The 53,921-nt window shown below is 39.5% G+C and overlaps 1 protein-coding gene across 2 annotated transcripts; it reads left to right on the top strand.

The window, feature by feature from the left end:
• The first annotated feature begins 291 nt into the window (after positions 1 to 291).
• On the top strand, positions 292 to 48,793 carry ATP2A2 (ATPase sarcoplasmic/endoplasmic reticulum Ca2+ transporting 2). 2 transcript variants are annotated; one of them, XM_050907005.1, is made up of 21 exons: positions 292 to 445; positions 1,530 to 1,547; positions 1,641 to 1,723; positions 8,635 to 8,739; positions 11,762 to 11,900; positions 24,581 to 24,661; positions 26,479 to 26,564; positions 27,513 to 27,977; positions 30,712 to 30,800; positions 34,134 to 34,236; positions 34,775 to 34,906; positions 35,016 to 35,138; positions 35,334 to 35,552; positions 36,823 to 37,158; positions 37,412 to 37,632; positions 38,686 to 38,888; positions 40,170 to 40,255; positions 40,660 to 40,793; positions 41,861 to 41,978; positions 42,096 to 42,216; positions 47,676 to 48,793. In XM_050907005.1, exons 1-21 carry the CDS (start codon positions 328 to 330, stop codon positions 47,687 to 47,689), a joined length of 2,994 nt encoding a protein of 997 aa, XP_050762962.1. In that variant the 5' UTR covers positions 292 to 327; the 3' UTR covers positions 47,690 to 48,793. The 2 variants fall into 2 exon arrangements, with proteins under 2 accessions (XP_050762962.1, XP_050762960.1); XM_050907003.1 differs by lacking the exon at positions 47,676 to 48,793 and having other exon boundaries at positions 42,096 to 43,735.
• Positions 48,794 to 53,921: the final 5,128 nt, after the last annotated feature.

Below are 53,921 nucleotides of genomic sequence, written 5' to 3'. Positions count from 1 at the left end.
CGGCTTGGCTCCCTCTGAGGGCGTGTGGGGTGGGAGGGGGGCGGGGGCTTTTTTTCCGGCGGCTTTCCCTTCTTTTTTTCTTTTTTCTAATTTTTTTTTTAATTTTTAATTTTTTTTTTTTTCTCCCCCTCCCGCCTCCTTCGAGAAGAGTGAGGCGCTGAGGTGGGCTCGGGGGCTCCTCTCTGTTGCGGGAGGGGGTCTATGGTGATAGCACGGGGGCGGTGGGGGAGAGAGCGAGGGGGTGAGGAGGGGGCTCGCCGCCGCGCCCGCCGCCGCTGAGGAGGAGAGGAAGAGGCGAGGCACCATTTGCTGCTCCCTGCCCCAGCCATGGAGAACGCGCACACAAAGACTGTGGAGGAAGTTTTGGCTTATTTCGGCGTCAACGAAAGCACCGGGCTCAGCCTTGAGCAAGTCAAGAAGCTGAAGGAGAAATGGGGCTCCAACGGTAGGTGAACCGGCCCCACGCCGCCCGCCTCCCTCCGCCGCGGGGATGCTGTCGCTGGCACTCGTCGTCTCCCCCCCCGCTCCCTTTTCCACCCCTTTCTCTTTTTCGCTCATCCTTCTCGGGGCCCTGTTTCAAGGCCTAACGTGTGTGTATTTGCAAAGCCGGCATCTCTTACAGGACCCGGAATAGGAGCGAGGGAGAGAAGATGGCTGACTTGAACTCCACCTCGTGGGTTTCTTTCATACCCCAAGCTCACAGGGCTGCTTTGGGAAGGAGGATGTCACCTCCGTTTCCTTTCACCTTAACGGTGGGAAATCTTCTTCCATTCTGAAATGAAGCGCTGTGGGTTGTTTTTTTTTTTTTTGTCCGTCTTGACCTTCATTTTTCCCTGCTTTTCAGTGCCTTTCTGTCCCTTATTTTACATTCTTCCCTCGAGTCGAGGCACAGAATTCAGCCGATAAGGTGTTTCTTTTTTTTTAATCCTTATTGCTTGGCCTTCCTAGTCCCTTTTGAACTCCCATGCCGTTGTGTAGAAATGAAAAGCTATGAGAAGATTATACGGTGGGCTTTTTTTCAGCTTTAACACTGCTTTTGTGCCTCTTGAATTACTAAATCTAGCTGTGGGGAAATAAAAGGGAGAGCAGAAATAAGAAAATATCCTTAAAATGGAGGAAAGAATTTGAAATATTTTGAACCAAGTTTGGTGGTTGGTTTTTTCCTAGTGAATGTGGAGGAAAACCTTTGTCAGAAAGCGTTTGAAAAGCATTTTGAGCCTTTGACCCTTTGTGTGCAGCAACAGCAGAAGTCCCACAGCTGGCTGGAGTGATGACTTGGCTGAATGATAACCCTTAGCACATTCCGGCTAACCTGTATGTGTCTTAAAATGCAAAACTATCGGGCCTATTCAGATGCTCTAATGAAAAGAGCCACCTTAATGGGGCTTTCAGTATGTCTGTCAAATCCAACCCAGTTGAGTGTGCAATTCAGGAACAGTGTGGTGGATGCCTTATGATGCTCTAATGTGTTTCTTCAATGATTTCTTTTCTTTGATATGCTTCTGGGAAAAATCTTCTGACACTGACAGAGTTACCAGCTGAGGAAGGTAAGCATGTTCATGAAATCTTCTGCTAATTCTTGTTGATAATTCATCATTTTTTTAATATGCATAACTAAATGGCTTTGTTACGTATTGCAGGAAAAACCTTATTTGAGCTTGTGGTTGAACAATTTGAAGACTTACTAGTTAGAATTTTGTTGCTGGCAGCTTGCATATCTTTTGTAAGTATGGATTTTTTTTTTTATTTCATAGGCTTCTATATCGCAGAATGACAGATGTTTGCAGTGTATAGGAACTGTACGTACTGAAGTTACTCTTTCTCAAAAGGTAGAAGAATAAGATGCAAAGTAAATTGCTATCTCTCAAATTAGTTGCCTTGTGAAGAGGTTTCCGTATGTTAGAAAACAAAATCTCAGGGAATCTTTCATTGCATGAGTCATAAGTACATGACTACACTAGACGGATACTTTAAAAAGTGCTTCTCATTCAACCCAATTTGCTTATTTGAGGTGGGATTTCCCAATGCTTTTGTTGGCTTTGAAAACTAACCTTGAGTAAGTAAGTGTTTAACTGGACATTCTTCTTGCCTTTGAGTTAATCGTTATCAAGCTCAATGTATAATCATTGGAAGACATTTTTGGATGCAGTGCAGACTGTAAATAGAATTTACATGGCGACTATTCCAGTTGCCTTCCCTTCCTGATAATAGCAAGGTGACAGTTGTTGCTTTTGACAGTGACAAGAATGATGACGGCTGTGATGGCACCATTGTTGACCAAATTTGGTAACTGACCTTTGGATAGTCTCGTCATTAAATGGACATCTTGCTTTGCATACAGGATTAAAAGAAAAAGAACACTTTTAACTCAATTTTTTTTTTTAAAGCATGTTTAGGCAATCTTTTTACATAATGTGTAAAGGGTATGTGTTTGCTGGAAAACTGAGCAAAGGCTAAGTATAGAAGGAAGGCTGTTATGTCTTGGGGAGCTGGACAAGAAACAAAAGTGTGCAGAATATTAAATTGTTTAGGTAGGAGTAAAAGTTTCTAGTAGACTTTGCCCTGGAGTTGTAATTAACTATTTAAAAAAAATAAATGCTGCAGCTCTTGGGGGGAGTGGAAATTGTGGTGACCTTTAGCTAAGGGCAGGCTAATTAGGATGGGCAGAGGAGAGTGTACTCTGAAGCTGTTTTGTTTGATGGGGGAAGGATTGCCCTGTTGTGGCTGCTGCAGTGTATACGGTGTTGCTGATCCTCCACCAAGAGAGGCTTCAGCTGTCCCCACACTGACACCTTTCAAGGTGCTTTGGGTTTTGATATGCATATACCGTTACCAGCTGAGCAATGATTGGTGGCATTGATCTTGACCATGGAGACAAACGTGTGTTACTCTTCTGTTTCCTGGGGAGGAAATCAGGGTGGCTATAGAAAATTGAATAAACAGGTCATTCAAAGCTTTTTTTTTTTTTTTTTCCTCCTTCTTTCCCGTTTTCCCCTCGCAGAGGGTGAGAAGGGGATGCATTTTTGTTCCTGCAAAGTCAGGAGTGTTCCTCTCCTCTCATGAGATAAATGACAGTACAGAAGTTTGTTAGCCTTTCATGCCAAGGAATATTAGTTGTTTTTATTACAACCAAGTAAGTGAAAAATCAAATTCACCGAACTATAAGCTTTCATTGCTGAATCTGAGTAAGTGTGATACCAGACTGACAGAGGTTGTAGAACATACACTGCCAAGCCCTCTTTGAAAACTTGATCACTAACTGGATTCAGTTTCTTTTTTCAGTATGCTTAATTTTCCTATCTAATTAAGAGGAGGCTGTAGTCTGATGGCATGTGGGATAGATCTGGGTTCTCTGCTTGTGTGCAACTGGCATGGTATATGACCTTGGGCTGCTGCTCTGCCTTTTCTGTCTCCTATTTAAGAGTTACAGATACCCACTATAAATTGATGTTAGTAGCAAAGACTTTCTCTTTTTGATGAAATGTAAAAGAAGAAACTAGATATATTATAATTTTGGTACTTTAAAGGCAATTCCCCTTTGTGTTTGTTTCTGGCTTTTTCCTTGCTCAGAAGGTGATAATCTGTTGTCTGTTTTTTCTTAAGTTTTAACTCTTTTTCTTGATGAAAGCATATTAGAGACTTTTGTAGTAGCTATAAAGAACTACTGAGTATGATGACTGTATTGCTGCAAAAATTGGATGTAATTAATATCACCTAAATTCTGGTGTTCTTTACCAGCTGTACGTTGTCAATTTACAAAAAAAAAAAAGTTGAAGATTCAGGTATGAGAGAGGGGATCTCGAGGTATATAGATCATTGTTTTGTGTCCTGGAAGCTTTTCTGGTGATTGTGTTGTGATCATAAATCATATTAGATTCTTACTATTATGACTGACTGCACAGAAACAGCCATCTTTAACATTGAGATCTGTATTAGATTTTTGTGCAGAAACATCCCCTCTTACATACAATATAAAATTCTGTGTTCAAAGTGCCTTTTGTGTCCTCTACTCCCACACCCCCTGTCAGGTATGTGTCAGTAAAATAAATCAGACTAACAGCTGAATCTGTGTCACCCTAGCTGATTGTAGGGGTCATATGCTGCGTGTTTGTTGGCTGTAGATACTATGTCCTACATTCCAGGTCGGAACTGCTGTTACAGATGTGCCTAGTTAGTAAAAGCCTTAAGTATGGCTTTTGAAGAGAAAAAAATATAAATAATTTCTGATGTTGAGTAAATGAATCTACGTATAGGCTTGGACCTTGTCTCGGTGTTCTGTCGAATCTGTGAAGCCTATGCAGAAATAAACCTGTAGAGTGTATCTCAGCAGTTCAAGGGCCTTCATAGCCTGACTTTCTAGGTGCAAGTAAGAGGATGTTAAATTTTCCATGAACTATGGCTTTTAATTCTTGCTACTTGTGTAGCATGTACTCAGATCTACAGTATTTACTTAAAAGAATAGCTTGCTTTGCTGTATAAATGATGTTGACAAGTTGCAAGATCTTAACTGTGCATCTGGTGTAGAGTAATTCTTTGGTAAAGTGTATAGGCTTTAAACAGTGGTGTGTGCTTAACCCTGCAATCTTATCTTTGCATCACCTTTATAGTGAATTTTCTTCTACAAGATGCAGAATAGACTATAAACTCTACCAAAAACTTTAGTAATACAGCATCCTAAGAGCATTTCCCACCCCTACTCTCTAATTACTTCTTTGATTCCTAAGCTGACTTAGAAGTGAATGTTCTGGGAGTGTTTTCTAATAGTGGATATCCATGTTTAGATTAAAACAATATATTGTGATTTAGTCCAGACATGATTATAGCCTGTAAATTAGCATGAGTATAACCTAATCTGTGTAAAAAGGTGAGCAAAACTACTCTTGGAGGAAGTAAGATGTGCCAGTAAAAATGTTGCAAGCTTTGCCCTGAAATCACCCCAAAAGCTACCTGTTAAGGTCAGTAGCAGTGAGTATGTGGCACAAGATAAGGATTGCTGTAGAACATTACACTGACGTGCTTTTAGCTAAACTCATTACTCAGTAGCACCTGAGATACCAACTGATGGGTAGGGGTGATAAAACTGTGAGAAGTAATTGTGATTCCATTTTACTTTGTAGAAATTTAACTGTGGGTGCTGTGTATCTCCCCCCCCCCCCTTATTGCTACACTATACACAGGAATGTGTTTGTTTTCAGCAATATGGAGTAGCATATCTGATGGGTGCTTACAATCTGCTAAGCCAGTAAAATAGTTTGCATCTGCTTAATTTTAAGCTAATTTGTATTGAAAAAGAGAAATCACTAAAAGAGAGTTTTCTGAGCAGTAGTTAGTACTCTGTCCAAAATATACTAGGTCTTAATTCACAGTGTCCTGTGACAAGAAAGCTCTCTTAAAAGCAGTCCATAGTTTTACATGACCTGCTTTGAGTCCAGGGCTGCTTTTTGTTAGGATGAGCTCTTACTCTCCCAGCTTGCTTCTAAATTTCCATTGTCAAAATGAAAAACAAACAAAAAACCTTGTTAGGTTGCTGACAACAAACTGTTTGCTTTTCCTCTGTTAGCGGTAAGCGGGTATAGCCTGCTGGGCAACAGAATTCTATCTTGAAACTTCCATTCTTTAATTGTGTCTTTGTTACTTAATGATAAATAGTCATCTGAGACAACTTGCCTTCATAACTTATCTGACAATAGAGAGATATGTAACTTGTGGAAATGCAAAAAGCTGTAGGGACACTTCTGTTCCTGTAGCCATTTTCATCAGTTGCTGGCTGACTTCTGCATTGTACCTCTGCCCCCTTTTTACAAATAACCATGAAAACTAAGTGCTAGTTGCCTGTCATTGTGTATTTTTTGGCTTAGTGTCCTGCAGGTCCACCCCATTAGGCTTTGATTAAAATAGGCTTCTGCAAGCCATAGCTCTAGCAGCCCTAAAGCAAATATGCTGAATGAAAGCTGTCCTTTAAGCTGCTTACGTTGGCTGTTGATATGGGACTTTTATGTCTTGCTATGAATTTCCCTTATACTTTCAGACTTGCATTTCTCTTGAGTGATTATCTTTTTTTTTTTTTCCCCCCTACTTTTTAAGCTTCGTAAATACATGGTAACTTCACTTATTGTCCATACTGCCTGAACAGTACATTGGAGATCAATGACCTGGAAATTAAGCTGTTCTACATCTGAGTCTTAAAGTGATTAGGGCTGAAATATGGTGGGGCCCTTCTGAGTAGTAGTCACATAAAAGATCTCTCATTGTAAACCTCCCCAGGGTCTTAAAAGTGTGCTAGTGGAAACTTCTTGACAAAGACTCGATGCCTTGGACAAGAATTATCTAGTCTCTACCAGGCTTCAGCATATGATCTGTTGTTACTAAAAACGCCTAGTTAAATACTTGTATTCCTTGTTCTGCTTTCTCTTTGGTTTTTACTGTGTTTTTGTTTTTACTTCAGGCTATTATCAAATAATAAACCTGATCTGTTACAGCATATGTGTTGTGTATCACAAGTGTCCTAACTTGTCCTGACTGTTAATATAGCTGTAGTTTGCAATAACAAAACCAAGAACTCACAATGTATTCTGTTAGTTATATGTCTATATTTACTAAAATGTTCTAGAACTAGAGCTTAGATCGTTCCACTGTTAGTAATTGTGTGGAAACTTTTTGGGGGAGAAATGTGTGTTGCTGGCTTCCAGGATTAACTAGATACTTCATTTTAATCTGGTCACAGATGGATAATTTTGCCCAAAAAAACAACAGTAAAGATCTAAAACATCCGATCTGTACTGTCAGGATCTCTAATCTGACTTCATCTGCTTTTTTTGAAATAATGGCTTATTGAAAGAAGAGATCCCTTGAAAACTTTGGGTTCTCCTTGACATACTTGCATCTTGCTGTCCTTGTAGCTACTTTCCTTACCTCTTAAAGTTGCAGGCTTTCTCAATGCTATTTTACAACACACATGGTCTTCAATCTGAAAAGATTATGGTTTAGCATTGTGTAAAGCAAATGTTTTATTCCAGTTAACCTTGTAGGTGCCTGCTCTGTTAAGAACATCACAAAATGGTTGAATTTACTTGCTGCTTTGGAAGCAAAATGGGCTTTACAGAATTCCAATAAAGAAAGGGAGGGAAGAAACAGATACTAAGCAGCTTTCCTGATGGCAGCATGTCACCTTGTATATGCTAAGAAAACTGGAGATGTACCATTTGCCTCTTCTGTAGCTCCAGGGGAGGCAACAGTGCTGGTGCAGAGTAAAAGCTGTCCATGATATAAAGGGTAGTGCATGGAGTGAAGACTACAATGTAGACTGTATGATTGCTCTAGCAGGTCAAATGACGGAAGTTGTTACTGGGGATTGGAGATTAGTGGTGTGGGAGAAGGGAAGAAATACTGAGATGTTGAGAGCGTAAGAGATCCTAACTAAATCTCTTCTCCAGAGGGATTACACAGACCCTCAAAATGTTGTGTTGCCACTTGGGATGTTTCAGTCTTATTAATTGTAACCTGGATCTTATAAGTTTATCATTTTGTAATAAAAATTTGTTGTTGCATTGGATTTGCTTGATGGTCTGTTTTCTGCTTGAGGCTTTCATTCTGCTGCTCCTTCCTTTTAACATCCTGGAGTGTTGCACAATTGAGCAATAGGTCTGAGCAGCATGTTGGTGGAATTATGGTGCTTGCTTTAGTAACGGTTTGCTCGCTACAGTCTTCTAGTGATTCAGAGTGCTGTTGCCTGACTACCAGCCTAATTATCTCAACACGTTGTTCCTATTTACTGTCGCTTTCCAGGCTTCCTGTTGCTCAACATGCTGACGAAAAAGCTCTTCCTCTCTGGTCATGTTAGTTTGACTTTTCTTCAGTAACTACAGAACTCTGCAGAGGCCCTGACACATACCCATTCAAGTCAAGTGAATGGCAGAAGCCTAAAACTAGAGTGTAATTCTAAAGCAAATGAATTAAAATGAAATCTATGTGGAGCCTTTTATGCAAGTCCTCAAGCTGATTTATTTTTTAAAATCCAGTTTTGAGTTTTCAGCTACTCACTCAGAATTCAATTTCAGATGTAACTATGCAATTCACTTAGATGCTTCAGTAAGACACTACTTGTATTTAAATAAGTAGATGCTTGTTTTTCATATCTACTCACCAAAAACTTGTAAAGCTGTTTTCATTTGTGTGTCTAAGTTATTGGTAAAGACAATTAACTTGGTTAAAATTCAGATTCTGGCAAAGTTTTGGTGTTCTAAGTAGTCAAACTAATCTGTCTGCATCTTGTTTTATACAGTAATGATAAATTTTTTCTCAACTTTTCACTGCCGTAGCTGTTGTCACAACTTCTGCTTTCATTTGTGAAGCAAAAGTAGCAGTATGTTTCCCAAATAGATAGCTTGCTCCTTTAAAAGACCAGCCTTGGAAATGAACTTTGTACTACTTCAGTAAAGATTCTTTTTCTCCTTTTCCATTGCATATTGCCAACTCATTCACGAACTATGAAACTACACCTTGGAAGACTGAGGGGTTTCCAAAATTGCTCAACTCTAAGCAGTTGAACCTCAAGCTGAAACTTACTGGGTCTTAAGTTTGCAAGGTATCTGTGTAAATCAGTTAGTAATTTAAATCATTGTGTTTCTCTTACAGGTCCTGGCCTGGTTTGAAGAAGGTGAAGAAACAATCACAGCATTTGTAGAGCCTTTTGTAATCTTACTTATATTAGTAGCCAATGCAATTGTGGGAGTGTGGCAGGTACGCAGATATTTTTACAACATCAAATCACAGATGTTTTGGGGTGTTTTTTGTTTAAGAGGAAGGACCGTACAGTGTAGTGTCAGGTGCTTCATACAATGCAAGTAATATGTGATGTTAACTTTAGATTCCTGAGCGTCAACATACCATAAAACTTCTGGACAGAAAGTGTTGACTTAAAGGTAAAATGAAAGCTTCAGAAGTATTACCAAAAAGGCAAAGTGCCCATCAGTGTGTTTGGCCACACACTGGTGAACACATGAACTAGGTAGTCCAGAATGAAGGCCTGAATTCAGGAAACAAATCAAATCTTGCAAAGCTAAGAAACAATTGGATCAGCTTGCAAAAAAAGGGGTTTTGTCCCAACTAAGGAACAAAGGATGGAACACTTGTAATCTAGTTTGTCTGTTTCCTCTTGAGACAAATGTTATGTTTTAGTACATTTATTAATACATTTAATACAGTATTAATTCTTCCTATTCAATTACTATAGTACCTATAAGTGACAGACATGCAGTCTTTAGATATACAAAAGGCAGAAGTTTCTTCTGAAAACATCTACATACCATGAAATTTGTCCTACATTATCAGCTGTGAGATGAATTATATGGCTTTTTGTAAATCGTATCGGCAGTAATATCAGTAACATTTTCTAACACTTCTTGAGATGCCAAAACAAAATTGTTCCTATAACTCCAGTTTACTAATTTGATCGCTTCAGACAGGGCATGTTTTATTAGAAGTGTTTTTATGCAGATAAAAAGTATTCTAGGATTTTTAGGGTAATTTAAGTTCTTTGTAAGGTTGGTTTGGTGGTTTTTTTTTTTTTAAAGGGATGGTGTTAATGTGACACAACTACGTGTTATCTTAGCACATTAGGTTTCATGCTTTAAAAAAAAAAAGTAAACCTGTCCAAAATAACCAGAAAAATTAAGAGGAGAAGCCCTGTTAACAGGTTAAAACATGTTAGAGAGGAGCCTACACACTGGAAGCCACCAGAAGTGGCATTGAGTGGCATTGCTGCACATTCCTGTGCTCTGCTTTGTGCTAGCCCAAGTAAGCTGGCTTGAAGACTAGCCCTCAAAAAATTCAGTTTTTAGCAGTACCCAGCTTGCTGCACAACTGCTAGAGCTAGTATGGAGGGAAGAGGTAATGTTGATCAAGGGATGACAGCATTGCCCCCTTAAGTGTCATTTTCTATTCAAATCTTCATAAAGTAATTGTGCAGGAATTAATCTTTAACTTGAAACTTTGTGTTACAATTCTGCATGTAGTAATTTTAAGCATGAAGTGTAAGGTAAAGCTAGCTGTATAGTTTGGGGGTTTTCTTGTGTCGTTGTATACCCTGTTGTAGGAAATAACCAATTTTTTCAGACATGATTGTGTGCAAAGAATACCTATCTATATATTTCTACATGCAGTGAACTTAATTGTGAAACAGAATTGCTGTACAGATTAAATGACTCATTCCCTTGTTTTAATGGGCATGGAAAATAAGTCACAGTACATAGTCTCCACCCGTAAACGTATCTGTTTATACAGATACTAGATGTGAGCGACTGAGTCATTGCCTTAGCTCTGCCCTCCTCAACTTTTCCTCTGACATGCACTTTTCCCAAAGTGCCGTCTTCAGTGGTTGGCAAGATAGTCTAACTACCATAACTTCAAGCAAACTGGGAACAAAAGGATATAGTCTAACACACTGAGCTGGCTGTCCTAGCTGAATCATGTTTAATTCTTTTTATTTCTCCTTTTTGAAGGAAAAGTTCCATTTAACTAACCTTCCATTTGTGGGACTTTCTTTTGTACCTTTAAGGTTTTACCTAATGTTAACTCTTAGTTAATCCACAGAAAAGCAGTATCAGCATTATTGTGCTGAGGAGCAGAATTCGTTTACCTGGTGGAATATGAGGCTAGTATTAATTATAGCTTTATGGGTCTGCTGGTATCTCTGCACCGCCTGGCACTGAGCTGTGCCATGTAAATGTTAGTCCTTCAAGGTAGTTTTGGTAATGCTGGTTTTCAGCTGCATTGTTATGTGGAAGTACCTAGTACCTCAACCTTTGCATTTCTGAAGATGAGGTTTCTGCTTTGATACCTGCAGGAGGAAGTTTTTATTATCTGGAAAGGCTGGTATATATTTGAAGGGCAGACACTCTAAAAACAATATGCACCCTTACCATTATCTGTTATCGTGAGGACTATATGACGTTTGTACTTGTCAATAGGCTGGAAAATGGAAAATAAGTTCTCCAAGGGCTAGAGAAGGAGTACTGATAAGCTGTTGGTTTCTTATGTTGTCCTTTATCTAGGTGGCATCATGATGTTGATATCAATCTCTGGTAGTGCTTAGCTGAGAGAACAGCACTTGAGATAGGAAAGCTATTGTGCTAGTGTTAGTGGAAATAAAAAGGTGGTCATGTGTGGGGATTCATCTAAGTCTGTAAACTGTTAAGAGACTCTGGGGAAGTTTCTAGTCTGTATGCTTTAATTTCATGTTAGTGTGACTTGATTTGCTGAAACGAAGTTGATAATGTGCTGTTTGAGCTTTATCTTAACTTGACCCTTGACTTCTATCAGTAAGTGAAATTCAGTAGTGCTAGTCCACTCCAGTCTGAGTCTAAGCTGCTCCAGCTGGTAAGGTACAGCTGAGAAAAGACTATATCCATGAGTCCTAATTCTGCTTAGTGCATTTTTTGTGTTAAAAAGCATTCATATGTTACATAGAACTCCTTGTGTGGCCTTCCTGTAACAAGACACAGTGGATATTCTTGATGGGAAATGCTGCAGGGTTTGAATAAAGAACTTCTGGGTTCTAAATGCCCACTAATACCTGAATTATGTTGTAATGATTTCCAGTCAGCAACCTCATGAGGGGAGGAGTCACATAATTTTCTGTATTAATAAATGTAGCTGCGCTGAGTCAGTACTATTCCTATGATAATGCATTTGAAAAATCAGATCTGACATACGTATTTTTCCTTGAGGGCTTTTAAAATTACACAGTTTTCCTGTCTTTTAGGAAAGAAATGCTGAAAATGCTATTGAAGCTCTTAAAGAATATGAACCAGAAATGGGCAAAGTATATAGACAAGACCGAAAAAGTGTACAGAGGATTAAAGCAAGAGACATTGTCCCCGGTGATATTGTAGAAGTGGCAGGTAAGACTCAGTTATGTAGTACATACATGTATTAGCATATTATTGTAAAATTGTTGTGGGGGCCTTGTCTTAATGATTTGAGGCCTTGGGGGGAGTTTTCAGAGACACCTAAGTACATGCTTCACTTACGAACAATCTTGCTTCTGTTCATCTGTAATTACCTTAAATGTGCATTTGCACTGAGGGGATTGTTTTTCAAATTGCTGCTTAGTTTAATTGGTAGGTCTAAAAGCAAAGCATCTTAATTGGAGTACAGGTTTTAACACTTGTCACGACTCTAAAATTTTATTTTCTAAAGTCTGGTTTCAGAGTGTCTTAACGTGTCTGTTTTCTATCACAAAATACTCTTTTCCTTGCTTTTAAATGTGTTCAGTTTCCTTAGGTTCTGGAATGCAGAGATTTTTTATTTTTTTGTCATGAAGGAAAGATAATTTCATCTGAAGGTTTTTTCCAACTCTTAAACATGTAGCAGTGCCTTTCAGCTTCTCTTCACAAATGTCTTCCTCTGTTCTCTCAGCTAGTATGACTGGCATGTGACATCATTGTTTCTCATCTTTCATAATTCTTTATTGCTTCTTTTGCCTATTGCTGTATAGGAGACTGTGAATAGAGAGATAACTATACAAAGCAGAGCTTTGTATTTCTCCGATGTAAGCATTTGAAGTACCAGTCTTAAAAGATTGGACTTTTGTGTCAAGCTTTCTAGTAATTTATATTTGCCCTAAAAGGTGTATCTTTATTTGGAAGGAATGCAAAAATAGAAGTACCATATTCTTATAGCTAAAACTCCTTCATTTTGGTGATAATGCCATACCAATAACTTTTTCTCTAAATGGACTTGTCAGTGACTTCAATGTTTTCTATTCCTTCCCAGATAAAATTAGGTGGTTCTTGTTAAGTGTCAGGAGTGATTGCATGCTCATATTTTGTAGGTCATTATCAACTGTTAACTGAGTGATTGTTCCTTTGGGAACAACTTAGGGTGTACATCAAACTTTCTTTCCACTAGTGTCACTTTGCTTTTAGAGGTGGTAGCCGTCTCAAGAGGAGATAAATATATATACCCTTAAACTTGACTATCCTCCGATTTTAATTAGCAGGCAGAGAGAGTATACACTCAAAATGAAGTTGGTGTTGGCTATCTGCCCAGCTTTCATTCCTTGAGAAGCTTTAACATTCGCTGAGCCCTGTCTCAAGCCTCCGTTTTGTGCATAGGATGATTCAGCTACAGCAGCCCTGGCTAGGGTAATTCAGAGTGTGAATGAAGGCTGAAGCTAGTTTCCTCTTAGTGTCTGTTGGTGAAGAACAAGTACAAATGCAAAGTGCTGATAGCTGAAATAAGGGTGAATTATGATACCGTGTCACTTTGCTGTTTTGACTCACTATTACTGCACTGTACAATCAAATCAGTGAGTTCTGCAATGAGATTTTGTTTCAGCAGCTGACATTTTCTGCATCCTTTTGAGGCAAACAGGACTGTATAAATTACAGATTCTGCAGTAGATGTCCAGTCCAAATCTTTGTCCTGTTTTTAAATGTCAGCAATAGAATGGTAGTTTTGGAAGCAGTTTATATCATGGGAATACTTTGGGGTTGTGTTTTTTGGTACTTTAAAGCAATATTGGTAGAATTGCAAGTTGATGACTGTATTTTGTACTGGTTTGGGGTATCTCACTAAGGAAAAATGCTGGATTTTGCTGCTCTGCCAGGTGTCTAGAGCACAGAAAATTTTCTGCTTGATTCTTTGCTATTTTGGAAGAGGTAGAGATTGCATTTTCATCTTACAGAAAAAGACAAAGCTAAATTTGTATGTGAAACACCTGGGGGATGTGTGGGCTTTTACTTACCTTGCTGTATATTGTCAGTATCAATAAAATCAATTACTTGTGCCATCTCTTTAAAAGGCCTGTCTGAAGGAGAGAAATGAGTTGGAAATAAACCGCTGAGTAGCATACCTATAACACTGGGCTGTCTTTAACAAACCTAGTATCCTATTTTTCATAGGGTTACTATTGTGGTGTTTTAAAATCTGCTTGTAGAACAGTGTCTGGTAGTCCCACATGTGTAGAACTGATTTTTTTTTTTTTAAGAAGGACATACTCAAAAACTATTATGCTCATGTAGAGAAACAGAAATTACCTAACTTCTATGACTGTCCTTTAAGATGGGTGATGTATTTTGTTGACTGACTGCAGAAGCTCATGCTGGTTAAAATACTCACTTGAATTGGTGGGTCAAACAGTCCCAAGCTAGTCTTAAGCGCTCATCATATTTTTCTTATATTGGCAAATATAATCAACTGCAGCTTCAAATGAAGGTAACTAAGTGTAAGTCATGTGGCTGTTTAATACAGAAATAAGTGCTTCAGTGTAATACGAACTCTGATACTGAAACAATAAATTCTAACTTGTAGATAGACAATGATGAAATTTTAATTGTAATCAAACTCAGGAAAGCTACCGAGCAAGTAGAGAAGAGCAATACACTATGTACCAGCGTTAGTGTCAAGACCTGGAGGTGAGAGAGGCTGTGTGCATGCCTGTGCCTCAAGTGTAAGAGTACTGCGATGGCCTTTGACATGGTGTTTGCAAAAAGATGACCATGTAGGGAAGTGACAGAGCACTTCATACTAGGATACATATCTGGGTATGGAATTCTAGGCAAAGTGCCAATGACATTTGTGTGTCCAGGCAAATATCTTTCAACCAAGTGGCATAAATAACCAGGTGATAGGTTTCTCCCCTATGCTGATATCTTATTTTGAACAACTTTCTACAGGTCTTCCAATGCAAAATAGTTGTATTTAATGCTATAACAGCTTTGTTAATTTGAAGTAGCTATATGTGGGTCTGACACAGAGATATTCCTTCATTGTAGGAATTGGTAGATTGGTATTGCAGTTTGGGGGAAGTGGAAGAATATATTTGCTTCCTTACATTGCAAGAGTTCCCTGAGAATAAGTGGCGCTGAACCGTTTCGAAAATCATTTGGTATTTTCAGTAGTTTCGAACCCATTAAAGATAACCTAGTGTAAACCAAAGACAGTGCAATAATGATTTATACTATTACTTTTTATTCTGGCTCCTTAGGCTATTTGTAGAGTTTGACTGCATTCATTATATAGACTATTCAGTCTGCCTCGTGGCCTTCTAAAATAAAGCTCCTGGAAGATACCTTCTTTAATTGATCTGTCAACAGAGGAAACGGATGCTGGTTTATTTGACTTGGAAGTAATAGGGGGAAACTGCAGGTCTGTATTGTCACCTTGCAGTATGTATGGAGTAACCTGAATTAGATCATCCCTCAAGTGGTAGATAACCCACTGTTTTATGTGTCTCTTGGGGATCAGTGTGCATACAGATAACTGCAGAACACTTGGATGAGCAATTACTGGTCCTTATGCCTAGTAGCTAACAAATGCAACATAAATGCTACACTAAAATTTTGCAGGTGTACTAGCAGACACTGTAGTCCGTGGTTGCTCAGAGACTGAGACACATGAATTTCTTAACTGTATATGTTAGGAAGGCTTTCTTCACTGTCCACTTAGGCAGAGATGGTGGAAAAGATACTGTACAATCAACAGGAACTCTTTGGGATGAAGTTGGGGTTACAGGTTTGGGATGTATGCCTTCAATTTGCTTGTGGACCTCTGGTGGGCACAGTTCTCAGAACTGTAGTGTATAAGGGTTACTAAGCTACACTGTTAGTTTCTTAGAATTGATGAACTGAAAAAAATCCAGATGCTGTCCTCAAATGGCTTTTCAGTTTGCCTGTCTTAAAATGGATTATCACGCTGCTATAAAAGCTTAAGTTTATTGGAGGATGCACTCTAAATTTGTAACTAGGGGCTACCTTAATGGATTAAAGATGTGCTTTGTTTTAGTTGAGTTTTTGTTTGCGTTGGTTAAAGTAACATTTTAAAGAGAAACTTAAAACAGCATGGCCTTAGTTCTTAGAAGTTTTATGTGAAGTCCAGTCTGACAAATTGGGATAAACTGCTTGCAAATAATTATTTTTAAAGAAGCACGTTTGGGAACAGAAACAAGCTTTGTTCACTTCCGTTGTATTTTCCTGTCTAAAGTGTTCTATTTTAGATACAGCATATCTGACTTTCTGTAATTTAACAAATGAATGTTCATTAGTTGCAGTCTGTAAGTGACCAGACTGGAGTCCCAGTAGTTCCTCTTTTCCCTGAAGTGCTGAATGATGGTTCTTGTCATCCGTTATTATATCTGTATGTACTCAACAGCTTAAAAATAGACACAGAGTTCCCAGAAGCTGTTGCTTATTAAATTAGTATGTATTCCAGAAGACTTAGTTTTAGGTTTATACCTGCCATAAAGTATGCAAGAACTTTCCAAGGCTTTTAATTCTAACTGCAGAGCACTTTAAGGCATCTATGCTTTAGAAGAGTCTTAATTAAGGAAAGATAAATTTTGGGGTGAAGAAGATTGGGAAGGAGGATTCTTAAGGTGAATTACGTCAAAGTCCAGTGTGGTTATGAAAAGCTACAGATTCTCACTGATAGTGTAAGCAACAAATGTTGATGTTACAGATCTTACTCCTGGGTCCTTGTACCTGTGTTACTTTTCTAGTAACTAGAATTGATTTTCAGACTCAGTGCTGGAGATGCAGGTTTACTTTTTTTGGAAAAGTATTGCGACTGGAAAAAAAAAAATGAAAAGGATGGAGTAAGACTTAAGTTCAGAATGGTGACCTACTGGAGGCTGTCCTAAAAGCACACTACTGAGAGCATCTCTTGATATGGAAAAAAGTTGACTGCAAGTTTGGTTTTTTTTCCTTACCTAGTGCAAGTTGTCAGGTTTGGTTTTTAAAGATTAAGCACGTATTTTGCTTTTTCCATAAAGTAGTGCTTTTGAACCAGAAAAAATATGGAAGTAAAGATCAGTGGTTAATAAATACATGTACGAGTAGTGCAGAAATCTGTCAGCTTCAGTGAGCATTTTGGCTGTCAAACTCTCAGTTTTGAGATAACCGGATGCAGTGCAAACTCCATTCCATACTCCACTGAAGTCTGGAGTTATGTGAGGTTCAAGTCAGGGCACAGCCTAAACTTGTGTCACTTTCAACATACATTTGAAAGCTTACGAAACACATCTCCAATTTTTTCCCAATTCTTGTAGCATTTTCCTCCAGAGTTGCCAAACTGTTACGTAAAAATAGTGAAACTAATTCTGTTTTAATTGTTTGAATTCAGAACATAGCTGATGTTCTATACTCTGATTAGAACCGATACTGCAGTGGGGTTTTATTATAAGCACAAATAGTACTGAACAAAATGCTTGAACATCAAAATAATGTTCTGTTAATACCATATCACCCTGGCAAAGCAAGCATTTTTTTTAAGGCTAAAGAAAACTTACACTTGGAGCTATGCTGCACTTCCAGAATTCTTACTGTTTGTTCTTGTGTTACCCAAATGCAACCTAACTTGGAAACAGGACTTCAGTGTGAGGATGTCATTGTTCTCTACCTGATCTGGCAAAAGTTGAAGCTTAACTTACCAGTTTGTTTTTTCTGCTGTTAGATATTTTTATAGGCTGATCACAAGAGTTTTCAATCTAAAGACAGTGATATAAATAGATCCACTGATTTAAAGCTAGACAAATTCAGATTAGAAATAAGTGCAGACTTCCAGGCAGGGTACCTGTCCATTGGCACATCTTACTTAATGTTCTGGTGCCCTCTTCAGAGGGAATGATACTTACAAGTAGGTTTTTATAGAATGGGAAGAAATAAAATAGGAATAATTCAAGTCTTATGTACTGTTTAATATAGTATATCAATTTTTCTCAGTATAACCCTCAGTTCCAACCTTAAAATACTTGCTCCCAGAAAGCTAAGCTTTTTCTGTCTTTTTGGTTTTCATTGATAAGAATGCAATATGTATAAATGTTTTGTTTGACATTTTTTTAACTTCTACCTCTAACAGTTCTTAGGCTAGGATAATCACACTTCTGCATACACTGCTCAGTAAGCTCCATGGATATTTTCTGTCTGTCCAGGATGCAGAATGGCATATTGGCTATTTCATGAACATTGTCTAATTTGTAGCATGCATCATAAATGCAAAGAATGAATGTATTCAAATGTATTGTTCTGTCATCTTGGCAGTAAAAGCAAATGCTGTTTTACTAGTTTGGTTAAAACTGAATGGACCAGTGCTGTTATAATCTTTGTCTTGTTGGAAAATAAATCTATCTTACTGGTTTGCAGTGGAAGCTCAGACTTAAAATGTGTTTCGTAGTCACTCTTCTGACTTTGACAATTTGATACTCTTGGCCTTGTATGAAAGCGTAGGTGGACTCAATAATCTTCCTGTTTTGTAGAGCTTCTGATTTTTGGTAGCATTTTATTAGACCCTGTTCAGGAAGTTTTAAATACTTAAAACCTGTTACTACGGAAGAAAAATTAAGTTTCTGATGGTCTAAGGAAATCAAACACAATACGAAGACTAGATTGTATGCATGCAAGGGGGGAAGAGGAGCTAAGCTGAGCTCGTGTTAAGGAAGTTTAATATAAAAAAACAATTGTGCTGCAACAGCTATACTTCTAAATGGAAGCAGTCCATTCTGTTCAGGTGTAAGTTGTAACTATTACTGTCCCCCAGCAGAAACAATACTCAATTCTGGTTATCAAAGTATGTAGCATCCCATAGGTGTTAAGCCTACTCATTTCAATTCTTAAACCTTGAGGTGATACCCATACTTCATATAGGAAGTTTCAGTTGCCTCAGTTTATTAGTAAATATTCACACAGTGATATGTCCTCTAATTTAGAGGATAAGAAACTTATTTTTGGGCAAGAGAGGGGACTTTGAAGTAACTGACTCTTTAAGAGGCTAAAGATCATATTAGGAAAAGTGGTTTAAATAACTGTACCCATAATAATACGTAATGTTGAAACAGTTAAAGAAAATAGTTGCTAAAACTTAATGTTTTTTTGGCAAAAGAATTAATAGTTATTCCTTTTCCCTTTTGATGGTAAAAAGCTATGCATAGTGTATTTTGAATCAGAGGTGCTTAATAGCAGTGTGGTAGGTTATATCTGCTGAATTTGATAGTATTTGTACTCTAGCCTGATGAAATTAGGGCATCCTAATAAAGCAACAGAAAGACCATAGTGTCTTAAAAATCAAAATACATGGAATATGTCAACAATGAACCTTAATCTATTATGACACTTAAAAGGGGGGAAGTGACACAATTTTATACCTTTGGTCCTCTCCATTTGGTGTTTTAAGGAAGTTTGTTTAGGGGATGTTTTTACTCACTTTCAGGAACAGTTATTTGTGTTCCTGAATTGTTCAACCGTATGTTGAAATAGTATCCCAGTTCTTCAGAACTTGCCTAAAAAAAAGTTACAAAATTGAACAACAGTGGCAGAATAGTTTAGAGCTGTACTGATAATCTTTATTGCAAAAGTCCAGTTCCAGCCCCAACCCGCTGATAGCAGATATAGGTCGACACTAGCTTTGGTTAATGATAAACATAAATAAGAAAGTGTTAGGTACATGTTGTATATGAAACCATTCTGGCTTCTACAGGAGAAATTACTTTCATTTACTGTGATCACTTAGATGGGCTTTTTGCAAACAGATCACTTTCTCTGCGAAGAAGATGAATTGTTCTTGTAACACTTACATTAACATAAAAGGGAAGCAGAACTTTTCACTTTTTATAATGTACCTGCCTGTAAACCTCCTCTTAGCAAGTCTTCAGTTGTGGGAGGGATCAGAGGCAGTTAACAGAGCTGATACCGGTGTTCAAAGTACACATTTAAAGTAGTAGTTTTGTTTTGAGGACTCTTGTATATCATAGTGGCTTTTGGGGGGTAAAGTTAATATTGTTTCCTGAGCCTACCGTCACCAACATTTTTGATAAGAAAATCTAGAATATCATTTGAGACTTGAAAGGTAAGTACGGTCCTGTTGTAGTCTAAAGTTCTGTGTAGATACTCAGATGTAGCTAAAAATATAACAGGGACTGAAATCCATACAGCTTTAATAGTTTATTTTCCCTCCAGCTTCATTGTTCATATTCTGTGTGCCCCATCACTTCTGCCCATCTTCCCGGGCTGCTTAAACCACAAGGCTGATCTAGCCTGCAACACACTAATAGTGCATTTTGGCTGTAGAGGTCTCCCAGTGAGTGTCTCAAACCATGTTCTGACAGAATTCTGAAGTTAAATGTTTAGTACTAGTACTAATCTTGGAAACTGATAAAGTAAAAGGGATATCAGTGCTCACATGAAATACCTAGATAATGAGTTGATCATTTCAGTCTAGGACTTGGTCACCACCAAGTATTAAATTGGGACTAACATTGCTTAATATAGTCTATATTTGAAGTCAGTTTGGAGACTTGAATCATAGAACAGTTTGGGTTGGAAGAGACCTTAAGATCATCTGGTTCCCACCTTCCTGCCATGGGCAGGGACACCTTCTGCTAGACCAGGTTGCTCAAAGCCCCATCCAACCTGGCCTTGAACACTTCCAGGGAGGGGGCATCCACAGCCTCTCTGGGCAACCTGTTCCAGTGCCTCACCACCCACACAATGAAGAACTTCTTCCTTACATCTCATCTAAATCTCCCCTCTTTAAGTTTGAAGCCACTACCCCTTGTCCTATCACTACAGGCCCTTGTCAAAAGCCCCTCTCCAGCTTTCTTGTAGGCCCCCTTCAGGTACTGGAAGGCTGCTGTAAGGTCTCCCCGGAGCCTTCTCTTCTCCAGGCTGAACAAGCCCAAGTCTCTCAGCCTGTCTTCGTAGGAGAGGTGCTCCGGCCCTCCTCTGGACTCGCTCCACCAGGTCCATGTCCTTATGTTGGGGGCCCCCGAGCTGAACACAGTACTACAGGTGGGGTCTCACAAGAGCGGAATAGAGGGGGAGAATCACCTCCATCGACCTGCTGGTCATGCTTCTTTTGATGCAGCCCAGGATGCGGTTGGCTTTCTGGGCTGCAAACGCACAGCTTCTCTTTCAAGGTAACTTTGCAAATTGAATAGGGCAGTCTGTCTGCTGGATGGTCCTTTAAAGACTTTTATTCATGAGGAAGCCCTTTCATGGGGAACTGCAATCATTTCTGCAAATGCAGACCTGTTTTGCTTAATGTGCTCTGTTGGTAAGTAGGGTTGTACTGCGCTTAAAATCGAACATACATGTAAATGACTGCACATATAGAGTGGAAGTTGACCTATAACATTGCCACAGTGCTGGGAGGAGTAAGATAAAATGTGGGGAGCTTTGAACTTGAGAAGAAAGGCTAGAGTGTTAGGTATAATCTGTGGGAATCTTGGCAAGATCACATTGCTAGTTACTTATAGGTCGCTGAAGAACCCAGTATTTTCAGATATTAAACTGTCTGTACTTTCAGTGAAGGCATATGGCTTAAAACGATTGACATAAACTTCAAATTCATATCACAACTACATGCCACTCCAGTTTCTGTGAAGGAGTGGAAACTGTAAATTGTCTGCTTTGATATAGACTCATGCACAGTTAAATATAATGGATTTTTTTTTTACCCCCTTATAGGGGCCAGGTTGTTTCTAGATTCCTTTATTGTGTGTTGAAGTTCAGTATTAAAATTCTAAAATAATATTCTGTGCGTGAATAAAAGGATTCTATGAATAAAGCTGTAATGATCTGAACCAAATCCTGCTCTCGCTCTTCCAAGACACAGTCAATTTCATAGTTAGAAGGGCTGTTTTAATCAGTAGTTAAGTATTTGGGTAAACTATACTTTAAGAACATGTATCTGGGCAGTTTTGAAAGCAGTTTATTTGATTTCTTCAGAGCTGTTGTAGAAATCAAATGACTATTTAGAATTAAAAACTTTGGTCAAAATAATGGATGAAAACACTTCTGCAGCTGACTTATTTTAGATGTAAAACTATGGGTTCATATCCATTTAGACTGTAGCAGCTCTGTACTGAGCAATGCAAATACATACTCACCTTCTAATTTCTTGTATTTCAAGCCTTGGGTAGTACTCTACTGGTTCTGTGGACTGAAATGTAATTGAATTATAAAAGCCCCTCAAAAACCAACAAAATAACCCCCATTTCTTTCCAGTGTTAAAGTATATGGAAAAAAGCCTTCTACTTGTAGATGCAATCTGCACTAGACTGCTCACTAAAAATTTCCTGTGGGTTCCTATCTGTCATAGCATGATTTCCTATCTATATTCAGTTTTAGTTATGCTCGTGAAAGTATATTCAAGACTATAAATGACTTAGTGTCATAGCTGTTATTTTGCAAAGAGCTGCTTAAAATAGTTCTGTAATTGACCCTGATGTACAGCTTTCCTGGCTATTGGAAATGCCTTGAATATTTTACTACAGCCTTCTCAAACGGAGATGGTGAGTGAATAATGTGTCTTATCTTAAATTGTTGAGATAAACTTAAAGCTGCAGTATCATAATAAATTTGACACTTCAGTTCTGGTGATTCAGGCAATTGATAATGATAATAGTAGTTTTCATGGAAATACGGATGCCTGAATATCAATAGCCTGCTAGGGCAGGAGTCTCTCCTAGTACTTTAGATCTTGTGAATGTTATGTTTGAGTTTGAACAACTTAGAACTGTTCAGAAGAAGTAGGTTGGAAAATTACTTGTACACTTTGCCCTATGTTCTGTCCAGTTACTTGAATGCTTTAAGATTATTTTTCTAACAGCTGCTTGTTTGTGTTATGGAGTGATTAAGTCTTGTTATCAAATGTGGTAGTGTATTTGAGTTGGCTGTAGTTTTCCAGCTGCTTTCAGTACTTTGAAAATGTTTATGCAGATTGACAAGGGTTATACTACATTGCACTGAGGTATTAGCCTGTTGTTCAGTGATATCTGAAAACCAGCTGCTACTATATGTCTGCATATAAACCTCCTCACGACATCAGGAGAGCATATTGAATAGTTTCACCATTTTTGGTCTAGGTCACCGTTTGCCTAATGCTATTTTGTCTTGCTGCTCAAGGGCATTGTGGCTTAAATTAGTTTTCACATGATATAATGATACAAAAAGGGAATTTGTGGCTATTTATTGGGTCCCTTCATATACATATGCTTACAAAAACACATATCTAAGTCTACGAGCAAAACTAAGCAATCTTTTGCTGATTTTAATGGTTGGGGTTTCTTTGACCTTACAGAAAGTCACATGGTGCAAGTTTACTTAATGTTTGAAGTAGCACTTATTTCTCCTCTTCGGCATTTTGTTCCATAGTTTTCCTGTGTGAGTGGTTGTATGTTCTAAGGCTGTAACACCACTGTGGAGTTTTTCATGGTATTATTTGTTAATGTGCATTATTGCTGTTAGTTGCATAAGCAGTTCCTGCAGGAATTGCAGCTTGGTTTAATTTTACTGTAGGGACACAGAGTCCATCTACTGAGAAGATCAGCTCTTTTTAGCTAGTTATTCTCCCTTCTTTGTTTCTTTGCATTATTTTATAATAAAAAGGAAGTTGACACTTGAATACTCACAGTGCTAAATTACGTTAGGAATGTTTGATTATATGCATTCATTAGCAATATTTCCATGCAGAATATAGACCCCCCCATATGAGTCAGAAACATGAATCTCATTAATATGCTTTAGCAAGTTAATTTGCATCCAGCCATTTATTTGCAGTAGTCAGAAAATGGTGGAGCTTTAGTTCTTTAAAAACTAGGAAAAGCTAGATAAGAGAAAGTAGGAAGGTGGAAGAATTAATTCTGGGATGATAGAGATGCTGGGGCTAAACTGGCCACACAGCTCTGGCAACTGACTTCATGACTCTCTGCCATCTTTAGGAGTGTGCTGTTAACCTCTTGTCTTGTATGCTGCCTTGGTGTCTCAAATGCTTGCTAGTGGAGGGTTTTTGGTTTGTTTGTGGGTGGTTTTGTGGTTTTTTTCCTCCAGTGGTGTCTTCGGCAAAGTAGAAATATATATGACAAGATAAACATAGCACAGAGTTCTGTGAAAATTTTAACTGGGCTATGGATTGTGGTACATTTAATAGAGCAGCATTACTGAAAAATAAAGCTAGTGTATGATCTGAAATTAACTTCCAACTCTGAAACATCTGGCAGTATTCAAAGTATAACATTAAAAGAGCAGATTTGCAGAAGCATGTTATTCTCTCAATTGGTGCCAAAGAAAAGGAAAATACAACTTCTTTTAGTTTCTAAATAAATATATGTGGATAACATTCTGATCTTTGGAGAGCAGAGGACTGACTTTGGGCATAGAGAAAACAACCAGAAGACTTTCCAGGACCAGTTGTTCTGAAAAGGAAACTTGATTCACCTTAGCTACGGGTTTTGGTTGTTTGTAAATACGTATTCTGAAATTGAGGTCTTTCTCTTGAGAATGTTTTCCCTTTGCTGTCAAGTGGTAGTCATGTGATTAGAAAAACAATCCAGTGATTTACAACCTCTTTCTTTGAGGTTAGGTAAGGGTAGAGATCTTGAAGGCAAATCTGAATTGCCAAAGTATATTGGATACTCAGAAAATTGGAGTATTGCAAACCACAAAAGCAGTAATAAGCTGTTAGTAATCTTAGTCATCTGAACAGTTACTGGAAAACTGTTTTCCTGGCTGATAGAGGTAATAGTACACTTGGTTAGAAATCTTTCAAATAACAAAATTCTAACTTTGTCCTGTTCATTTCTTTGTAGTTGGAGACAAGGTTCCTGCTGATATAAGAATTACTTCTATCAAATCTACAACTCTAAGGGTAGACCAGTCAATTCTCACAGGTATAATTTCTGTGAATTTTGGATAATTACGTGCATAATTGAAAGTGCCTTTTCACTGTTTGTTTAGAGTAATCAATTAGAAACAAGCCTGTAGCTATTCAAGTACTATGTTGCATTCAAGTGCAGTAAATTTGTAATCTAGTAACTTAACTCTTGGAGTGGCTGAATGCATTGCTGCTTCATTGGCTTTATGTATTCACTTTAGCAGGATGAACATTCTTACTGAGACTTGTAATGCTTTTTTGGTCTTTCTCCCACACCCTGAGACACACACGAGTAACTTGTGGGAAACTAAAATAAAAAATTACGAATTTCTGTTCTAGTTTATGCAGTCTTCTAGGTTTGAACATCTTGTCACTGTTCAAATATGAAAGTATGGAAATCTTACTAATGTCTTTTGTAACAGTTATCCATTTTCTCTTGAGAGAATAACTTTGGAAATACCAGCAGCTTTTAAACTGCTGTTACTAAAGACTCAGTACACTAAAGCCTTATTTGCTGAAATTCGGTGCATGCACATTCATGTGTTTTCTCGTACTAGCTCTCAAGTGCAGGAGCTATATTTAGAGCACTTTTCAGATTTGTTGAAAACAAAACAAAGTAGCAGTACTTCTGAATACAGGAAAGAAGCAAGGAATCAAGCAAGCATGCTATAACATTTTTCTCTCAGCTGGAACATGAAGATCTGTCTGCCTGTTTTGGTAGCATAAATTAATGTTAACTAGCCCTGAATCTTAAAACAGTAAAGTATTCATAAGAAACCTATTTTTGATCCTCAAATCTGTCTTGAAGCAGGCCCCAAAGTTTCTCAGTACAGATCCTGAATATAGCACAGAACTGATCAAGCTTACTTATGTTTAGCATGAGAAAATGTAGGCACTCCATGTTTATCAAGCTGTCAGAACTGAAATAAGTAGAAGAAATCCACCAGAAGTCTATATAAAGAGAATAATTCTTTGCCTTTGTTTCAATAACAGATCTATTTTTTTAAAGAAAACCCTTTCTGTTTTCAGCCTATTTTAAGTTGATGCTTGAGTCTCCTAACTAATAAACTAGGACTGAAGTCTAAGATGCTACTTAACAAAGCTTTCAAAAGTAGGAAGCTTTGGCTCTCTTGAGCTCACAAAAAGTAGTGTGCTCTTAGCTTCAGTCAGTGAGTTACCACCTTGTGAAATCTGATGTAGTAATTAACATCTCTTTTTATAGAAAAGAAACCTTTCTATACCTGTGTGACATGTTTATAAAAATTTATATATTTAAGGTTTTTATGGAAGAGTTCTGTGAAGACTTCCAACTAAAGGAGTTAACTAACAGATGGCTGCATGATACTTTTTTTTTTAAGGTCTGCCAGTGTAACTGATCACAGATTTCTGACTGTGGTAGCATCTAATTATTTAAATAAGAACATACCTCTTACAGTGCATAGAGAACAGAAATGCTCGTTACTGCATGAGAAGCACACAAAATATCTAATTCATGCAGTAGATTTTGCTACATTAAAAGGAGGAGTGGAGTACCAGCTGCTTATTTGACCGCTTTTCATGTTCCTTTAAAGACATGGTGTATGCTTCATTAATTCTAACTATATAAAATGTTTACTCAAATCCTTTCCTATTTTCATTAAAAGCCAGCCATTCACTTTTTGGTCAGCTGAAATATTTCCTGTTTCACTTAAGCAATTAAATAACGTAATTTGTGGAAAGAAGTTTGACATATTAAAAAATGTGAGGACTGAGGATTGTAACTTTTTCGATTCCCTACAGGACTCAAGATGATACATGTATAATCTCTTCTTAAGACTGTTATCTTTATTTTAGGTGAATCTGTGTCTGTTATTAAGCACACTGACCCTGTGCCTGATCCTCGTGCTGTAAACCAAGACAAGAAGAATATGCTTTTTTCTGTAAGTTACTTGTTTTGAAATTTTCAAAACTTTTATAAAATAATACTGAAGCTGATAAGCAAAAATGTGCAGAACTTCAGGTCTTCACCTAAAAGCTGTGTGACTTCTTTGCTGTATTCTCTATATGCATCTGTATGCGTGTCTCCATGTACATCGAACTAAATGAATTGAAAATTAGAAGTAACTTTTAATAAAAGCTGTCCTCAGGGAAGATGCTTGTTGAAACCAGTTTATGTGAGGAAAGTGGTTTTTGTCCTTCCCAAGAAAGTCTTGAAGGCTGGAGCACGTGCACTTTTAAAGTGCTTCCACACTACTTTTCTAAATAGCTCTTAAGACTGATAAGAATGCCCCCACAAACTGTGGTATTGTGTGGCTAAAATTGAGAACTAGCTTTCTATATAGGAATGAAACAACTTATTCAAATTTGTTTAAAGGAAGCATTGAATGCCTTTCAGATAACAAAATAACAGTTCTCTTATTGTTGGTAGGCTCCTTGTAGAAAATCTAACTGTTCTTTCTCATGCTAAGTATGTTCACACGGCGAGTCCCACAGAACATATCTATTACTCATAGTAAATAACATTAAATCTGGCAAAATGCAATCGTAATAAAAAAAGAACGGAAAAACACGCTTGAGATTCCAGTTGAAATACATACTGCTTACTCAGCAGCTGGGTTTGACTATGCTGCTTATAATAGATCTATACTGATTCATTTTGAGCCCATTCTGTAAGCAGATATTCTACAGTGGAGTATTGCCTTACAGATACTGGGGCAATGTCATTCTCTTCCTCTTTACCTTTTTCTGTATCCTAGCTGAAAAACAGTCTGAACTTGTGTAAGGAGTTTTTCCTTAAATGAAAACAAAACCAAACAAAAAACCCACCACCAAAACCTGTTTATAGATTGACTACAAGTTTTCTCTTCCCTTTTCTTTATTTACATTAGGGTACTAATATTGCTGCTGGTAAAGCTATGGGAGTGGTTATTGCAACAGGAGTAAACACTGAAATTGGCAAAATTCGAGATGAGATGGTGGCTACTGAACAAGAGAGAACACCGCTCCAACAGAAACTGGATGAGTTTGGAGAGCAGCTGTCTAAAGTCATCTCGCTTATCTGCATTGCTGTTTGGATAATAAACATTGGTCACTTCAATGATCCAGTTCACGGTGGCTCCTGGATTCGAGGTGCTATCTATTACTTTAAAATTGCTGTTGCTCTTGCTGTTGCTGCTATTCCTGAGGGTCTGCCTGCTGTCATTACCACCTGCTTGGCTCTTGGAACCCGGAGAATGGCCAAGAAGAATGCTATTGTTAGAAGTCTTCCCTCTGTAGAAACCTTGGGTTGCACCTCAGTTATTTGTTCTGACAAGACTGGTACTCTGACCACGAATCAGATGTCAGTCTGCAGGGTATGTTGAACTAACTTCTTCTATTTGTCTTTTTCTCCTCAGCCACTCTGAATAGTCAGCATTGCTTGAATTCTTTTGATTGCGAGTCTTTTGGTTCTCACATCATCAGAATCTTGCTTTATTTTCCTAAGATAAGCTTCCACTTCTAATTCAGTTTTCCACTGTGTAGTGTTTAAGGCTTTTATCTCTGCCCTTATTTAGTCATGGCCAAAGATAGCTGTACCCGCAATTGATGGAAGAGAAAGTTGTTTGCAAGCAGCTTTCCATTGACTTTGTCTGTAAGCCATTCAGTCTACTGGTAATTATTTAGTATGATTTATCCCGTTTCAGAAAGGCAGGATAGTTACACTGTAGAAGCAGGATGTGTGTAAGTGACAACACTTGCCTCTTTAATTTAGCAAGATGACAATGGTGGAGAAACTTAGCATTGAGACAAAGGTAGAAGATTTACTACAGTAACTTGGATAGTCTAAGGTATTTTCACTACTGAGTGGTTCCACCTTTATTTGGTTATCTTATCGGTCTGATGTAGATCACTGTAGTGTTTTCAACATGCAATATTGTATGACTAATCTGGCAACTTGGAGGTGCAGCTGACGCTGTCACCAGCATTGCCAGGGTCATCTTCAATGTATGGCATATTTTTAGGTAAGCATGAGTTATGTGCCCCTCCTCCCTTCCCCCCAATATTCTTTCTAGTGTTGATTAATTTGGGACTTTTATAGCTAGTCACTTAACATAGTACTTGTTCAGTTGCCAGTTCTCTGTACTTCCCGTATACTTGATATTCTATGTAGGAATTTTGTGAAGAAGACATTAAGTTCTTCTGTTTAATAATTGTAGATGTTCAGTGGCGTAGCAGCTCTATGACATCAAATGTTCAGAGTCATTACATTGGGTTAAAATTTCAAAGGTGTAAATGTTGAGCACTGCACGCCAGTGGCAAAAGTTTGTAAGCCTTCAGCTCTTTATTCTCATGTGATTGATGGCTTTTTCTTTCTAACTGGTGGTTGACTTGTTCTATTTCCTTAAGTATTGTAGTATTTATACCTAAGAGACACAAAGCAGCTGCTCATCAGTATTCCAGAGGAGGTTACTTGCAGTAGAGTTGCATAACTGCCCTAGTCTTTGCAGGGATTTTTCATCATGCAGATGCCAAAAGCAGAAGGCTTCCTGGTTAACTCATCACTTAAGTTGTGTTTATGTAAAAGCTCAAAATGTTCTACTCCTTACATTTAGAGGGCTAAATGTTTTAGATCTTGTGCAGTACAACTTCCTTGGTTCCTTGTTAACTTCTGACAGCTACGTTTTGCAAGATTTTGCAAAACATAGCAAAATCCTAATACCTGTAAACAATATGCTTATTCTTGGTTTCACTCTAAGTAGAGAGATTGCTTAGCTTTTTAAGAAGACTGGTTTACAACAGTAATTCCACTTGTAGTTTTAATTTTTGTGTTAAGTAGTAACTCCTGGGTGTCCAAAGGAATCCTATACTAAAATGTTTCAGTCAGAAATGATCCTGCTCTAGGAGGAGACTTGAGGGATTGTTTTAATGTCTTCCTGTGGTATCTCCCTCTGAGAAGGCACTTACTCTGCTTTGTGGGCTTTTAATTTATCAGCTTGTCTACCTTTTTGATTTTTAAAATTACTTTGAAGATTGTAGGGTCTCCAGACATTGATGCAGATGAATTGCAGAACACCTAATTATTAGGCTGTATTTTGTGAACATGCTTGTGAACATAAGGCCAGCACAGTGAGGGGAAAGTAAGACATTGCTAAAATGTGGTATGGCAAAATGGCTTATACTGACCAGTGGGTAAGAAGTTCCATTAAGATATACTATCAATTAGTGAGAAATTATTTTCTTCTCTACTACCACTTCAGCAAGTCATGGTAAGAGTATGACAGCTTCAGGCACTATTTTTTTTTTATCTCTATCTTCCCAGATGTGGTTTTGCCTGTAGCTCTCCTAGAAGGGAAACAGAAACAAAGGAAAGACTGAGATGCAGGTGTCTTATGGGGTACAACTGCATCCTTCAAATTGGTCTCTTTATTTGAAAATAACATTTCAGCTGGTGCTAGAAGGGCACTTGAGCTGTCTGAATGTTTTTAAGCTACCAGTGTACTGGATGGTAAAGTGACCTAGAACTAGAAAACCAGGACAGGAAACAGTTTCACTTAGTGGCTGGTATTAAGGGAAACTGGCCATAGTCTGGCTCTTGCCTAAAACCTCACCTCTTAGATCTAGAAGCTTCTCCTATTTGTGGATGCTTTTATTTTTACTTTGGCAAGAATTGTCAGTTTCCAAGCTGTCCTATGCTGCTTTTGATTGGAACTGCTGTTTCAAACATATAGATGGGAATTAATTTACAAGTCTGAAGCTTAGGAAGAGCTTGGGTATAGTCAGGATTGTCAAGTGGATGTGTGAGTAGTCTTCACAGCTGAAGTTAAGTGTACCTAGTTTGTGTTTTTCAACTCTTTCGTGTACTTGTACCACAATTCAGTTTTCAAATCAGATCTGTTAAGCAGAAGTGCTGTTTTCTGTACTTCATGCTTCAGTATACGGAGCTCTTCAAACATATATGGGATCGAAGTGCAGACAATTGTATCTGGTTTTGTCTAGTTTGTTTATTCAACGTGAACTTGCCTCTTGTACCTACTTGCTTAAGGCCTGTTTAAATCTCTTGCATTAATTATTGTTCAAAGGTAGTAACACTTCTAACTCTAATTTCAGATGTTTGTCCTGGACAGAGTAGAAGGAGATAGCTGTTCTCTGAATGAATTTACTGTAACTGGTTCAACGTATGCTCCCATGGGAGAAGTGTAAGTGTTCTGTTGAAGTTAAATATTTGTCTGTTTATGCATTGACTATTACTTTTTGGCTTGAAAAGTGATGCGTGTAATATTCAATAGTGATTGTTAATAAATGAAAGGTCAACCAGTGAGGATGCACACTGAAGGGCTAGGGGGGAAAGTAATTAACAGTAACAGGAAGTTAAATTCTAGAAGAGTGAACCTTCATGAAACTTAATACAGTCTCCAATATTGCAATGTTCCTTTGATAATCTAAAAATAAATTAGGGATAGGTTGAGAGGATTTATTTTACTGAAATCTTACTGGACTGAGATTAGCTATCCTAGTGCTTCAAAATGAGGTTTACTTTTTTATTTAAAAAAAACCTGCATAAATCTGAACAGATGAGCCTCTCTTAATCTGTGAACTCAATGTTTCCAATTCCCCTGCCTCAGAGAAGGCGGTAGGTTTTTTCCTAAAGCATCTTATGAATGTGTTGGAGTTAATTCTTAAATTCTTGAATTTACTGTAAATTCCTGTCCCCTACCCTCAGAGGTTTATTGGTCTCAGTGCATCTGTACTTGAATAGATGTGTGTGTTTGTCTCGGCCTTTGGTATTTGAGCTGGTGTTAAACCCAATCCCTTAGGAAAGGAATGACATGTTTGGTTTACTTTATCAGTTGCAAGTCTCTGCTAGTGGGACAGGTGGTTCATCCTGACAACTTCAGGAATTTTTAGGGTTCTGCTTGTAGAAGAAGAGCTGGATTGTTACAGTTTACTGGATTGTTACAGCTCCTTTTACTTGGCCAGTCTTTCATGTGTTTTTAATCTTATCACTTCAGTTTTACTTGCAGAATAGAGTTCTACTATGTATGAAGTAGAATTAAGATTCAGTTACTGTAAACATCTCAACCTTGTGGAGTTTCACAGTCATGCCTCTGAGCCCATGCAATCTTCGCTGATCTCAGTAGTGATTATCTCTGTTTAATTTTCATAGCAGTTAAGACCATGGTGTTCTCAGCAGCTGGAAATCTTAATTCCCCAATTTTCTTTTGTTTCAAAGCTAATTGCTGTCAAAGCTTATGCTTTCATTTCGGGAGACGGCATTTACTTAAGCAAGGTGACATTCTAGGTCTTGTAAAGCATCTGGCTATTATGCTTTAGCTGGTGTCGCAAGAGCTCTAGATAAACAAAATAATAAAATATAGTGTGGCGACAGATGTCGAGTATAATAAGACAGTCATCAATGTATGTTAATGTTCTATTTTTACTTGCTGAAATTGGGGAAATGTGAACAAGCATGTTAATCGCACTGCATTCATGTACGTAAAGAACGCTCTGTGAAAGGGAAATTACAACAGAAAGGCTGTTATTGGAGCATAAGGAAACAAATAGCTAAATTCTCAAACCTTTAGGGCTGATTTTTTTTTTTCTGTGTTTATGGACAGCTTTTCTAAATCAGTGGCTTTGTAAGGATTTTAAGTAAGGTGACTGACTTCACCTTGGATTGCAAACTGTCACTGAAAACAAAGTTCTGATGGGGACCTTAAGAGGCCGTCTAGTCCATGGCACTGTCCCAAAGCCGGACCTGCTCTAGATATGAACCATTCCTGACAGATGTTTCTTTGTACTTCAGATACTGTTGTCTTCCACAGCTGTACAGGCAGCCTCCTCTGTTTCATAACCATTAAGCATTTTTGCAATAAGTCAATGATTTTTCACTTACTCTTAAAGTATTTGATACATAACTTTCCCCTAAGGTGCATTCAGAATATAAAATGACAAATATTTCTTACTGAAAAACTAAAATTTCATACTGACTGATTTCCTGGGGATGTTAGGAGATTGTCAAACAGTTTAGAGTAGTTTTGTCGGGTCTCAGCATGCACGATGTGCATGCTTACTTGCAAACTGAGAGCATAAAACTAACAATAATTAAGAACTACAGCAAAAGCTAGCAGATGGCATTTGACCTTCAAATGAGTTCATCTTTAGCTAATTGAAAAGCCTGAAGTTTTAAGAAAAAAAAAAAAAAAATTGTCCAGCACTGACCCCAGCAACTTAGACTCCATGTGCACTTGCCATTCTTCAGAAACTGTTGATAAGGAACACACAGGCAAGGGGGAAAAAAAAAAACCAAACCCTGGTATAACAAGTTATGGATATTCAAATATGCTAGTTTTCTTCAAGTTCAGAACAGGTGAAAACAGGAAGTATTAGCTGTGATAGACGAGGTGACAAACTGAGAGCTGCTGGGAAGTTTAAAGAGTTGAGAGTTTAAAGCCACTGCTTATGGCTGTAGAATTATATGTCAAATGAAACTTTAAGAACATACTTGGTTTTTTTTAAGATGCATTTTGTTCACATGCTGTGTTATACAACACTGGAATTTGTTTGCAGTACTACAAGAGACTGAACAAAAGCTTACATAATCGGACATGTCATAGTCTATGTTACGAATTCTTTTGGAGTAGTGATCCACATCTTCCTACCACCAGACCTTTTTTCCCCTCCTGGAGAGCTTTAATGAAAGATGTTATATATGAGTTATGTCTTGCTAATTTTGGTAGGGCGGGAGATAACAGTATTGAACACTGTCTTGGTTCTTTTATGCTTACTCTAGAAGTATGCTAATGTTCCAGAAAATGAATTCATTCACTATTTCCAAATGTGAAAGCAAAGAAGTTGCTTCTTGCTTGTGATGTCTAAATGGTGCATTGCTTTAGGAAAATGTACCTTCCCTCTTTCTAAAGACTTCAGATACTCATCATTAAGTGTATATGACTACTTGAAAAGAGTATTTCTTTTCTAGTGGAATTTGTATTGTGAAATGACTTAGCTTTTCATTGGTTTAGGAGGTTCACATATAGTACAGATGAATTTTTAAGAAATTAATGAGGCCAAATCTGCTTGTATGCCTGCCCAGTGCATGCATTTCATGCATGGCAGTAAATCTGCAGAATATGCAGTAAGGCTAAGGAAGCTAAACCTCTCCTACTTGGAACTCCCCTCCAAGTCCTGCACATACTCTAATACTGCTTTCATATGCCTCTTCACTGAGCTCTTTACTTCTCTTCTACGTTGCTGTATGACTGTCACTGGAGGAAATAAGGTTTTGTAATTCAGGTAGTGATTTCATTGATAATCATGTCATTCTATTCATGACTCTCTGATCTAAACTTCAGAACTCACGTTTATCAAACCTGCTCTTCTCAACAATTTCTGGTTCTGTAGTTCCAAGTCCATAACTAATAAGCATTGTACTAAATGGAAATACAGTAAAGGGATTAAAGAAGGGGAAAAGGTGAGATGCTAATACTAAATAACTAACTTAAATCTCCCCCTTTTCTTCCTTTGGAAAGGCATAAAGATGACAAACTTATTAAATGTAGCCAGTATGATGGCCTTGTGGAACTTGCAACGATCTGTGCACTCTGTAATGATTCCTCTTTGGATTACAATGAAGTAAGTACATATCCTAGAACAGAGGAGAGTGTGAGAATGAGGATAAATGTTTGTTCCCATCTGTCTATGTAATACCTTTCAGTGGTAAATCCCCTTCTAGTCAAGGGGGGGAGTATTTAGGTCCTCTTCAGTATTAATTCTGGGAATGACTTGTTTGTTGAACACTGAGAAAACTAAAGCCAGGCGGCAAGTGTAGTCTGGAACTTGGAGATCTCCTGGTGTGTAGAATACACTACTGCTTTCTTGCTTTGCCTCACCTTCTTAAGGTTGCTACATCTCATAATGACTTAAATGCTTGATGATAAAGTACTGACATCCTTCTCTGCTGGTCTTGAGAGTAAAGGCTTGAAATTTCCTACGGGGTACAATCATACCCTTCAGAGCTGCTTTTTAAAAATAGTTTTGCTTGTTTCATAAGCCATAGTAAGTCTTGTTAAACTTTTTTTCCATTGTGAAACTTGAACTTTTGTCTCTGGTAGGTTCCAGGTGAGGTTTAAAGTAAACTCCTGTGTTTCTGTTTGCTTTGTGTTAACTAAAGGCTAAGGGAGTATATGAAAAAGTTGGTGAAGCCACAGAAACGGCACTTACCTGTCTGGTTGAAAAGATGAATGTGTTTGACACGGACTTGAAAGGACTTTCTAGAATTGAACGTGCAAATGCTTGCAACTCGGTCAGTACTCTTTTATCTGGAATTCACTGGGGAGTGAGTTTTGTAGTATGTATTATCTAAATGCATTTTTATGCTATTGTTTTGTTTTGGTTTTTTTTTCTTTAATAAGGTGATAAAACAACTCATGAAGAAAGAATTCACTCTGGAGTTCTCAAGAGACAGAAAGTCTATGTCTGTCTATTGTACACCGAACAAACCAAGCCGCACATCCCTGAGTAAGATGTTTGTTAAGGTCAGTTCCTCACTTGAGAAAGCGTAGTTACAGAACGGCTGCAGAGGTAGCACCACACTAAAAAATTATGGCACAACTAACTGCAGCTTGAAGATGAAGGAAGGACTTTGTAATTTGAGCAAATGTTGTAATGGAAAGGGATTTATTAAGCTAAATTACTTTTTTTTTTTTTTTTTTTTTTTTTTGCCTCTGCAGGGTGCTCCTGAAGGTGTAATTGACAGATGTACACATGTCCGTGCTGGAAATGCTAAAATACCATTAACCTCAGGAATTAAGCAGAAAATAATGTCTGTCATTAGAGAATGGGGAACCGGTAGAGACACATTGCGTTGCTTGGCTCTGGCGACCCATGACAATCCACCCAGAAAAGAGGAGATGAATCTTGAGGATTCCTCAAATTTCATTAACTATGAGGTAAATTTAGTAAAATATCCTTTTAACACTTATCCCTCTCCCAAACTGGAGAACAGTGACTCCTTATGTTTGATTATTTCTTGAGGAAGTTATGTCTGAGAATTTGCTCTTTCTGGGTATTTTTGATATCAGACACCATAGTTAGCCACACGTGTGGAGGGAATGCTCAGTTTAAGAAGAGACTGTATGTGTCTTTGAAGAAACTGTGTTCTTGATGGCTGGTATACATGCTGCTGCTTGGCTAAAAGTATAAGAAGAAATCAGTTAAACAGCTAGCTGCAAATTGTATTATTTTATGTACATACATAAGGTCCTCAGGATCATAACACCTTAAACTGTTCTCAGAGACTGACTCTGAAAAATATTCCAAAAATTGCATTGTGGTTTCAGCTTTAATGGTTTTCAGTTTAACATTGCTCAACTGCAAGACCCCTTTGGGGATTTTGTGATGAAACATACCTGCCATTTTGTGCTCTGAGAGTCAAGTTCAGTTCCCTGCCTCCATACTGTCAGCTGCAAAAGCTCAGTCCGTGATTATCATCTTAGCTGTGCTGTAATTTTCCAATGAAATCTGTATCTAGGATTTAGAGGGGAGGAAATGACAACAGTTGCGTGAGAGTTTTTGGCCTGTGCTCTCTGCTCCTGGCACCGATTACAAAAAAGAAAGACTTGACTGCTTGCAGGTTGAATTTGCAAGGCTGACAATTAGAGCACGTTTCAACTAATAAAACAAGTGCATTTGAAGCAAGATATGTTTGGAAAGGTAGGATCCCGTTTCAGAGCGTGGTCATGCTCTGGGAATTAACTGTGTCCTCCCATATGCTTATCATGTAGATGGTACAATGTAGCATTGTGATTCCAAAAGCATTAAATTGTTATTTACCTCCTCTCTTGTTAATGTGCATGTAGATTTGTGACTTCTTGGTTCTTCTCCAGCTGTCTGAATTCAGTGTCAGAGCTAAAGTGCTGAGAAGACTCAGTATGGTGAAACAGATAACCTCTCTGAAGTAACCCTTTCAGGAAAAAAAAAAATGCCATAAGAGCAAGTATACATTTCGTAATACATTGGTTTTGACCAAATGACAGGGTGACATAGGCCTCAGTGTCTTAATTGCTCTATGTAAAATCACAGAATATTGTGGACAAGTAGTAAAACCAAATGTCGCCATGCTGAGAGATACTTAGCATGCAAGCGAAATGATTGTTTCGCTAATGTCAGATGAGAAGTCTACAGGATCTTGCACTAAAACTAGGTGCTGTCTTGTTTCAGACCAACTTGACCTTTGTCGGCTGTGTGGGTATGCTGGATCCCCCAAGAATTGAAGTAGCTTCATCTATAAAGCTGTGCAAACAGGCTGGTATTAGAGTTATTATGATTACTGGTGATAATAAAGGCACAGCAGTAGCTATTTGCCGTCGCATCGGTATCTTTGTGGAAGATGAAGATGTTTCTACAAAAGCCTTTACTGGTCGTGAATTTGACGAACTCTCACTTGCTGCCCAGAGAGACGCTTGCCACCATGCCCGTTGCTTTGCTCGTGTAGAGCCTTCCCACAAATCTAAAATTGTTGAGTTTCTTCAGTCTTTTGATGAGATTACAGCTATGGTAAGTAATTGAAATTTTACTTGGTTTGAAAGGCACACACTGTGTTTAAACCCAAATTATCCCTTTTCAGACTAATGCCTCATTCTGGAAAACACTTGCTTCCGCATTTCCCTGAACTCAAAGCCTCAGAATAGTTCTGCACTTAAGTGATTTTTTAAAGATCCAAAACCATGCCCAGTGCAAAATTCCTTTCTGGTCTTATATGTAAGTGCCCACCTTACTTATTTTTTTCAACTTTAAATTCTTGTTTTAGACTGGTGATGGTGTCAATGATGCCCCTGCATTGAAGAAAGCAGAAATTGGAATTGCTATGGGTTCTGGTACTGCAGTGGCTAAAACTGCTTCTGAAATGGTTTTAGCAGATGACAATTTCTCAACTATTGTAGCTGCTGTGGAAGAAGGACGTGCAATTTATAACAACATGAAACAGTTCATCCGTTACTTGATCTCCTCCAACGTTGGAGAAGTTGTTTGGTAGGTCTAAAATGTCTTTTGCTTCGAACTAGAGTAGTGATGGAGTCTTTTGTTAGTTATTTATTTACTTCCAGTATTTCTTGCTAAAACCAGAGAAACAGGTTCTCCGGTAATTGATCATTGTGATTGTGCAGAAGTCTGCATACTTCTAGCCTAGTCTTTACTAGAGAATTTTAGCATATCACAAAAGATTCGCATTGCATTGCATATAATATTCTAGCTCAGTAGGTGGCTAAACGCTGTACAATTATTTCTATGATTGGACTAGTTCTCTAGAACAGGAAAATAAAAACCTTAATAAAATATTGCAAGATCTGGTATTTCAGATAACTTAGTCACAGATATAACTGAGATGTTTGTTTAACCTCAAGTTACAGAAGAATGTGTCTTCTGTGTCTTTGGAAGGAATGGTGACCCAATGCCACAGAATGCATTCTGGTAACAGAATGTAAATATTGATCTTCTAACAGTTGCTTATATCAAAGCATATTTTCTCCCAGAGTGGAATATAACACAGCAATTGTCTTGCCTTGTTTCTTGTAAACTTTAAAGCTGTCCTTCATATGGCTCGTGCTGCAGCCCCTGTTTCTGTTCTATTTATTCATACAGGCTTGCAGCCATGAAAATTACATGCTCATTAAATTTTTGCAGGGACTAGCAGTAATCTAGCTAAATGAAGCTTAGCCATTTGAGCTAAAATGCTATTATGTGTGCAAAAGTTTTAGTGTCTTTTAGAAAGTGGCTTGCAAGCCTTTATGCATGTATGTATATATTTACCTATATTACGGGATAAGTAGAGTGGGGAAAAAAGGCTAAAGCAGAAACTCTTCAATTCCTGAAGTTACCAGAAGATAATGCTTCAAAACTTATATGCCAGTGGTTAGAAGTGTTTGCTCTTGGATATGTTTTTAGTTTTCTGAATGTGAATATTCAGATATTAAATGGATAACTGCACGAGAGAACAGAAGTGATGATACAGGCTTAGGCTTAAGCATTAAAAGGACTTATTTACATGCACAAGCATAAGCTTATAATTGGTGGGTTTTTTTGTAGTATCTTCTTGACTGCTGCCCTGGGTTTTCCTGAAGCTCTAATTCCTGTCCAACTGTTATGGGTAAACCTTGTGACGGATGGTCTCCCTGCTACTGCTCTGGGCTTTAATCCTCCTGACCTTGATATCATGAATAAGCCACCACGCAACCCTAAAGAGCCACTGATCAGTGGATGGCTCTTCTTCCGCTACCTAGCTATTGGATGTAAGTAGTAATAGCTGGTTTGGGGGGTTTAAGTAAACTTAGGCAGGTAAATATTTTTTTTGAGATCCACTTGAAAGCAGTTTGTCTAATATCCTTGTATGCTGAAATCTTGAAAGCTAGCAATAGATGTTTTGTGGAACTGGTATTCTTCCTTTATTTTGTTTCGAGATTCACACTTTGTTTTGCACATTTGCAGGCAGTGCCGTGATAGGAACAGTAAAGTTGTGATTTTTTTTTTGTTTGTTTTGTTTTCCATTGGTAGCAACTGAGGCACCAGAAGCCCTAGTTGCATAACATCAGTATGACATTTGCCACTTTGTCAGAATCTTTTGATTTTTGACAACTAGGAAACCATTAGAAATTTTATAACTTCTATACTGGATTAGACCTTCAAAATTGATGGTTGATGGTGTTACAGTCCTCAAAAGAGAGAAGCCCTTCAGGAACAGATGAACTTAGGGCTGAGTCTGGCCTCTGTTTTCAAGAAACCACCTACTTGCCTTTTTCCATTTGACTCATTCCAGGCTGAAATACTTCTAGCTCAAGCTGTCAGCCTTAGGAATACGAACATGTTGTGGGATTGGGAGTGAAGAACCAAGACCAGCCATTAGTGAATGCGCACCTGCATTAGCTGTTGAGGTCGTACATAGAACTACTTCTAAATCTGAAAATGACTACTGTCATGTATCTAACCTACCATTTTCATGGTTAAGTAGAACACCACAGGCTTGCTGGTCTGGCTATAATCGGGGAAAATAAAGGAGTATAAATTTGTGAAATCATGTCAATTTGTGAAATCAGTGGATGTAGATTTAAACCTTAAGTAATAGCTATAGTATTGTAAAGCTAGAATAAGTATCTATATGGATACTTAATGCACACTGTCTTCATGCCAGAAGTTGTCACCTTAATTTTCGTAACTGACTTCATAGATCTTAAAGTAAGTAAACATCAGTATTGGTTAATGCAAGTACAGACACATTGGGTTCTGGGAGAAAAAAGAAAAATTGCGGGTTGATTACTCCAAGTGATACCCTTGTTTGCCTTAAGTTCTAGCTGCCAGCTTCCATAAGCAGATATTAGAGTCTGTCCAACAGTACAGTATTTAATGGTTATTTAAGTTACAATGGTGGAGCAGGTTTCTTGCATAGGAGACAGATGGATTACAATCTGGTTTTTTACAGTACTGGAGGTCTTGAGGTAGAAGTTCAGGTGTGGCAAGTGAGATCTTCTCTTGCCTACAGTTCACAACACTAAAAAAAGCACTTTGTTTTCTTCAAGGTTATGTTGGCGCTGCCACCGTGGGTGCTGCTGCTTGGTGGTTTATCGCTGCTGATGGTGGTCCAAGAGTTACCTTTTATCAGCTGGTATTTGCTCTGTTTAATATCTTTGGGGGGAGAGGGGCAGTACATGCTTCTTTCATATTGTAACTTGAAATGACTGTAGAAAAACAGTAGGTCACAGAAACTTATGTAATGAGGTGTTTTCAGGCTCGTTACTGTAAAACTTGATCATGGTTAATTAGTCTTAATGCTGAAGTTCAAAGTGGGATACCTGAGCTTCTAAACAATTTGAAGCACTAATTGTTGTCTTGTAAGTAAAAGACTAATGGGGATTTTTCTAAAGCTGGCAAAAGTTTAAAACCAGTGCTTATAGGAGTCATACTAGAAAGTTTTGTTTTCGTAATACTCACTGCTTATTTCATAACTGCCTATTCTACACTTTAAAAGTTAACAAGCTGTGGAAGTGAGTTCACATTGTTCTGTTCTAGAGCCATTTTCTGCAGTGCAAAGAGGACAATCCAGACTTCTCCGGTGTTGACTGTGTGGTTTTTGAGTCTCCATATCCAATGACAATGGCTCTTTCTGTACTTGTCACCATAGAGATGTGCAATGCTCTCAACAGGTTCGTATGTCTAAATAGGAAAGCAAAGCTTCTGTGTAGCTTATCCAAAATACTACTTTTTGTGCAGTTTGATTCTTAGTGTATGGACAGCTCAACTAATGAGGAATGAGTCATATTTCCTTTCTGAATCCTGGTAGTGCAAACAAAATGACTCTTTTAGATAACATTTGAGATCTCTTATCATAAGGTATATTTTTAAGTCTGCCAATTCACTCTGGTATTGTACTAAGCATGAGCGACTGAAATATTTTCCATTATTTCTAATCTAAGCTTAATCAATCAGATTATCCCTCCTATGTTGGTATAAAGTGATACCAAGGAGAACTAAAATAAGAATGCTGAAGATATGGAAAATAGTTTTTCTTGCCCTAAGGGAGTGTGGGTTTAGCCAATTAATATTAGATTATAAATGGAAACCACTAAATAGCACAATGTCAAGGGTATTTTTCTTCAAATAGCTTAGAGGTCAGTTAATTTAAAAACAAATAAACTTTAAATACAAGTGTACTGTGGTAGTCCTACATAGTAAGATACTGCTCTACATCTGACATTCTGGATCTCAGCCTCTTCTGCAGCATAGCCTAAATGCAGATTGAATCGGAAGAGCAGAATTAAAGAACAAGCATTAAGAAGGTGCAAGTACTTGACCCTCTGTATATCGAGTCTTTAAGTGAACTTCAGAAGAAGTGGGTGCACGAGGTCCGTAGGCATACAATAGACTGGCGAGGATTCTGTCTTATGCTACCATGCCCATCTTTCCCTTACCCCTCCCGTGGAGAAGATGCTGGGGTCTTAGCAAAAAGGTAGACTAGACGAGGAATGAGCGGAACACACGAAAGCTTTCAAAAAATAAATGTGAGGCTGAACTGTGACTGCCTTGCTAAGCAGACTTCCAAGGTAGTTTAAAGTTGCAACATATATATAAACCATATCTTGGTATCTTTCTTTCCTTCATGAGTGGGATAATTGTGACTTGCCATGCTGCTTTTCTTTCCAGCTAGTTTTCTGATTTATTGAATTTCCTGTTGGTGTCTTATATACACATATGTACCATGTTTCTGTTGCAGTCTATCAGAAAATCAGTCCTTGATGAGGATGCCCCCGTGGGAAAATATCTGGCTGGTGGGCGCTATTTGCTTGTCCATGTCACTCCACTTCCTTATCCTTTATGTGGAACCGCTGCCAGTAAGTGCATGTGACTTACACCCATCCCTGAACTTGGAGATAGAGCAAAAACTTGTCTGGAGCTTAAGGCAAGGGATGGAGGGGGAGAAAAGATGTAACGTTTGGCTTTTCTTTCAGATTATCTTCCAGATCACGCCTTTGAATGTGACGCAATGGCTGATGGTATTGAAAATCTCACTACCTGTCATTCTGCTGGATGAAACACTTAAATATGTGGCCCGTAACTACCTGGAACCTGGTAAAGATAGTGTGCGGCCTGCCACCAAACCATGTTCTTTGTCAGCATGCACCGAAGGAGTTTCCTGGCCGTTTGTGTTCATTACTATGCCCTTGGTTATCTGGCTTTACAGCACAGACACTAACTTTAGTGATATGTTCTGGTCTTGACTGACATGGTGACAAGTTTTACATTCAAAGAAAAAGTTTAACTTAATTTTTTTATTGTTTAGAGCAACTGTCTATTTCTGCTGAATTTTCACATGAACATATTTGCCGGTGATGGAGGTTTCATAATCTAGATTTTGGTTTTTTGCTTTTTTTGACTTCAGTGGGGGCAATATATTCCTCTTTTATACACAGTTAAAGTGTCCATTGACATGTACAGAGAACTAACACTATTTTATGCAAATATTTTTTTGTAGATGAAAAGCATGTACAGTGTTCTGTTCAATAGTCTATTCATCATGTAAAAAAAGTAAAATTTTTTTTTGAGCCAGCGGACACTATCAAACTAAATTGGCAGCAGATTTTAGGGAATGAATGTGTGTCGTCTAAAACTAAAAAAGCATGTAACTGTTTGTCTTCTGCATGATCATCCAAACTTAATTTGTCATAAAGTCAGGTTTTATTCATAAGCAGAACTTTCTGCACTGGGAAGAGAGTACTGCTACCTCGGTCAGGATTTCTTCTTGGTTTCCCCTCTTCTGTTCCCTCACTCTCGGTTCTTGACTGTCCTTGTTTACACCAGTTTCTGTATGAGGTATGCCTAATCTTGCTCGTGCAGAAAATATCATTCCAGGTGCAGCCTGCTGGGGTTCTTCCATACTCTCCACACACATAGGGTTGTTTTTTTAAGATTATTTATTTAAGTGTCTATTGTATTTTTATTGTAACAGACCTTATTTTGCCAGTGTTGCCCATTATGGAGGGATAGGGAGGGCTACTTTTGTCTACTTAAAACAAGCCTTTTTAACAAACACAATCTGTTTTAATTCAAAAGAGGGTTTAAGTTGGGTTTTAAGACCTTATTTACATGTGTCAGATCCTTTCTTTTTCTCCCCCCCCCCTTTAAGATCAAAACTTGTAACGAGACCTGGAAAAATAACTTGCACTGCATAGCTAGAAATTGGATTTCCTACACTTAGGGCACTAATGATCAGTTGTATACATGGAGTTACTCTGCTGGCCTGTTGTTAGCCTGACTTGAAGTAACAAGCTCGTGTGTGTTTTTTGTAAAATCTGTAAATAGCACATGACCAAATTGAACATATTGTATAGAACTATTTTTATTTTAATGTGGCACTAACCACCTTCATTATTACGGTAAATGTTAAAGCATGTTTTCAAATTCAGTCCTGTATCAACAATGTGTAAGTCATTAACAGTCCTAACTGTGGTGTTTTTCTCCAATGCCTTCCAACTTTCATCGACTAAAGTGAGTATTTCTCTTCCATTTCACCATGCCAGTGGTGACTTGCTGTAAAATAGCATATGCTGTATACATGTTGAAGAATAAATAGTAATTTCCTTCATTCCCATGCTGTGTTTTGTCAAACTCTGCTGTGCTACATTATTATCACCACTTTAGGCTCTTTGTTTTGTGGTCTGAAGCTCGAATTACTGATTCCAAAGGTAAAGCACTTGCTTTTGGTTTAGTGTATTTTAGGTCTTGTTTTATAGCACCCAGGAGCCTTGGTGCCCCAAGATCTTACAGCTTTTGGTCTTATGTTAGAGAAAATGGGACAAATCTGTAACTTAAGACAGTGACAGCTGTTCACATGAATGTTTAGTGTCCAAAACACTCTAGTACTTGTGGTCAGGTGCTGGTTTACTCCAGAGTTGGTTTTTTTTTTCCTTCCCTGAAATAGGGGATGCTCCTCTGAGCTGACCACCCTTCCCTAGTCTCTGCTATCTGCAGTGCTCAAAGTGCAGGCGCTCCTCTTTGCAAGAACAGCTTATTGTTTCCAGTAAGTGGAAACACTTTGTACAGTGGTCATATGAAAAGACAAAAGAACAGTCTCAGCTTAACAGGATAGTCTTTGAAAATTGTACTGGGGTCATTATGTCTTTGTAGAGTAGCAGGTGCTGTGTTGTCTTGTGCTGGCTCAGTCTGCTGTAATAACCAAATTCAAACAGCTTTCTGATTCCTCATAGAGGAAAATGATCGTTAAAAGCTATGTTCTGTTGGTGCCAGCTGGAATCCAGCGAGCACAGATAATTCTCTAGGTTTCAAGCTTTCAGATATAGATGCTAATCTCAAAATACACAGACCCTATCTGAAATTCCACTGTGTTGTGGATACTCACCATTCCATATAGACTTTGACTTGTTTAAGTTGATGCTGAAGTGACTCAGGGGAGCTGGACCTGGTGATGTAGTAGGTGTGTTGCTGAACTGTAAGCATTTAAATCCTGTTGAATGCCCTCTTCAGTGTGGGAGAACCTGTCTTTGCCAAACTAAGGTTTTGCGTACCACAAAACCAATGGCCAGCACTGGCCATGTGCTGTATTGGTAATAAATGAGCAATATGAGACTTGTCCCTGTTTCTTGAAACAGGAAACTAATAGGTCACATGGTTTGGGATTCCTTGAGATCAAAATATGTACAAGTATGTTATTTGTTGGAAACAAATAGTAGCGAGTTAGTTCTGTGTGCTCCCAACATAATGGGCAAACTTTCCAGGGCAGGAACGCCACTGAATCTTTGAACGCTGGTTCTGTGTGAACCTCCAGAGCACCACGTTGGTGCGCTTTTTAAAGCCACGTATCTCACTGTCACCATGAACGATTCTGCTTCTTGTACAATCCTATTCGTGTCTATTATGCCAAATAATCCTGCTATACACCCCCTTTTTTCCTGTCTAAGAAGCTGAAGGGGAAAATGACTGTCGATAAGTAGGATTCAGGCTTCGACAACTTCTTTGTTGGATCTCTGTCTGTGTTGAAGATGAATCTTACTGCTTGTGTCATGGATTTCCATACTGACATCTGAGAGCTCACTCGTATCCCGTGTCTCAGGGGCACTTGCATTAGGGCCTTGTGTTCCTTGGAGTTTGCCTTTGAAAGCTGGGTAACTGGAGTGGCGTTCATCCCTACAGGCTCCTGAGGTTACGGGAACAGTCAGGTTTTATAAGGTGCTCCTGAAGAGCCCAAGCAATCTTTATTTCTTCCAGTCTTGCTGTCCAAATTTTCTTGTAGAAATGGAGCAATAGGGTTCCCGAAGATCAGCATGCACTTACCTCAGGTTCAGTGGCAGCTGTTGCTCTGCTTTCAGTACTTCTGTTTGCCAAGTGTTGCCACTACGTGGTAAATACCAGCCTTGTGTGGTCTGGACTGACCAAACGTTAAGACCTAGCATGAGCTTCCTCCTAGGCAGTGAAGCACCCTGCCCTGAAATCCCTGTCTGCTGCAAGCTTCCTTGTGATCCTGGAGCTGGAGTGCTGTGGATCTGCTCTTAACCCTTCTCAGTTGAGTAGGGAGGTTGCTCGAGTGTGTGTCTGGCATTAGAATAGCATAAGGCAGCTGATGGCTTGGCTTTTCATTATAGAAATATAGAAATACAGTGCAAGGTTAGTAATGCGCTGCAAGAAAACACGTTAACTGCAATTATTATCCTTAATTGTGTAGATCCTGCCATTCTTTAGCTATCAGCCCTTTCATCTAGGCAGGCCAAGAAGAAAGGACTTTTCGATTTAGAATGGACTTACTTGCCAACGTCTCGAAGTTGAAACTCTTGCCTAATTTCTTTGTTCCCTACATATTTCCACTCCAACCTCCTCACTGTACTAGGATCATCTGGGGATAGAAATAGGTAACTCCTATTTTAATGTATTGGTCCTTTGAATATATAAATGGAAGCACTTATTTAAGCAGAAATAACTCAGTTACTGAGGCTTTATCTCCCACTCCATTTTTAGAAAATAACTTTATCCTTTTTGTTTCCCTTTGTTTTCATCTCACTGAGCTTTTTCATCTCCACTGTTTTCTGGATTCCTTAGTGTCCTCACATACCACTACTTATTTTCTAGCGTGAGAGAGATGTGTAAGACTAGTATCAATCACGTGGTTGATGCTACCTTATGCTAGGAACACCAGGAAAAGGATATCGGCTTATCCTAGGAAACCAGTGGGGTTTGGTATGAGAGCAGCTCCTCCTGAATTCAGTGTTCTGTAGCCTGGTCCAAATCAGAGCAAAGAAAGTGGTCAGGCAGCTGCAGTCGTACGTCCAATATTTAGACAGGGGCTTTTATCTTCATAGTGCCTCGGGCTCTCTCTGCTTTCCAATGTGAGTGATTCAAAGTACTGTTTGTGAGCTACACAACGAGCTGCTCCTTTTTGCTGGCATCCAAGCAATAAAAATAGTTCATACTTGGTTTCCCAAAATATTATTGCAAATAAATAAGTATGAAAGAGGCTGCGTAAAAATATATACCGGTCTGTCAAAATGCTACGAGGCTTATGTTTGTAGGGAGACTGTTTTGGAGAAGGCTAATGGTAAGAAAATGAGTTTTTAATCTGATGATAAAATGCAGTACAGCAGTCCTCTGTCTCCGTTCCAAGAACACAGCTGATGCGCAGAATATACGTGGTAAACAGCTTAAAGATGGTTGAATTTGCTGAGATGAAGGGAGGTGAAACTGATACAAAGTTGTCTGTCTCTTGCACCTGTCTTGTTTACTTTTTTGCACTTCTAACCATTAACTGTTTCCCTAATCTCTGCTAATTACATCCTTAATTACATTAATATGCATTTTCAAATCTTAGCAGGAGAGCCTAAATTTTATAGTGTTGAAGCGGTGTTTTGAAGAGCCACCATCAAGTTCTAGGGAATCAGAGTACACTGTTCTTCTCTCCTAGACGCAAGGCTAACCTTACGCTGTATTTTAGGGGTAAAGTACAGTAGTAGCTTTATTACGTTGTACTCTGCCCTTTGCCTACGCGTTTATCTGTGTAGTTTAATGACTTCTTCAAAGCTTTCCTACTGCTTCCCAGAATAAGCTGCATAACTTGGAAAAGGGACATTGTTAGGTCACTTTGGGGCCAAACTTGCAATATAATGCCTTGATTAGAAAAACACCCTGGAAGTTCTTAAAAACTTGAGCTCAAACTGCGTAGTACGGAACTTGTAAGTAAAAATTACAAATAAGTGAGACTTGTCTATTGCCACTAGTCAGGCAAAGAAAGGCAAAAGCTCCCTAAACATGTCTGAATTCCTTTTCACTGCAGTCTTCTGTAGGAAGTGCTGGCTTTGCTGATGCTAAAGGGAGCTCTGCTGCACTCGGAAGAGCTGAGCCATAATCCAGAGGGTTCTAGGCTTTGAGAACAAAGTAACCTGAGAGTGTCCCTTCGATGACAGAGCAGCCAGTTATCAAACTTAACATTCTTTCTTCTGTCACTGTTGATCTTAGTCTTGCTTGTATAATGGTACTTAGCATTCATCCTTTCATTAACTGATGCCTTTTCTTTCTTTCCTTTTCAGCAATACTGGAGTAATCGCTTCCTAAACAATTTTGCAGAAATGTAAGGTTGTTTTGTTGCGTGCATGTGTTTTTAGCAACACATCTACCAAAACTTCTGCATGTATCATGTGTAAAGATTCTTTGCTTTCCCTAAAACAAAACTCATTGTGTTCTCTGTGGAAGAAATGTGTGGTACCATTAGGACTTCATTATACAGATGTACAAACGTGCAATATAGCTTACCGAATTGGAAACTCTCTCCAGAGAAGTTTGGTTTCTGTGCTGCATGGAGAAGAGTTTGTTTATCCTTGAACAAGAATTGCGGAGCTGTCAGCCAATTTTCCATATTTCTGTATGTAAAATGTCAGTTTATACAATGTACAATATCAAAAATAATGCATGCCTTCGGTTGTAGACAAATCTTTCTCTGTATTGTATCATCCAAACATACTACTCTATAACAGCTTCTGTACAATGCTATCCTATTTATAAAATTCATTGAAAAGATTACAGATGAATGTTAAACCATAAGCCTCCAGTTCCTGACTTTGGATTTTTTTATCATGTGTGCAAATCGACCTCTTTTGCACTGTAATGTAACTTATTTAAATCTAAGGCAGTAAGACAGATGTTGGTGCAATACAAAATACTGTGATGCGTTTATCTAAAAAGCAACAACCGACTTTTAGCCAGTTACCACAACTGCATGTGTGACCTTCAGAAGTTGTAAATAAGATCAGTTGTCTATTTACATGCTGACAGTAAGAAGCATCACACCTAGTTTCATTTGTATCAGGTAAATAAATTTATTCTACAATACATACTTGGCGTGTTATTTTATGCACTTTGTTTTCCGCAGGTACATGCGTACATACTTCAGCGCGCTCTTATATTAGTGCCAGGATGACACTTTTTAGCACCAACACCATTGCAGTCTTTCCTCCTAGAACTATGCAGATGCCAGCTGCTCTTCCGGCAGTATTGACCTCCTCGCTGGTGTGATTTCCTCTGTCCAGGGGCTTGTGTGTGTGTTTAAGGGACACTGTCAAGTACTTTGATCACTCAATTTTTTTTAAAATGCTCCATTGTTTGTAAAATCCCTCTGAGAAATTTAAAATAAACATTTCTTTCCCAACTACATCTTTATTTTTTTGTCCTTTTCTATTTTCTAAATTGCCCCAACCCCAAGTAGCTGCTAGTCTCTTTCCCCTTCCATAGGCAAAAGGAAAATTAACCAACTGTTTGCTACGAAGCGTACACCACGAGTAGCCTGCTGGGAGTGCTGCTCTCGCTTACGGCTTAACTCCATTCCCCAAACCGTGGGCTATTCTGCCAGCGAGCGCTGGGCAGCGGTGCAGCTCCTGCGCCAGGCTCGCAGCGCAGGCCTCTGTGCTAAGCGTTAGGCGAGACTAAAGCACCCCAAGGGCAAAAGCTGGATTTTCCAAGTGTCCTGTAACGCTGTGCTCCGCAGCCCATAAACTCGGTTTTGTTTGGACTAAGAGGAGGGGGGGGCCTCTCTAAATATGCAACTTCAGCCAACTTCAGTAACATGTTTTAAATTAAATAGAATGCCTCTTCACCTCCAGCCCATGCTAGCAGCTCACTGCTAGCAAAGTGTTACCCAAAGGAGGTGACATGGCTGAGGCTCTTCAAACACAACGGTGTGAGGTTTAAAAATACTAGGGGTGAATTCCGTTGTTCAGCTGAGCTATAGGATGGTGGAGGATGCATTAATACATCGGGCTGAGCGGCTTGTGGCTGCTTCCTACTATGGTAGTGTTGTTCTAAGCAAGCTGAGCTCTGCTCCTAACCTCTGGGCCGAGGCTGTCAGGACTGAGTTCAGCACTCAGCTGTTATCTACAACTGCAGCTCTTCCCGCCGTCGTATTTATAGCCCGTCTTCAGCACGCGCCCACAGCGCTGTCACCAGCAAACCTTCCCAGCTGGGCCGCCGCGGCCAGGACGGGCGCAGCGAGCACCCAAAGGCGGCGGCAGTGTCCTGGTAACGCTCGACACCGACACCTGAGCTAAGTGATTGAAGTCATTTGTCCAGAACACCGAGGAAGAAGCCGCTGCATTAGCACCTCTTCCCTTGTCATAACCTCTAGCCTTGCTTTAATTAGGAAGCAACGAAAGGAAAAAAACCAAGGCTCGCTTCTTTCTCAGCAGAAGGCAGCTGGCAGTTTCTCAGACCTACACCCTCACGTGTTGTACCAACACAGCTGTGGGAAAGTTACTCCTGCTGCCCGGCTGACCTGCTGCCCCTTTTTTCAACTTGCAGAAATTCCTGTCACCGGCACTGGCACCAAATGTAAAGATTAGCGATGATACGAAGTCATTATTCAGAAAACGGCTCTCCCTCCCAGTCTGCGCTGCTGTCACGGCGAGTTATGTTCCACGGATGGTTTCGGCATCTCTGCATTCAGACAGCACCTCGCTGGTAAGCAAACAGAGACCAAACTCATAACTTATTTTTAAACATTTCTTTAAATTATGATCTGCAAGCTTAACTCATAACTAGTCGCCCGAATGAACTGCCAGCGGCACTTTGGAGTACAGCCATATGAAGAAAACGTGATGCTCAGTGGGTTGCTAGGTACTCGAGTGCAAGAGTATGTGGTAAGAGATGCTGAGATAAACAGCTTCATCTTCCCCCTCCTCCTCCTCCTCCTCCTCTCACTGCAAACCCCTGGCTCCAAAGCATTGCATGGATGAGCCCACTGACGGCCGCAGAGCAAGGAAACGGTTCCCCATAGCTCAAGTTATTAGGCATTATAGACATATTACATCAAATTCTAAATACAGAGGGCAGCAAATAGCCCTAGTTTTACATTGAGGTGAATTTGTGTACGATTAGAACCCACATCCACCCCCAGGAGGGTGGGTGAGAAATGAGAAAAGCCTCGGGGGGAGGAGACGGCAAAGTTTCTTCACAACCTCGGCTAGGAAAAAGCCCCAGGAAAAGTCACAGGACTGTAGAAGACAGCCAGCAATCCGCCCTCTGCTCAGGCTGCAGAGCTCTGAGCACCTGAAGAGGTCTTCTAGAATATTTCATCCCAACTCTTGAACCACGTGGAAGTGCAGAGAGGCCTTCGGACCTCAGTTTAGCAGGTTCGGGCTATTTGCCGAATCAGCTCAAGTCATTGTTTAAATAGAGATGGTGGGAACTGAATCTAGAAGGATTATCCCCTTAGAACTGACGCTAGAAGGGTTATCCCCTTCCCCCTCCTGGAGCGGCTGGTGGGGAACCCGCAGTGCGATGGGAGCACCGAGACACTTCCATCTGAATTCGTGCTTTTGGGGCAGTGCCAACTTGCCCGCAAGCCAGACACGGGCTTTTGGTGACATCACCAACGTTAAGAGAAGAGGTAAAATGTGTTAGTCTGGCTCTTCAGGCATGGCAAAGGAAAGGACTTGCAGGCCGATTTTACAGGGGTAGGTTCAGGAGCCTGAGGAAGGCAGCTGAGAGCAGGGAGTTTTCAGCACACGCGGTGCGAGCTGCCCTTCGCACGTCACTCCAACCCGAAGGGATTCTCCATGTGCCTGCAGACCTGGTGACTCTGAACGGTGGTCAGCCTCCAAAAACCGCTTGGTGTGTCCCATTCAGCCTCTCTTTGAGGCAGAGAAGATACCATCCTTCACCAAAATAAAGTTCAGAAACAGTAACAAAGGCCCAAAACCCGATAAGCCCAGGCTGCTACAAATCCCCTGCTATTTATGCAGGTGGCAGAGTCAATTTTTCCTACAGAGGCAGGCAAGGAACACTGCTTTACTGCTGGGGTAAGATAACATCAGCGGCTAACAACAATCAAGCTGCAACCAGCTCACGCCTTCGTAACCAAGTCACGCAGCTCCAGCGTACCGTGATTGGAAAACACCGAGCGTTTTGAACTTGCGCTGGCTGCTGCCCCGCGTGCAGCGAGGCAGTACACCCCAGACAGAAGTCGTGACTTAAAAGAAGTTTCTCTTGTCACTGCCCTTCGCCATGACTTAAGCACGAACGCGGACCTTCAGTTTAGGTACGAGACTCACGTGCAGCAAGCAAACCATGAGCAGGAAAGCTCCTGCCACCCCTTAACTCGTCAAATGTGCGTCCTTTCCCTTCCTGGAAGAACAACCTCACTGTCCATAGCCGGGCTGACTCGGGGCTGCCAGGCCAACAGCGATTCATGGTGGAGCTCTTCAGCTTTCCAGGGATTCCTGCCAAATACTCGTCATCTCACCATGCTGCAACCACGGACGCAGTTCACCTTTTGGCTATACGTTACGGGTACCAAATCCTGTACCATTATAAAATCTAAGCCTCTGGTTTGTGGGCACTGTCAGCTTCTCGGGACATCCCACCAAGGGGCTTCGTACCTTCAGTAGACTGATAGCACAAGAACCCAAGCCACAGCCACCCACTCGTGCTCACAAACCAGCCATCAGGTGCTGGAAATTTCAGCCTCGACCAGAGAGTACGGACTCACGATGGACTGCTTTCCAAACCCCACGCTGCTCCTGCTCACAGCTCCCAAACCTCTCATAGATTAAAAAAAAAACCCAAAAAACCAGAAAGAAATCACTATAGCATCGACTCAATCTCCGCTCCGTCAGACGAGGCACACAAACCGCAGGTGGCCTGTCAGAAACCAAGGCCAAGTTTCCAAAGCGCCCAGAACCTGCTTTAACAAGTCCTCCGCCTCCCAGAGTTACAGAACCTCCCCGAGCAGCACCGCCGACATTTCTACCCGCATCCCAGCATTGGGTCAACCAGATTCCGCAATGAAACAGCAAAAAGCTGTATGCAATGTCCCAAAACCAGCCTGAAGAATGGATGTGCGCGCTTCACAGCACCAGATCTACATCAGCACGTGTAACTAAACCAGAAAAAGGCTACTGCTGCCGGTGGCTGGCTACTGTAGCGGGGAACCAGACGCTCTTTCCCTTAGTCCGGGTTGAAAGACAGCGCGAATAAAGGTATTGAAGGACCTAAAACTGAAGTCCTGAATTCCTTTCTCAAGTTGACGCTGACCCTGGAGCACACAGACTTCCCAGGATACTTCTCTTTTCTTCTTGGAAATTGCTCCAACTCCTGAAGTCGCTTTTCTGCGTCTACTCAGAGCTGCAATGGTAAGACCAGCTCAGCATTTAGCTCTTCCCTACACCTTAATCAGGTTCCACATGCTTATTAGGGAGGTCTCTACCTAAACCAGAAGGGCTTTTATCAAACAGATGTACTTTGAAAGACTAACAACACCCAACCTTTCACAAAATGGAGCTGCTGACGCTCTGATCTTAAAGCCTAATGGGATTAAGAGCTCCCCTCACCAGCTGCACGGCAGGCGTTGGGCTTTGAAGTCTTCACCAGGACACTTCCATCTCGGTGAAAGCCCCGCTGGCCAGCATCCCACCAAGCTACTCCGTTCCTCTTCTACCTGTCGCTAACAGCCCAGTGGAAAGGCAATCCTCACTGGGTTGGCACTGGGACTAGACTGGGGTTAGGAACGGGCCGTAGGCTTTCCCCTCCCTCAGGGCAGGGGAGAGGAACGGCCGAGTCCCGCCTGCGATAGGCAACGCTTCCCTTCGTGCCACGGCTGCACGCCCAGCAGCTTGGTGTCCTACCCAAGGAATCCCTGTAGCAAGTTGTAAACGTCTGTGTAACTGTTTAAGGCCAGATGATGGATGTTCTTCCTTCCACCCTGTAAAGCCTCTGAATTTATAGCATGGGTGGTAAATCATAGCACAAAAGGAGGTGAAACCCATCTGTTTCCTAATCACCCTTTTCAGGCAATAGAGGCGGCAGGAACAAAAGCAGAAATCAAAGCACAGCACAGGAAGGGTTAAATCCCTTTTTGCAAAAACTCAGCTATTTCCAGCGTTACAGGGTGGAAGACCCTTAAGACTTCTCAGAGCCCAGTATTTCCGCGAGGGGAGCAAACACTTGACCTGCAGCCTTATCGAACTGGCTGAGTTTCAGCGTGACATTATCCTCCCCAGAACAGACACCGCAAGGTTAGCTGGAGCCACCACCTCCTTTCCTACCTATGAAGAGCTGTCCTGGCGAGCTGAGGAAAGGTTAAAGGCTGTCTCCGTACCCTGTTCCTCCTCTTGTAACAGCCAGCAGCAACGCCAGAATCCAGTAGCTACCCAGGCCAGCTAGAACTTCGGCTAATACAAGAATTATTGTTTTTTTCAGAGCAATGCCAAACCTTCCCTGTGATGGTTAAACAGATACCTGCATTCCGGGCCACGTGGGACTACCAGATCGACAGGGACAATTCAATC

Source organism: Gymnogyps californianus, chromosome 16 (assembly GCF_018139145.2).
Source record: "Gymnogyps californianus isolate 813 chromosome 16, ASM1813914v2, whole genome shotgun sequence".
Taxonomy (NCBI): Eukaryota; Metazoa; Chordata; class Aves; order Accipitriformes; family Cathartidae; genus Gymnogyps; species Gymnogyps californianus.
Note: the sequence above shows the minus strand (reverse complement) of the source record. Positions and strands in the feature narration are given on the sequence as shown.

Bases quoted from the DNA above. Each gene is read 5' to 3' on its own strand.
- ATP2A2 (XM_050907003.1), top strand. From the start codon at position 328: ATGGAGAACGCGCACACAAAGACTGTGGAGGAAGTTTTGGCTTATTTC. The intron at 27,978-30,711 runs GTATGTTGAACT...CTCTAATTTCAG, and splicing joins ATCAGATGTCAGTCTGCAGG to ATGTTTGTCCTGGACAGAGT. The intron at 41,979-42,095 runs GTAAGTGCATGT...CTTTTCTTTCAG, and splicing joins TTTATGTGGAACCGCTGCCA to ATTATCTTCCAGATCACGCC.